The 72,089-nt window shown below is 41.0% G+C and overlaps 1 protein-coding gene across 1 annotated transcript; it reads right to left on the bottom strand.

The window, feature by feature from the left end:
- Positions 1 to 38,249: 38,249 nt before the first annotated feature.
- LOC140199756 (NXPE family member 3-like) lies at positions 38,250 to 54,590 on the bottom strand. The gene is made up of 4 exons (XM_072262238.1): positions 53,971 to 54,590; positions 49,782 to 49,855; positions 43,417 to 43,626; positions 38,250 to 38,794 (listed from the first exon to the last, which is right to left on the bottom strand). Exons 1-4 carry the CDS (start codon positions 54,573 to 54,575, stop codon positions 38,250 to 38,252), a joined length of 1,434 nt encoding a protein of 477 aa, XP_072118339.1. The 5' UTR covers positions 54,576 to 54,590.
- Positions 54,591 to 72,089: the final 17,499 nt, after the last annotated feature.

Below are 72,089 nucleotides of genomic sequence, written 5' to 3'. Positions count from 1 at the left end.
ATCAATAAAGTATGACTATGACTATAATTATGGAAAAGTATAGGACTGGACCTAGGATTGAGATTTTTGATTGGAGAAAGGCTAACTTTGAGGAGATGTGAAAGGATTTAGAAGGAGTGGATTGGGACAATTTGTTTTATGGGAAAGATGTAATAGAGAAATGGAGGTCATTTAAAGATGAAATTTTGAGGATACAGGATCTTTATGTTCCTATTAGGTTGAAAGGAAAGGTTAAAAGTTTGAGAGAGCCATGGTTTTCAAGGGATATTGGAAACTTGGTTCGGAAAAAGAGGGGGATCTTCAATAAATATAGGCAGCTTGGAGTTAATGAGGTGCTCGAGGAATATAAAGAATGTAAAAAGAATCTTAAAAAAGAAATTAGAAAAGCTCAAAGAAGATACGAGGCTGCTTTGGCAAGTAAGGTGAAAATAAATCCAAAGGGTCTCTACAGTTATATTAATAGCAAAAGGATAGTGAGGGATAAAATTGGTCCCTTAGAGAATCAGAGTGGATGGCTATGTATGGAGCCAAAAGAGATGGGGGAGATTTTGAACTATTTCTTTTCTTCGGTATTCATTAAGGAGAAGGATATTGAACTGCGTAAAGTAAAAGAAACAAGAAGGGTAGTTATGGAAAGTATGACAATTAAAGAAGAGGAGTACTGGTGCTTTTAAGGAATACAAAAGTGGATAACTCTCTGGGTCCGGACAAGATATTCCCTAGGACCTTGAGAGAAGTTAGTGTGGAAATAGCAGGGGCTCTGACAGAAATATTTCAAATGTCATTAGAAACAGGGATGGTGCCGGAGGATTGACATATTGCTCATGTGGTTCCATTGTTTATAAAGGGTTCTAAGAGTAAACCTAGCAATTATCAGCCTGTGAGTTTGACGTCAGTGGTGGGTAAATTGATTGAAAGTATTCTTAGAGATGGTATATATAATTATCTGGATAGACAGGGTCTGATTAGGAACAGTCAACATGGATTTGTGCGTGGAACGTCACGTTTGACAAATCTTATTGAATTTTTTGATGAGGTTACTAAGAAAGTTGACGAGGGTAAAGCAGTGGATGTTGTCTATATGGACTTCAGTAAAGCCTTTGACAAGGTTCCACACGGAAGGTTCATTAGGCATTAATATCAAAGTAGTAAAATGGATTCAGCAGTGGCTAGATGGGAGATGCCAGAGAATAGTGGTGGATAACTGTGTGTCAGATTGGAGAACGGTGTGTAGCGGTGTGCCTCAGGGATCTGTACTGGGTCCAATGTTGTTTGTCATATATATAAATGATCTGGATTATGGGGTGGTAAATTGGATTAGTAAGTATGCAGATGATACTAAGATAGGTGGCGTTGTGGATAGTGAAGTAGGTTTTCAAAGCTTGCAGAGAGATTTAGGCCAGTTAGAAGAGTGGACTGAAAGACGTCAAATGGAGTTTAATGTTGAAAAATGTGAGGTGCTACATTTTGGTAGGTCTAATCAAAATAGGACATACATGGTAAATGGTAGGACATTGAAGAACGCTGTAAAACAGAGGGATCTAGGAATAATGGTGCATAGTTCCCTGAAGGTGGAATCTCATGTGGATGGGCTGGTGAAGAAAGCGTTTGGTATGCTGGCCTTTATTAATCAGAGCATTGAGTATTGGAGTTGGGATGTAATGTTGAAATTGTATAAGGTATTGGTAAGGCCAAATTTGGAGTATTGTGTACAGTTCTGTTCACCGAATTATAGGAAAGATGTCAATAAAATTGAGAGAGTACAGAGGAGGTTTACTAAAATGTTGCCTGGGTTTCATCTCCTAAGTTACAGAGAAAAGTTGAACAAGTTAGGTCTTTATTCTTTGGAGCGTAGAAGGTTTGAGGGGGGACTTGATAGAGATGTTTAAAATTATGAGGGGGATTGATAGAGTTGACATGGATAGGCTTTTTCCATTGAGAGTGGGGGAGATTCAACAAGAGGACATGAGTTGAGAGTTAAAGGGCAAAAGTTTAGGGGTAACATGAGGGGGAACTTCTTTACTCAGAGAGTGGTAGCTGTGTGGAACGAGCTTCCAGCAGAAGTGGTTGAGGCAGGTTTGATGTTGTCGTTTAAAGTTAAATTGGATAGATATATGGACAGGAAAGGAATAGAGGGTTATGGGCTGAGTGCGGGAAGGAGGGACTAGGTGAGAGTAAGAGTTTGGCACGGACTAGAAGGGCCGAGATGGCCTGTTTCCGTGCTGTAATTGTTATATTGTTACATGGTTATAAGTCAGAAACTCAGAGCTGGAGGCAGGCAAATTGCTGGGAAATGCTGGCTTGTGCCTAAGGATTTCGGAGATGTTGGTCCCTTCCTGGAATTTAGTGAGTTTTGAAAAATTTCAAACCCATTGTTTGAAAACCCGTTGTTCAGTGAATTTTGAAAAATTTCAGACCCATTGTTTGAAATTTTCAAGACTTGGTAAATTCCAGGGAGGGACCAAAAAATTTGAAACCAGCCAACATGACCCTCTTACTCAAAATGAGGAAGACAGAATGTGGAGAGCTACAGTTCAGTTAGTTTAACGTTTATTGTTTGAGTCAATAATTGAAAGGGAAATAATTAATCATTTATGGAAATTGAATGCAGTCACCATGGGGTTATCGGGTTTTTCCCAGATCCATTACCTATGATTCTATGATTAAATTATTTCACCTCCAATCACACCTTCCCTTCACTTACCCTCTGAGTATTTCATAGGACTTTGTGACTTTGTGACTTCCTGGTACACTGTTCTACACCTACCCACCACTCCCCATGCCACAGCACCTTCTCATGGAAGTGGAGGAGATGCACCACTTCCCCTCCCATCATCCAGGAACCCAAACAATTATTCCAATTGAAGCAACAATTCACTTGCTCTTTCTCTTATCAGCCATGTTATTTATTTTTCATTTTAGTGTTTGTCAAATTTGCTTGAATTATTCGGTTCTGTGATTGGGAGAGTTTATAGACAGGGAGCTCAATTCGGAAATTAGAGGTGCACGGAGACTTGGGATTCCTGGAGCAGGATTCCCGAAAGGTTAACTTGCAGGTTGAGTCCATGGTAAGGAAGGCAAATGCAATGTTAGCATTCATTTCAAGAGGATTAGAATATAAAAGCAAGGATATAATGCTAAGGATTTATAAGACATTGGTCAACTGCACTTGGAGTATTTTGAGTGGATTTGGCTTCATATCTAAAAAAGGATTTGCTAGCATCGGAGAGGATCCAGAGAAAGTTTACAAGAATAATCCACAAAATGAAAGGGTTAATATATGAGGAGAATTTAATGGCTCTGGACCTGTATCACTGGTATTTAGAAGAATGGGGGGGGGGTGGAATCTCATTAAAGCCAACTAAATATTGAAAGCCTTAGATAAAGTGAAATGGAGAGAACTTTCTCTATAATGGGAGTAAAGGCCGATTTATACTTGTGCGTCAAATGGACGCCGTAACCTACGCAAGTGACCAACACGTGTTGTGAGCATTTATACTTGTGTGTTGGTGTGTCTGCGTCACTCTGAAATTTGGGCACGTTGCGCATGTGCACATACCTGCCCGTGCAAGACTTCTTGGTCATGGTAGTCTTTCTCGGGGTAAACAAGTTTAAAGTGAGCGTTTTTTTTCGTAAAAGCAAAATGTGTCCTCCATAATTTCAGAGGTCTGTAAAGCTTTATGGAAAGCATTGCAGCCAGAGTTCCTTCCCTGCTCCTCAGTCGGCCAATGGGAAGCTATTGCAGTGTAGGAGGAAATACGATAATACCAAGCGGACCAATCACAGTTGTTGCGGTCTGCGACACCGCGATGCGTGGTTACATTTTGGGAGAGGTGCGCGTCAGGCTACGACGTAGGGATCCACGTAGGTTCTGCGTAGGGTTTGTGGCTATGCTGTACCTATGATGTCGATTTGACGCAGAAGTATAAATCAGCCTTAACTAAGAGGACACAGTCTCAGAATAGAAGGGTGTCCCTATAGACAAGAAGTGAGGAGGAATTTCTTTATCCAGAGGACGGTGAAACTGTGGAATTTATTGTCATAGACAGCTGTGGAGGCTAAGTCATTGGGTATATTTAAAGCAGAGATTGAAAGATTCTTGATTAGGTTCTTGAGGAAAGTCACAGCGGTCGGGTCTCTGGCACTGAGTCTGTCTCTGACTCAGAAGGGGATGGGGAGAAGAGACACTCAGTGGTGATAGGGAATTTGTTATTTAGGGGAACGGACGGGAGGATCTGTGGGCAAGAACGAGATTCCTGGATGGTCTGTTGCTTTCCAGGCTAGGGCCCAGAATATCTTGGATCAAGTCCTCAGCATAATTAAGTGGGAGGGTGAACTGCTAAGATCGTGGTCCATGTAGGTACCAATGTCATGGGTAGGATGAGTGACAAAGTTCTGCATAGGGACTTCAGGGAGTTAGGTGCACAGTTAAAGGACAACACCTCCAGTGTTGCGATCTCAGGATTGCTACTTGTGCCACATGGTATTGAGTCCAGAACTAGGAAGATTACATAGTTTAATACATGGCTAAGTAGTTGGTGTAGGAGGGAGGGTTTATGATTTTTGATCATTGGTCTCTCTTCCAGGGAAATTGGGATCTGTACAGAAGGGACAGTTTGCGTCTGAACTGGAGGAGGACTAATATCCTAGCAGGAAAGTTTGTTACTGCTGCACGGTGGGGTTTAAACTAGAGTTGCGGGGAATGGGAACCAGTGGAGAGGTTGTGGAGGCAGAGGTTGTTAAGACCTCAGACAAAGTCATGAATCGAAAGGTTGAGCATGGGGCGACTAGTGTCCTGAAACTGTGTATATTTCAATGCAAGTAGTATCGTAGGAAAGGTGGATGAGCTCAGGGCACGGACCAACACCTGGAATTGTGAAGTTGTAGCCATTAGTGAGACTTGGTTGTAGGAGGGGCAGGACTGGCAGCTTAATGTTCTGGGGATCTGTTGTTTTAATTGTGACAGTGGAGGGATTAAAAGAGGATAAGGGTAATATTACTAGTCAGGAAGAATGTCATTGCAGCGCTCTGTCAGGACATACTGGAGAACTTGACTAGTGAGGTATTATGGGTGGAACTGAAAAATAAAATGGGTTTGATCATGTTAATGGGGCTATATTACAGGCCACCCAACAGACCGAGGGATTTTGAGAACAAATTAATAAATAGATCGCAGAATGTTGCAAGAAACAAAAGGTTGTTGGAGTGGGTGATTCTTTTCAATATTTTTATTGATATTATATACATTGCTTGAATACAAATACAAAATTCATACGGATACAAGTAAATAATATGAATTACATTACATTTAAATCACAGTAATATGATCACAGTATCCCATATTCCAAATCAATTCTATAGAAAAAAGATGGAATTATGAAATGAAATAAAATAAAATAATTGTACTTTATTAAAAAAATCTACCCCCACTACCAGAATGAGCTGGTTGGTTAAAAAAAAGAAGAAAAAAGAAAAATACCTTACCATATGATATAATAATAATAATGGCTCAGATCCATACTTTAATAACAGTTCAAAGATTGTGAAAATAATTCAGAAAGGGTCCCCATAACATTAGAAAATCATGTTTAGAATCAGAAATCGAATAGCGAATCTTCTCTAGATCAAGCCACAACATGACATCAGATAGCCATTGAGCATGAGTGGGTGGGGCGGCCTCCTTCCACTTGAGCAAGATCGGCCTCCTGGCCATAAGAGACATAAAGGCCAATACCCGCAAATTAGATGGCTTCAGTTTTGTAGCACTATCTTCAACAATACTAAACAAGGCAGTCAAAGGATTGGGCTTAAAGCTGACATAGAAAAGTACAGGAAAAGTTTGAAACACATCTTTCCAGAATTTTTCAAGGCTCAGACATGTCCAGAACATATGAATTAGTGTGGCCACTCCATTAGTACATCTATCACAGTAAGGGGAAATATCTGCGTAGAAACAAGAGAGCTTGTCTTTAGACATATGAACTTTATGTACCACTTTGAACTGTAATAAAGAATGACAAGCACATAATGATGAAGAATTAATCAATTTTAAAATAATCTTCCAGCTCTCTTCAGATATGAAAATCTGTAAATCCTTTTCCCAATCTCCTTTAATTTTACCTAAAGAGACCTTTTTCTGTCCCAACAGTAGACCATAAATGGGCCGAATGGCCGACTTCTGCTCCTTTGTCTTATGGTCTAATGGTCTTATAAATGTAAAATATTGAACCGTTATCAAAGGGTTTCAGATTAAAAATTGTATCTATTATATTCTTATCCGGACTTGTAGGAAATGTAACTAAGGGAGGCGAAGATGGTGGTGAGACGCAGCGCACGCAGCCGTTCTGAATGATATTGTATGTGTTAACTAAGGGGCCATGCACAATCCGGATTTGATGGAGACAGCCGTGAGAAGCACGGAGGAACACCTGGAGAAACTTCTGAAGTGCCTTCTTCGCTGCCGCTGCTACTGTGCGATCGAGAATCTCCTGAGAGGAAGGCCCCAAATCCTCGACTTTGCCTATTGCCTGTTGCTGGGGCCGGGGTTGAAGCGCTCGGCAGAGATGGTGCTCGGTGCTCAGTGTCGGAGAGCTGGTCGGAGGCTCGGAGTTTTCGGACGGACTCAGAGTCGGACTGTGGTCGGGTGCTTCCAGGATGCTGCATCGGAAAGTTTGTGGCGCTGGAGGTTCACCGTCTGCGTGAGATGATGGGACTTTCGAGAGACTTTGGGACCTTTTACCGTGTCTATGCTCTGTTCTTCATCAAATTACGGTATTGCTTTGCACTGTTGTAACTATATGTTATAATTATGTGGTTTTTGTCAGTTTTTCAGTCGGTTTGTCATGTGTTTCTGTGATATCATTCTGGAGAAACATTGTATGATTTCTTAATGTATGCATTATTAAATGCCAATAAAAGAGGACTGTGTGTCCTCATAATCTAATCTAATCTAATCTAATTGAGATCTTAAAACATCTCTAATCTGTATCAAAAAAAGTGAGTATTGGGAAGGTTAAATTTCGTTGAAAGTTGCACACAAGAAGAGAGCTTCCCTCCATCAAACAAACCCTGAAATTGTTTAATACCCAATCTATTCCATTCTTTAAAAGGTAAGTCAATTAAAGATGGTTTAAAAAGCAATTAGAAAATATGGGACTTGAGAGGGAGAATCTCAAAAAACCAAAATGTTTTCTTACCTGTAACCAAATCTTCAATGTATGTTTAACCACCACATTGTCAATTAGTTTATTTAAAGATAAAGAAAACGAGGATCCAAGTCAAGAAATAATGGAAAATTTTATAACAGAGCTGACTTCCAAAGAAATCCATGTGGGGCAATTCTCATAGTTAATGTAATATATCCAGAACGTAATATTTCATAGATTAACTGCTCAATAATATAACCTAAAATTGGGTAAGGCAACTCCTCTGTTCTGTTTGGGTTTTTGAAGGTGAGCTTTATTTTGTACGAGGTTTTTTATTCTTCGATATATAGGAAGAAAGAATTGAATCCAAAGAGTCAAAAAAAAGATTTAGGAATAAAAACAGGCACAGCTTGAAAAAGGTACATAAATTTAGGTAAGATATTCACTTTAATAGAATTAATTTGACCAATCAGTGATAAAGAGGCGACCAATTAGAAAGTGTTTTTTTAAATAATTCAATAAACTTAAAAAAATTTCCTTAAGTAAATCTTAATAATTCTTAGTAATTGTTACTCCTAAATACATAAATTGTTTTCTTAAAATTTTAAAAGGAAGGTTAATATCAGTTGGATTGTTTAAAGGAAACAGTTCACTCTTCTGTAAATTTAATTTATATCTATATCCTGAGAACTGACTAAAATTAGTCAGTAAACGGAACACAAATGGTGAGGAGGTTGTAACATTAGATATAAAAAGCAATAAGTCATCAGCATAGAGCAACACTTTATGAATAGTACCTCTCCTTAAAATACCAGTAATCTCTTTAGACTCTCGAAAAGCAATTGCTAAGGGTTCTAATACCAAATCAAAAAGCAGAGGGTTCAAAGGACAACCTCGTCTAGTTCCACATTGGAGTTTAAAGGGTCTAGAATTCTGAAAATTACTAAGAACCCAAGCGGAGGGAGATAAATAGTTTAATCCAATGAATAAAATTAGGTCCACAATTAAATTTTTCTAAGGATGTAAATAGAAACATAGAAACATAGAAAATAGGTGCAGGAGTAGGCCATTCAGCCCTTCGAGCCTGCACCGCCATTTATTATGATCATGGCTGATCATCCAACTCAGAACCCCGCCCCAGCCTTCCCTCCATACCCCCTGACCCCCGTAGCCACAAGGGCCATATCTAACTCCCTCTTAAATATAGCCAATGAACTGGCCTCAACTGTTTCCTGTGGCAGAGAATTCCACAGATTCACCACTCTCTGTGTGAAGAAGTTTTTCCTAATCTCGGTCCTAAAAGGCTTCCCCTCTATCCTCAAACTGTGGCCCCTCGTTCTGGACTTCCCCAACATCAGGAACAATCTTCCTGCATCTAGCCTGTCCAATCCCTTTAGGATTTTATACGTTTCAATCAGATCCCCCCTCAATCTTCTAAATTCCAACGAGTACAAGCCCAGTTCATCCAGTCTTTCTTCATATGAAAGTCCTGCCATCCCAGGAATCAATCTGGTGAACCTTCTTTGTACTCCCTCTATGTCAAGGATGTCTTTCCTCAGATTAGGGGACCAAAACTGCACACAATACTCCAGGTGTGGCCTCACCAAGGCCTTGTACAACTGCAGTAGTACCTCCCTGCTCCTGTACTCGAATCCTCTCGCTATAAATGCCAGCATACCATTTGCCTTTTTCACCGCCTGCTGTACCTGCATGCCCACTTTCAATGACTGGTGTATAATGACACCCAGGTCTCGTTGCACCTCCCCTTTTCCTAATTGGCCACCATTCAGATAATAATCTGTTTTCCTATTTTTGCCACCAAAGTGGATAACTTCACATTTATCCACATTAAATTGCATCTGCCATGAATTTGCCCACTCACCCAACCTATCCAAGTCACCCTGCATCCTCTTAGCATCCTCCTCACAGCTAACACTGCCGCCCAGCTTCGTGTCATCCGCAAACTTGGAGATGCTGCATTTAATTCCCTCATCCAAGTCATTAATATATATTGTAAACAACTGAGGTCCCAGCACTGAGCCTTGCGGTACCCCACTAGTCACCGCCTGCCATTCTGAAAAGGTCCCGTTTATTCCCACTCTTTGCTTCCTGTCTGCTAACCAATTCTCCAGCCACACCAATATCTTACCCCCAATACCGTGTGCTTTAAGTTTGCACACTAATCTCCTGTGTGGGACCTTGTCAAACGCCTTTTGAAAATCCAAATATACCACATCCACTGGTTCTCCCCTATTCACTCTACTAGTTACATCCTCAAAAAATTCTATGAGATTCATCCTTTCACAAATCCATGCTGACTTTGTCCGATGATTTCACCGCTTTCCAAATGTGCTGTTATCACATCTTTGATAACTGACTCCAGCAGTTTCCCCACCACTGACGTTAGGCTAACCGGTCTATAATTCCCCGGTTTCTCTCTCCCTCCTTTTTTAAAAAGTGGAGTTACATTAGCCACCCTCCAATCCTCAGGAACTAGTCCAGAATCTAACGAGTTTTGAAAAATTGTCACTAATGCATCCACTATTTCTTGGGCTACTTCCTTAAGCACTCTAGGATGCAGACCATCTGGCCCTGGGGATTTATCTGCCTTCAATCCCTTCAATTTACCTAACACCACTTCCCTACTAACATGTATTTCGCTCAGTTCCTCCATCTCACTGGACCCTCTGTCCCCTACTATTTCTGGAAGATTATTTATGTCCTCCTTAGTGAAGACAGAACCAAAGTAATTATTCAATTGGTCTGCCATGTCCTTGCTCCCCATAATCAATTCACCTGTTTCTGTCTGCAGGGGACCTACATTTGTCTTTACCAGTCTTTTGCTTTTTACATATCTATAAAAGCTTTTACAGTCCGTTTTTATGTTCCCTGCCAGTTTTCTCTCATAATCTTTTTTCCCCTTCCTAATTAAGCCCTTTGTCCTCCTCTGCTGAACTCTGAATTTCTCCCAGTCCTCAGGTGAGCCACTTTCTCTGGCTAATTTGTATGCTTCTTCTTTGGAATTGATACTATCCCTAATTTCTCTTGTCAGCCACGGGTGCACTACCTTCCTTGATTTATTCTTTTGCCAAACTGGGATGAACAATTGTTGTAGTTCATCCATGCAACCTTTAAATGCTTGCCATTGCATATCCACCGTCAATCCTTTAAGTGTCATTTGCCAGTCTATCTTAGCTAATTCACGTCTCATACCTTCAAAGTTACCTGTCTTTAAGTTCAGAACCTTTGTTTCTGAATTAACTATGTCACTCTCCATCTTAATGAAGAATTCCACCATATTATGGTCACTCTTACCCAAGGGGCCTCTCACCACAAGATTGCTAATTAACCTGTCCTCATTGCTCAAAGCCCAGTCCAGAATAGCCTGCTCTCTAGTTGGTTCCTCGACATGTTGGTTCAAAAAACCATCCCGCATACATTCCAAGAAATCCTCTTCCTCAGCACCTTTACCAATTTGGTTCACCCAATCTACATGTAGATTGAAGTCACCCATTATAACTGCTGTTCCTTTATTGCACACATTTCTAATTTCCTGTTTAATACCATCTCCGACCTCACTACTACTGTTAGGTGGCCTGTACACAACTCCCACCAGCGTCTTCTGCCCCTTAGTGTTACGCAGCTCTACCCATATCGATTCCACATCTTCCCGGCTTATAGTTAGTTCCATTCGACTGTCAAAAACCTTCTCTGCATCCAAAGATATCACACATTCCAATATTTCCTTAGATGGAAAGTACATAACATTTAACGAACACCGTATATTAAAATGGGAATATCGATTTAGAATATGGGAATATCGAATATCGAAAGAGAGAAATGAACTAGCCAATCAGTTAAAACAACTGGACCATAAATATGCTTCCGTACCCAATCTTGAAACATACTAGCGACGTATTGGAACTAAAACTAAATAACATCTTCTTTTAACGTATCCAATTGAAAGGCAACTTTTAAAAGATAGAAGTCAATTTTATATTCACGGAGATAAAACTGGTAAGCTACTGGCTAATCAATTGAAGCCATTTATAGCCAAGCGGCAAATTAAAGAAATATGTAAAATTAATGGGGACATGACAACTGACCACCTTGAAATTAATGACACTTTTAGGAAATTCTAAATTTTATAGTTCTGATTCTGTTAATGATAATATTGCAATGAATAATTTTTTAGATCAATTAAATATTCCTAATCTTTCGATAGATGATCGTAGGCAATTGGATGAACACGTTTCCAAGGAAGAAATTGTTCAGGCTATTTGAGAATTGCATTCTGGGAAATCCCCAGGACCCAATGGATTATCTGGAGAGTTTTATAAGGCTTTTTCCTCTTTGCTTATACCACACTTATGTTCTACCCTTACAGATTCCTTTAAGGTAGGAAGATTACCGCAGTCTTTTTACAAAGCTTCCATTTCGCTCATTCTCAAAAAGAATAAGAATCTTACTGAATGTTCTTCGTATAGACCTATCTCTCTACTCAATTATGGTACTAAAATTTTATCTAAGGTGTTGGCTCGCAGACCTGAAACTATTATATCTATAGTTTCGGATGATCAGACAGGAGTGGGTGATTCTAACTTTCCGTATATTGACAGGGAATCTCATACAGTAAAAAGACTAGATAGGATAGAGTTTGTCAAATGTGTTCATGAAAGTTTCCTTCATCAGTATTTAGAAGTCTCAATGAGAGAGCATGCAATACTGGATCTGTTATTAGGGAATGAAACAGGGCAGGTGACAGAAGTTTGTGTAGGGGAACACTTTGCATCCTATGACCACAATGCTATTAGTTTCAAAGCAAATATGCAAAAAGATAGGTCTGGTCTATAGGTTCAGATTCAAAATTGGAGAAAGGCCAATTTTGATGGTCTCAGAAATGGTCCAGCAAGTGTGGATTGGGACAGTCTGTTTTCTGGCAAAGGAGTGCTTGGAAAATGGGAGGTCTTCAAAAATGAAGTTTTGAGAGTACAAAGTGTGTATGTGCCTGTCAGAATAAAAGGTAAAGATAACATGTATGGGAACCTTGTTTTCAAGATATATTGAGGCCCTGGCTCAGAGAAAAAATGGGGATGCATAGCAGGTATAAGCAAATACAAACACATGAGCTGCTATGGAGTACAAGAAAACACTTAATAGAGAAATCAGGAAGGCTAAATGAAGGCATGAAGTTGTTCTAGCCGTCAAGGTGAAGGAGAATCTGAAGGGATTCTACACGTATGTTAAGAGCAAAAGGATTGCAAGGGACAAAATTGGTCCTCTGGAAGACCATAATGGTAATCCATGTGTGGAGCCAAAACAGATGAGGGAGATCTAAATGCATTCTTTTCATCTATATTTACTCAGGAGATGGGTACATAATCTATAGAAGTGAGGCAAAGCAATGTCAACTTCACGGATCTTGTACAGATTAGAGGAGGAGATGTTTGCTACCCTGACGTAAATCATAGTGGATAAATTCCCAGGACCTGACAAAGTGTTGCCTTGGACACTATGGGAGGCGAGTGCAGAAATTGCTGGGGGCCTAGCAGAGATGTTTAAAACATCCCTAGCGATAGGAGAGGTCCAGAGAATTGGAGGATAGCCAATGTTGTTCCACTGTTTTTCAAAAAAAAGGCTTTAAACAGAAACCAGGAAATTATAGGCCAGTGAGCCTGACATCAGTTATGGAAAAGTTATTGGACGGTATTCTAAGGGACCCGATTTGTAAGTATTTGGATAGAAATGGATTGATTAAGTATAGTCAGCATGACTTTGTGCTGTCATGTCTAACCAGTCTTGGGTCATGTCTAACCAATCTTAGGGAATTTTTTAAAGAAGTTTCCAGGAAAATCGAAAAGACAAGGCAGTCGATGTTGTCTACTTGGAGTTTAGCAAGGCATTTGACAATTTCCTGCATGGGAGATTGGTCCAGAAGGTTCAGTCACTCAGCATTCAGGATGAGAAGTAAATTGAATTAGACATTGCTTTTGTGGGAGAAGCCAGAGAGCGGTAGTAGAGGGTTGTCTCTCTGACTGGAGGCCTGTGACTAGTGGTGTGCCGCAGGGATCGGTGCTGGGTCTATTGTTGTTTGTCATCTATGTCAATGATCTTGACAATGATGTGGTTAAATGGATCAGCAAATTTGCGGATGACTCCAAGATTGGGGGTATAGCGAATAGTGTGGAAGGCTATCATGGCTTGCAGAGGGATCTGCTTCAGTTGTAAAAATGCGCCGAACAATAGGAAATGGAATTTAATGCAGACAAGTGTGAGGTTTTGTTCTTTGGTAAGACCAAACAGGGTAGGTCACTGAGGAGGTGATAGAAAAAAGGGATCTGGAAATATAGGTCCATAATTCATTGAAAGTGGCATCACATGAAGTAAAGAAAGCTTTTGGCACATTGGCCTTCATAAGTCAATTGTTGGCCAGAAGAAACTACAGTCTAACCAAGGTCAGGGGAAGCAGACAAACCAGTCGTCTTTGTTTTCCCCCTATTTTGTGAACCCTAAACTGATGCTTGCTCTTGGATAATCTAATCAGAGCAAGTGAATGTGGACACAAGGAACTTCAGGTAATGACCTGCTAAATCTGAGAGGAGTAGCTACTTGTTATGTAAAGTGCCAGACCTACCAAAGAAGCAATCTGTGATCTTGTTGGACTCTGTCTGGGTTGCCTCACTTAACTGGTTTGGACTAGTGTATTTGTGCCTTTCAACTCTGACAAGGCTGGGGTGGGCAGAGCCATGAAACATTGTTGGTTGTAGCCCTGTACAATGACCAGTAAGAAGATGACCCATGTAGGTCAGGTGACCATGAGCCAATGGGATGGAGAGCCAGCAGTTCAATTGATGAAGAACAGTATAAGAGTCAGGAACTCCAAATATGCAGGGATGATAACTCTCCAGCAACCAGAGACCAACCATTGCAGATTAAGAGGACCGCACGGACAATGGAGATTGGGACCACAAGGAAAACCTGGCCAGCGTAGACTCCTTTCCCGGGTAATACCTTTTCTCTTTATTGACTGTTCATGGAGGGTCAGGGATTCTTGTAGGGTGCACACAGATAGATAGCTTTTGAACCCACATGCTTTTCAGTTGAAACAATGCAAGTTACTTGTTGGTAAATACAGATTCTCTGTGCCTTACTGATCATTATTACAAGGGGCGATTCTTGTACCACAATGTATTGCATACAGGAGGTGGAATGTTATGTTGAGATAGTATAAGATGTTGGTGAGGCCTAATTTGGACTATTGTGTGCAGCTTTGGTCACCTACCTGCAGGAAAGATGTAAACAAGGTTGAAAGAGTACAGAGAAAATTTACAAGGATGTTGCCTGGTCTGGAGGACGTGAGTTATAAGGAAAGATTGAATAGATTAAGACTGTATTCTTCAGAAAGTAGAAGACTGAAAGGAGATTTGATAGGAGACAGTTTACAAGAATGATTCTGGGAATGAAGGGGTTTACACAGGAGGAGTGTTTAGCAGCTTTGGGCCTGTACTCACTGGAATGTAGAAGAGTGCAGGGGGATCTCATTGTTTTCTGATTGGTCAGGGTATCAAAGGATATGGTGAGAAGCAGGTGTATTAGGTTGAGTGGGATCTGGGATCAACCATGATAGAATGGTGGAGCAGACTCGATGGGCTGAATGGCCTAATTCTTCTCCAATGTTTTAAGGTCTTTTGGTCCTCTGCCCTAGGAAAAAAAATCTGCATATCTATACCCCCTTTAAACTTATAAATCTCTTTAAGATTAGCTGCAGCTTCCTATATTCCAGTAAGAATAAGCTCAGCCTATCCAATGTCTATTTATAACTACAGCCCTCTTTTCCAGGCAACATGCTAGTGAATCTCTTCTATATGCTCTCTATCACTACCTCATTTATCCTCTCATGCAATGACGAGAACTGTATACAATACTCTAAATGCACTACAATCATTGTATTGTACAACTGTCAAATGACATCCCAATTGTCCTGCTATGAAGGAAATTCAACCAAATTGCCATTTTCTCTACATTATCCACCTATTTAGTGTGAAGTTAGGGGATTGGGAAGCTTTTAAAAACCAACAGGAGGCAACTAAAAAAGTCATAAAGAAAGAAAAGATGGAATACAAAGGCAAGCTAGTCAATAATACTACAGTGGATACCAAAACTTTCTTCAGATGTATAAATTGTAAAAAAGAGGCAAGTGTAGATACCATACCATTGGAAAATAATGCTCAAAGTAGTAATGGGGGCCAAGGAAATGGCAGAAAAACTGAAGAACTATTTTGCATCAGTCTTCACCGTGGAAGGTACAAACAGTATGCCGGATGTTCGAGAGTGTCAGAGGGCCGAAGTGAGTGAAATTGTCATTACTTGGGAGAAGGTGCTTGGCAAACTGAAAGCTCTGAGGGTAGATAAGTCACAAGACCATATGGTCTACACCCAGGATTCTGAAAGAGGTAGCTGAATAGATTGTGGAAGCATTAGTAATGATCTTTCAAGAATCCAGCAACACATTCCATGTATTTACCACTCTCTGTAAAAAGATCTATTTCCTCCAATTATCGTAAACTTGTGCCCCCTCTTATTAGCCATTTCTGCCCTGAGAAAAAGGCGCTGATTGCCCAAAGTATCTATGCCTCTTGCACATCTCTATCAGATCATCTCTCCTCCTCCTCTGAACCAAAATGAAAGCCTTAGGCTGCTTAACCTCTCCTCATAATTCTTGCACTCTAGTCCAGGCAGCATCCTGGTAAATCCCCTCTCTAAAGCTTCCACATCTTTTCTATAATAAGGTGAGCAGAAAGGAAAATACCAATACTCAAAGTGTGATGTAACCAGTTTTATAGATCTGCAACATTACCTCATGGTTCTTGAACTCAATCTTCCAACTAATGAAGACTAGCACACCATATGCCTTCTTAAACATCCATCAACTTGTGCAGCAATTTTGAGAGACCTATGGAAGTAGACCCCCAGATTCTTCTGATCCATTACACTGCCAAGAATCCCACCATTAACCCTGTATTCTGCCTTCATTTTGACCTTCCAAAATGTGTCACTTCACACTTTTCCAGATTGAACTCCACCTGCCATTCTTGGTCTAGCTCTGCATCCTATCAAATGTCCCATTGTTACCTATGGCAACCTCCCATACTATCTATAATGCTGACCTTTATGTCATCTGCAAACTTGCTACCCTTTCACTTGCCCATTCAAGTAATTTATAATAATCACAAACAGCAGGAGTCCCAGGACAGATCTCTGTGGAACACCATTGGTCACTGAACCCCAGGTAGAATATGCTCCTTGTACCAGCACCCTCTACCTTCTATGGTTAGCCAATTCCAAATTCATGCACCCTGGATTCCATGACTCCTGACTTTCTGAATGAGCCTACCATGTCAGACAGATACTTATTTTCTGTCTGTATTGTATTTTGTGACACGTGTATTATGGTAATTTGTTATGTGGGTTGGAGTACGGTAGAATCAAATGAGTATAGTTACATAGTTGTTTAGCTTAGTCTAGTGGAGGGGGATTGAGCAACAGAAAATGATTTATTTGTTGACTGTTATTCGATCGCTAATTGGGTTGTTGCTGGAATGCTTAAATAGATATAGAACGCTAATTCTGATATCGCTAATTAGTATGCTTAGTAATACTGATCTGAACATTAAGATAGCTATATCACTAATTTAGCTTTGTTAGTTTACCACTTGTCAGATCATTTATCGTTGCTGGTTTTTTAATGAAGGATCGAAGTGCCTTTTTAGACTTTGGAACTTTATTATTTTGGAAGTGTCATGCAACGACCATTTCCTGGCTTAGTCTCTCAGCAGTTTTGGCTTGCTTTAAATTAACCGTTACATTTTGTCAACCAAAAAAAAAATAGTCATACCTAACAAGACCAGTCTACAGCAAAGGATTGCCTCGGATAGGTTGGTGAAACTGGAGCAGCTTGCAACAAGTAATGACCTTTTGTTGATTCATGCTGCGTATTTGTGGTTTGAAAACAGTTTTGAAGGGTCGGTGCTGCCTGCCCAATGTTGCTCAGTCATGTGGTGTTGCTGGAGAGCTTGTCGCTTTGTTTTATTGGAGTGCTGAAATATTCCGGTTGCTGACGTTTGAATTGAAAGTGGCTTGTTTGGTCTGGTTAAAGCACATTGGATGCTTGGACAGTTTGCTGAATGTCGAATGATTGGGTGAACGATTAGTTTTTGTTGTGCTACAGATCATGGTCTTTCTTGGGGATATTGCTATTGCTTGCTTGGTGGGTGAGGGTGCTGATGTTTTTTCACTGAAGTGAGTGGGGGACGGGAAGAGTCACTGTTTTGCTGCTGCTTGTGGGGGGTAGGGGTTTCTAACCTTTTTACTGCCAAACGTTCTTTGGGACACTCTTCTATTTTTGTGGATGTCTGTGAAGAAGAATTTCAGGATGTATATGGTATACATTCTGACATATTAAATGGAACTATTGAAGTGCAATCTTGACTTGAAAACTTGACTAATCTCTGTGGAGCTGTTGCTAAGCAACATCATATGTTAATCTCATTACTTTCCAAACTCAATAAAGGAAAGATAAAATGGATGTTTTTCAAGCATTGACGGCTATCATAGTGCAATCATAGAGGATGTGAAACCATGGTTGAATCAAACATGTTATATTGAAGGTCATGTTGCTGCAACAAGTGAATATGCCTCACTTTCTATCAGACAATGTTTCTTAAATTCCAAGGCATGTTTTGACTACCCATATAGCAGAGAACCAACAAGATGACATAGACCTGAATGACAGTGTGTCAAATGTCAATGCTCGAAATTTTGCTGCAAACGGAGCATTTTTTGGATCTAATATCTCCTCTGCACACATTAAAACAGAGGATGATTTATCTGCATTAATTGAAGGACAAGCATGCAACAAGAGGAAAAGCTATGGAAAAAGGAGCAGCTTAAGTTGCAAGAAGAAATTGCCTCACAGGTGGTCAAAGTTGATGTGCTATGAGCTTCAAGTGAGGTGAGTACTAAAAATACTCCAGCAGGAAACTCATAGGGTATGAGTCCCTATATTGGAAAGACACAAAGTACAGCAAAAGCACTCAAAATAATGATCCATTTGTTCCTCAAATGTATGTGAATAAGACCCCCAAGAGGTAGGTCATGATGTTTACTCTCAGCTTGCACTAATGAAGCACTCGGAACCTATGTCAAATCCAACAGCTCAAGTGGCTTATGCAGACAAGTTAAATGGTCCTGTCAGTCAAAAGGGTTTGTCTGGTCGGCGAAGGTGAACATTTATTGGATTCGTGCTGTCAGCTGGAGAAAAGGACTCATAGTGAGAATATTGCCTTCCTAAAAGAAAGTAGTGCCTGCTTTGGCTGTATGTGTACAGAACACATCAGCAAAGATTGCAAGTAGTGTCCTTCATGCAAGTTATGCAGTGGCAAGCGTCTCGGCATACTTCATATTCTCTCTAACGAAAAGGCTGTAGAATCGAAACAAGCCGTGAAAGAACTAGAAACGGCAGTAAGTACTGCCCTGGTATCTAATGGTCTTACGGAGACAGGTGATCATGATTGTAAACTTCTCATGGTTCCAGTACAAGTGAAGTCCAAGACAGTAGTTACTTGTGCTTTCCTAGATCAAGGAGGCACAGCTGTATTCTGCACAGTGGGCCTAATGAACAAGCTCAACCTCACGGGAAAGAGGACACACATTCTCTTACACACCATGTGTCAAGAGAAGATTGTGAGCAGCCACATTGTTTCCAGATTGAATGTCGCTAGCTCAAATGGTAAAAGCTATTGTGAACTACCTGATATTTATATGCAGGATAAATGCCTGTCCGAAAGAGAAAATTTCACATAGAGGGATCTCCAGCAATGGTTTCAGCTGAAGCATATCCGTTTGCCAGAGGTTGATTAGAAATTGAGCTGCTAATGGGAACAAGTATGCCGAAAGCATTGGAAGCCGTTTCAAGTGAGTCAGTGTTGATAATGGATTTTACGCAATCGGAACAATGCTGGGTTTGACTGTGAATGGACCACTGAAAGGAGACAATGGTGTTGGGAGAAACTGCACAGCCACAGCTAGCAGCTAGCGGAATCTCAGTGATGAACTTGGATGAATTTTGGTAACAGCAGTTTAAGACTGACTTCCCTGCATGCAAGTGGAATGAACAGCCTGGTTTGTCAAGAGAAGATCACAAGTTCATGGAGCAGGTTACAAATCCTGCCGCTACCATTGGACCTTTGAGAAAGAAGGAGGTTAACATGCTAAGTAATAGGAAGATTGCTGAACACCGTGCCCCAAAACTAAAGAAAAGGTTTAAGAAGGATTTGTAATTTCATGCTGACTACACAGCTTTCACGAAGATTGTCACCTCCAAAGGTTATGCTGTCAGCAGGGGATCTGGAATGCAGTAATGGGGAAGTCTGATTGGACTGTGACTGGACTACTGAAAAGTATTTACTGTACACCCCAGAAAAGGAAAGCTTCATGTCGTGTTTGACTGTGGAGCAACTTTTCAGGGAATATCTCTTAATGGTCGGCTTTTACAAGGACGAGATCCTTGCTGGTCTCTTGGAGTACTGCATGTAGTTCTGGTCTCTTATTTGAGGAAGGATATACTGGATCTGGAGATGGTACAGAGAAGGTTCACCAGGTTGATTCCAGAGATGAGGAGGTTAGACTATGAGGAGAGATTGAGCTGCCTGGGACTGCACTTGCTGGAGTTCAGAAGAATGAGAGGAGATCTTATAGAAACATATAAAATTATGAAAGGGGTAGATAAGATAGAGGAAAGAAAGTTGTTTCCACCGCTAGGTGAAACTAGAACTAGGGGACATAGTCTCAAGATTCAAGGAAGTAGATTTAGGACAGAGTTGAGGACGAACTGCTTTTCTCAGAGTGGTGAACCTGTAGAATTCTCTGCCCAATGAAGTGGTGGAGGCTGCCTCAGTAAATCCATTTAAGACCAGGTTGGATAGATTTTTGCTTAGTCGGCGAATTAAGAGTTATGGGTAAAAGGCAGGTAGGTGGAGATGAGTTCATGGCCAGGTCAGCCATTATCTTATTGAATGGTGGAGCAGGCGCGACAGGCCAGATAGCCTACTCCTGCTCCTATTTCTTATGTTTTTATTGATTAGAACCACAACCAGATTCAGAAAAGAACCAGTAGTAACTATGGCTGATATTGAATCAATGTTTCATCGGGTTAAAGTACCAGTGGAAGATGCAGATCTGCTATGTCTTCTCTGCTGGCCTGACGGTGACTTTGGCTGCGAGATGGTGGACTTACAGATAGTGGTACATCTTTGGTGCAACTTCATCACCGAGCTGTGCCAACTTCGCTCTTAGGAATTGTGGAGAAGACAAGCTGTGAGACAGTCTATAAAGTTTTGCATTACTTCTATGTTGATGACTGCCTTGTGTCAGTGTCCTCAGAGGAAGGAACGATGTCATGACCTTGCATCTATTTGTGCGAGAGACAGCTTTTGACTCTCAAAGTGGGTAAGCAACCAGAAATGCAAAGAGTAAAGGACATGAAGGATTTGGATCAAGAGGTTCCTTCAGTGGAGAGAATATTGGGTGTGTAGTGGTGCATTCAGTCTGATACTTTCAAGTTTAAGATCATGATCAAAGATTATCACTCAAGAAGGGGGATCCTCTCCACAGTTAACTCCATCTTTAATCCTTTAAGAATATTGAGTCCGGTGGTGCTATCTGCTAAGAAGGTCCTACAAGATCTATATAAGAAAGGGCTTGGCTGGGATAACACAATACCAACATCAGTTGCTCAGGAGTGAGCAAACTGGCTGGAAAAACTCTGCCAACTGGAAGACTTCAAGGTTAATAGATATTTGAAACAGTTGGATCTTGGAGAAGTTGCTGCTGTACAGTTACACCACTTTACAGGCACAAGCAAAGATGGCTATGGAGCAGTGACCTACCTATTGTTGCATAATACGTGTTCTCAGGTGCACAGTGCTTTTATCATGGGGAAATTAAGGACAGCTCTATTAAAGTCAGCTTATATAAACATGTAACATGCTGTAGGGTTTCACTGATGTACTGATTTGTAACAGGGGACACTTCACGTAGCATCCACCCAAACAAGATTTCTTAAGTTTGGCCGGGCTGGGGGCTCTCACAACCCCCCCCCCCATTTTTAGCCGCTAGCTGAAGCGAGAGTTACAAACACATTAAGCAACCTTGCAGATGTGGTCTCTAGAGGGTTGAAGATGAAAGCATTCCTGAAAAATGAGATATGGGTGTCAGGGGCTCATTACCTTCAGTCTGAAAGTGAATAGCCTGTGAATACCAATTGTTCTGGATGACTTCTGCTAAATGATCCAGAAGTCAAGAGGATTGTTACAATGAATGCCGTGTACTGAAGTAGTGGAAGGAGTATAACATATAAATCCAGCACTTCTCGACTTGGACCTGCTTGAGGAAGACAGTGATCTGGATTCTTAGATCCTGCACTTGTTTCTTAGTTGGAGAGGAGGCAAGTGAATATCGCTCTTGCTCAGTCTGACTTGGATGAAGAACAACAAGGGTATTATTTGGAGTGAGAGACTGAGAAGGCCAAAGGTCAGATCTGCTAAGATTGTCCCTCAGTGGAGGAGCTCAGAAACGCTGAAATGGAAATCACTGGGTTTTGCCAAAGAAAGAGATTTAAAAGTTTTCAAAGGGAAGCAAATGTGCCATATTTTCAAGTTCAATCCAATACTTGAAGATGATGTCTTGAGGGTTGAGGATGGCTTAGAAGAGCAGCCATGCCTGAAGAGTCTAAACATCCTGTTGTACTGGTAAAAGATCCTAATATCTCAGACATCACTCTAAGACATGTATCTCAAGAAGGGGATACAGTGGGTGTAACTGTGTGTTATCCGGGTTATGCAAAAATACTGGATACCCAGTGTTTGGACAGCTACAAGAAGAATCCCATCTAAGTGTGTTGTTTGTCGATGGTTGCACGAAACTCCAGGATGCCAGCATATGGCAGATCTACCTCTGGACAGGGTCCCTCCAGATGAACCTCTGTTTACATGTGTAGGATTAGACTACTTTGGCCTTTTTGAAATGAAAAGCAGAAGGAGTACAGTGAAGAGGAATGGATATTATTTACCTGTCTAGCTATACAAACTGTTCACATGGAAGTGGCATCTTTGTTAGATACAGATTCTTTTATTAATGCACTTTGATGCTCGATAGAAAGATGAGGACAGGTTTGTGAACTGTGCTCTGGTAATGCGACAAATTTTGTTGGAGCTGAGTGCGAGTTGCGAGAAGCAATTGAGAAGTGGAATCATTCATGGATCGGTGATGACCCTCCTCAGAAGGGAATTAAGTGGATTTCGAATTCCTCAGTTGGTTCACATCTTGGAGGAACATGGGAGAGATTGATCAGATCTGTGCGAAAAGTCAATTCCATCATGAAGGTACAGAATCTTGACCATAAGACATAGGAGCAGGAGTAGGCCATTCAGCCCATCGAGTCTATTCTGCCATTCAATCATGGGCTGATCCAATTCTTCCAGTCATCCCCACTCCCCTGCTTTCACCCCATACCCTTTGATACCCTGGCTAATCAAGAACCTATCTATCTCTGCCTTAAATACAGCCAATGACTTGGCCTCCACAGCCGCTCGTGGCAACAAAATTCACAGATTTACCACCCTCTGACTAAGGTAATTTCTCTGCATCTCATTTCTAAAAAGATGTCCTTCAATCCTGAAGTCACGCCCTCTTGTCCTAGAATCCCCTACCATGGGAAATAACTTTGCCATATCTAATCTGTACAGGCCTTTTAACATTCAGAATGTTTCTTGACAAAGAGTGTTTCCACACGGTCCTTTGTGACATAGGGGCTATTATCAATGGTTGTCCAATTATTAAAACATCTTCTCATCCCCATGATTTGAAAGCACTAACACCCAAACATCTGGCTTCTGAAGACTTCACCATCCTTACCAGCAGGAGACTTCCAAAAGGAAGACATTTCCATTTACGACTAGCATAAGTAGATCCAATAGATGTCAAACTTGCTTTGGAAATGGTGCGTCAAAGGGTATTTACCACAGTCATGCGGATATCAGAAATGGTCAGGTATGAGATGCATTTTCCTCCCTATAGATATTGTACTTATACAGTGAAACCCGAATTTTACGCATCCGGATTTAACTCGAATTCGGACATAATGCGATGAGTCACTGGACTCCATGTCCATGTCAATCCATACTCCCCCTTCTCCAGCCTTGTATCCCTTTTACCAATTAACTTCCCAGCTCTTGGCTTCATCCCTCCCCCTCCTGTCTTCTCCTATCATTTCGGGTCTCTCCCTCCCCCTCCCACTTTCAAATCTCTTACTATCTCTTTTTTCCGTTAGTCCTGACGGAGGGACTCGACCAGATGCTGCCTGGCCTGCTGTGTTCCACCAGCATTTTGTGTGAGCCATTGGACCTTTTTTTTGCTCAAAATGGAACAAACTGCTGGAAAAAGAAAATCTTTTTCTGTGAAAGATAAGCTTCATGCACTTGATGCAATCAAGACTAAAAGTCAGACTCAAGTTGCACGAGACCTTGGGATACCGGAATCAACACTTTGTGGCTGGAAATCTCATGAAGAAAAGTTCAGCGCATCGCTTTGCAAAGTTGAAGAAGAAGCAGGACTAAAAGCCAAACGTCTGAAGACAGCCAAAGATGTCAGCCTTGATGACTCCCTGTACGAGTGGTTCATTCAAGCTTGCTCAGAAGGCCTTCCAATTTCCGGTCCTATTCTCAAAGCTCAAGCCGAGAAGTTTGACAAGCAGATCAACGGAGAAACCTCACAGTTCAAAGCTCGCAATGGATGGCTAGACCGGTTTAAACGCTGTCACGGGATTTCTCAAGTGTTAGTGTCAGGAGAAATTGGCATTCTAGATTTTGCTCACAGCCAGCGACATGCTACGTTCAAGCAAGGAAGACTCGATCACTTTTTTAAGAAATAAACTATAAATGATGATTGCTAATATTCTTGAGTGTTTTTATATGTTGTTTTGTATATTAAAAAGCTTTACTAAAAATTAATTTGTGTTTTAATTTCTACAGTAACAACCCTGATTCAGTGCGACCCCGCTTTTTTCGCGATGACATTTTATGGACCCAGACGACCACATTATAATGGGGTTTCCCTGTAGTTGACACAGTGCCTCAAACCTCTTGGATCGTGGGAAGAGTCATTCAAGCACGCACGCATCAAGACCAAGACCAGCTCTCTAGACAAGCCTATAACCAAAATCTGTCTTCTACAAGAAGCAGAGGTTCAAAGAGCTACGGCTCTAGAAGCTTCATGACTTTGACTTGACAGAGTGGTGGTAAAGATCACTCTGTACTAGACTAAGTGCTGGTAACCTGTGGCTTATATGACTGTTACATGACTTGACTGGAAGGAAAAAGAAGGGGGACATTTGTATAAATGTTAAAATATTTGTTCTTGAAGATTTCATGTCTCCCATTTTAGTAGCTTGTAGTTATTATAGTATAAAAACTAAGGGGCTGGGATGTAGGAGCTATGTCTATTTTCTGTCTGTATTGTATTTTGTGGCGTGCTTATTATGGTGATCAGTCACGTAGGTTGGGGCATGGTAGAAGCAAATGTTATAAGAATAAAAGAAAGAGGAGCAGGAGAAGGCCATCTGGCCAGTCGAACCTGCTCTGCCATTCAATAAGATCATGGCTGATCTGGCCATGCACTCAGAAGAGGAGAAGATGGCAGCGTGACGCAACACGCAGTGGCCACTCTGGTAATGAGTATCTGTTATCTGTCAAGCAGGGTGCTATGCACAATCCTGATTTGATGGAGTCAGACATGAGAGCAAGGAGGAACATCTGTTGAAACTTCTGAAATGCCTGTTTTGTTGTCGCTGCTACTGTGTGATCCAGAATCTCTGGAGGGGAAGGCCCCGAGTCCTCGGTTTTGCTTGTTGCTCGGCAGCTGGGGCAGGGTCGAAGCGCTCGGCAGAGATGGTGCTCGGTGCTCAGAGGCTCGAAGTTTTCAGATGAACTCAGAGTTGTCTGTGGTCGAGTGCTTTCAGGGTGCTGCATTGGCAAGTTTGCGGTGCTAGAGGTTCATGGCAGGGAGAGTTTCTCCCTTCTACCATCTGCGTGAGATGATGGGCTATCGGGATTTTGAGACCTTTTTTTTAATGTGCCCATGGTCTGCTCTTTATCAAATTACGGTATTGCTTTGCACTGTTGTAACTACATGTTGTATTATGTGGTTTTTGTCAGTTTTAGTCTTGGTCTGTCCTGTGTTTCTGTGATATCATACTTGAGAAACATTGTATCATTTCTTAATGCATGCATTTCTAAATGACAATAAACGGACTGAATGTCCTCATAATCTAGTCTCCACCTAACTGCTTTTCCCCCTTAGCCCTTAATTCCCCTACTATGCAAAAATCTATCCAACCTTGTCTTAAATATATTTACTGAGGTAGCCTCCACTGCTTCATTGGGCAGAGAATTCCACAAATTTGCCACTCTCTGGGAAAAGCAGTTCCTCCTCATCTCCCTCCTAAATCTACTCCTCCGAATCTTGAGGCTATGTCCCCTAGTTCTAGTATCACCTACCAGTGGAAACAACTTTCCTGCCTCTGTCTTATCTATCCCTTTCATAATTTTATGTTTCTCTAAGATCTCCTCTCACTCTTCTGAATTCCAGTGAGTACAATCCCAAGTGACTCAATCTCTCCTCATAGTCTAACCCCCTCATCTCTGGAATCAACCTGGTGAACCTCCTCTGCACTGCCTCCAAAGCCAGTATATCCTTCCTCAGGTAAGGAGACCAGAAATGCACACAGTACTCTAGGTGCAGCCTCACCAGTGCCTTGTACAGTTGTAGCATAACCTCCCTGCTCTTAAATTCAATCTCTCTAGCAATGAAGGGAGACATTCCATTAGCCTTGATAGCCTGCTGCACCTGTAAACCATCCTTTTGCGATTCATGCACAAACACTCCCAAGTCCCTCTGCACAGCATCATGCTGCAATTTTTTACCATTTAAATAATAATCTGCTCTTTCATTTTTCCTTCCAAAGTGGATGATCTCACATTTACCAGCATTGTACTCCATGTGCCAGATACTTGCCCACTCACTTAGCCTATCTATATCTCTCTAAAGACTCTCTGTATCTTCTGTACAATTTGTTTTTCCACTCAATTTAGTATCATTAGCAAACTTAGATACACTAATGATCTGGAAGAGGGGACCGAGTGTAATGTATATTGCAGGCCCAGCACCGACCCCTGTGGCACACTGCTCACATAGATTGCCAACCAGAGTAACACCCATGTATCCCAACTTTCTGCTTTCTATTAGTTAACCAATCCTATGTCCTTGCTAATATATCACGCCCACTCCATGCATTTTTATCTTATGGATAAGTCTTTTATGCGGCACCTTATCGAACGTCTTCTGGAAATCTAAGTAAATAATGTCCATTGTCCCCCTCTATCCACTGCACTCATTATATCCTCAAAGAACTTCAGTAAGCTTGTCAAACAGGATCTGCCTTTGCTGAATCCATGCTGCGTCTATCTTTGGACATTTAATTCCCAATCCTTTCCACCTTGCAACCACGTCCCTATAATGGATCCATTTCTTTCCAGATGCCTCGCTATTTCTTCTTTAATGATGCTCCAAGCATTTTCCCAACTACAGATGTTAAACTAACGGGCTTTTTGTCTACATCCTTTAGTGAAGAGTGGCGTGACATTTGCTGTCTTCCAATCTGGCAGGACCTGCCCAGCGTCCAGAGAATTTGGTAAATTATCACCAAAGCTCCTGCTATAACTTCCACCATTTCTTTCTGTATCCTGGGATGCTGTCCATCAGGACCATGGGACTTATCTATCTTCAGGCCCACACGTTTCCTCAGCATTACCTCTTTAGTGATAGCTAATGTATCGAGGTCCTCACCTCCCAACGCATCCATAACATCTATCTTTGGCATGTTAGATGTGTCCTCCACCATGAAGATGGACATGAAATAGTCATTCAAAGCCTCTGCAATTTCCTCATTACCCAATATCAATTCCTCCTTCTCGTCCTCCAAGGGACCCATGTACACTTTAGCCACCCTTTTCCACTTCATAGAATTATTAAAAACTTTTACTGTCCGTTTTTGTATTTTGTGCTAGTTCATTTTCATAATCTATCTTCCTTTTCTTTATTGCTCGCTTAGTGGTTCTTTCTTGCTTTATAAAGTTTTCTCAGTCTTCTAGTTTCCCACTACTCTTGGCGACTTTGTACGCATGAGCTTTTAGTTTGATGCTGCCTTTTATTTCCTTGGTTATCCAAGGCTGGCTCTCCCCACCCTTGCTGTCCTTGCTTTTAAATGGAATATACTTCTGTTGATCACCGTGAAAAATCTCTTTGAAAGTCTTCCACTGTTCCTCAACCATCCCACCATATAGCCTGTGTTCCCAGTCTACACCACCCAAATCCTCCCTCATCCCATTGTAGTCTCCATTGTTTAGGCATAATGTACTGGTTTTAGATCAAACTATTGCACCCTCTATTTGTATGAGAAACTCAATCATACCGTGATCACTTTTTCCAAGAGGATCCCTAACTACAAAATCATTAATTTTACCAATCTCATGGTGCGGTATCAGATCTAAGATACCACGTTCCCTTGTAGGTTCAGTAACATGATGTTCAAGAAAGCCATCATGGATGCACTCTATGAAATCCTCCTCAAGACTGCCTTGACCAACTTGATTCACCCAATCTACGTGTAAGTTCAAGACCATCATGATAACTGCTGTTCCATTGTTACATGCCTCAGATATTTCTCTGTTTATTGCCTGTGTCACTGTAATGTTATTATTCAGTGGCCAATATACAACTCCCACCAGTGATATTTTTTTCCCTTTACTATTCCTAAACTCAACCCAGATGGATTAAACATTCTGCTCCTTAGACCTTCTATTGTCTCTCACTATCACCCTGATCTCACTTCTAAATAAGAACGCTGCCCCATCTCCCTTACCTTCCTGCCTATCCTTCCGTATTACCTGATATCCTTGGATATTTAATTCCCGATCCTCTCCACCCTGCAATCATGTCTCTGCAATGGCCACTAAATCATACCACTTTGTACTGATTTGTGCCACAAGTTCACTGACCTTTTTTTTTAAATACTACGGGCATTCATATAAAGTGCTCTTACACTCATTGTGCTTTTAAAATCTTATAATTTTTTACTCTTTTTGCACTTGACTTATCTTCACTCCACTCTTACTTTTCTCTTTTTTTTAATCTTATATTTTTTCTTTACCTTTATCCACTCTTTTTTTAAATATCATCCATTATTCTCCAATCTGTTTGGACTCCCCCCCCCCCCACTATTTAGTTTAAAGCCCTATCCACAGCCCTAGTTATGCGATTCACTAGGATCCAGGTCCTATCGCAGTTCAGGTGGGTCCGTCTCATTGGTACAGCTCCCTCCTCCCCCAATACTGGTGCCAATTTCCCATGAATGTCAAACCCACTTCTCCTACATCAATCCTTGAGCTACGCATTTAACTCTCTAATCTACTTGACCCTATGCCAATATGCATGTGGCTCAGGTAGTAATGCAGAGATTACCACCTTTTTGGTTCTGCTTTTTAATTTAGTCCCTAGCTGCTCAAATTCCCTCAGCAGAACCTCTTTCCTTGATGTTAGTACCCACATGGACCATGACAACTGGATCTTTTCCCTCCCACTGCAAATTCCTCTGCAGGTCAGGTAAGATGTCCCAAACCCGGACACCAGTCAGGCAGCTCAGCCTTTGGGATGCTCTACCCTCACGACAGAGAATTCTGTCTATTCCCCTAACTATACTATCCCCAATTACCACTATTCTTTCCCCCTCTTGAACGGCTCTTCTTTCCCCCTCTTGAATGGCTCTCTGACCTATGGTGCCACAGTTTGGTTGCTCATCCTTCCTACAGCCCCCACTCTCATCCACACAGGGAGCAAGAATCTCAGACCTGTTGGACAAGTTCAAGGCCTGAGGCTCCTCCAGCACTGTCTCTTGGACCCTTCTACCCGTCTCACTCGCAGTCACACCCTCTTGTCCCTGACCACTGACTGAATTTGAGGTGCTAATCTAATGGGTGTGACTACCTCCTGAGATAGAGAATCCAGGTAACTCTCCCCCTCCCTGATGTGTCGCAGTGTTTGAAGCTCAGATCCCAGGTCATCAACTTTGAGCATAAGTTCTTCGAGCAACCAACACTTGCTGCAGATGTGGTCACCAGGAACCACCATGGGGTTCAGCAGCTGCCACATCATGCAGCTACAGCACATCATCTGATCCTGCATCATCCCTACTTTACTTATGACTTTTTACTCAGCCACTACAAAAGCCTTACATGCTACTTACCTGTGCCTCCTCGCTGAAGCCTCAAGTTCCCACTCCTACACTGGTCCACTCACACAATGGCCGCTCTGCTTTGACCCTGCTTTACCTTTATTTCCTCCTGCTAATGAATTGCGCATCAAATGGTCCGCTGCTAATGCGCTGAGCCCCACGAAATGCTCCTTTTTTAAACACTTCTCTCCGACCTGTGTGAAGATCTCTCTCTGCAAATTGAGTGGTCCGTCGCTAATGAGCTGAGCCCTGTGAAATGCTCCTTTTTTAAAAAACTCTTCTCCCTGACCTTTGCGAAGTTCTCTCTTTGCGAATCGATTGGTCTGCTAATGCGTACTCATACTCGTATTCATACGTTACATTTGTATTCATACTTGTGCTTAGTTGTTTAGTCTAGTGAAGAGGGGTTAAGCCACAGAGAATGTTATTTTCTGATGATCACTAATTGGGATGTTGTTGGAACACTAATTGGAATGCTTAAATATGTATAGATGCTAATTCTGATGTTACTGATTGGAACACTAAGATTGCTAGATCATTAATTTAGTTTCATTAGTTTTTTTTAATCACTATAAGATTGTTCGTCTTTGCTGATTTCGTAATAAATGATAGAAAGTACCTTTTTCAACTTCAGAACTTCATTATTTTGGAAGCGCATCATACAGTGTCTGTCCCCAGCCTTAGTCTCTCAGTTGTTTTGGTTTGTTTAAAGTAACTGCTGCACCTATTACTTTTTTTTTTGAAGAAAGGAATAACGTTCACCATCTTCCAACTTCAACCACTCCTGTGGCCAGTGGGGACGCAAAGATCAGCACCAACAAAGTAGCAATCTCTTGCTTCCTGTTGTAATCTGGGGAATATTCCAAATGGCCCTGGGGACTTATCAATACCAATGTTTTTCAAAAGTTCTGATCTGCTTTCTTAAAATTGACATGTTCCAGCATATCTATCTGTTCTACACTGACCTTACATTTGTCAAAGTCCCTCTCATTTTATACTAACCATGCTCAAACTAATGTTTGCCTTTGCTTGCTCCTGAATGCTTATCAGCCTTGCAGCTAGCTGACTCTACTTCAGAAAATTCTATCAAGTTCTTATGGTATTTGTTATATCAAGTACTATCCCAGCACTAAATGATTAGATGAAAAAGGATGCTAAAGCTAAAAATATTCAAGAAAGTGTTTTGAGTGTTTTATTTCCCAGTATTTAGAAAATGATCTTTCTTGAAGAGCAACGCCATCTAATCCTAAATAGTAAATCTTTTATATTTTAGAATATCTTTCCATCCTCAGTGTTTCTTCTGTGACGTTGGTTTTTGTGACCACCAGAAATCTGTAGGTATTCTACAAAATCTCCTGTGTCTATTATGTAGATCATGACAACCACATGGACAATGGCATGGCACCTTCGCTTCGCAATCAGCTGCCCTTCCAAATGCATTAGTGTAATCTCAGCTTCATGGCGATTCACTGTTTGCTTTTGAGAAAACATTCAACTGTCTGCATCTGGAATTTAGATGTTTCAATGCTCCTTAAAATCTGATATAAAACTTTTTGTTCCATTTAGTTTTCATGATCAGAGCACTTCCATAAAACCTGCCAAACATAAGCATAAGAGGATTCAGAAATAAATTTCATAAAATTCTATTTTCCCTGATCGCTGGTTTCCAAATCAGTAACACTTATAAACAAAGAGATAAGGATGAGAAGCCCATTTGGAGCTTTCATAATTGACGAAAGGGAATTATAGTTGGTATTTTGCTTTATCTCTGACTCACTTTAAATTCTGCCTTTCCCCTCTGAGAGTAGACTGGTGTGTAATTGGATACTATCCTGTCTAAACTGATAAGTTCAATGCTTGCAGGCAAGATGCAGTGCAGACAGTAGGGAGAACTAATTCAGTTAGGATCCATTGACTTCACTGCATGGTCATAACTGAAAGGGTAACACATTATATTTGTGTAAGACTCGTTGCATCTAGTGGCATGATCTCGGGGGTGGCACCCACTACCTGACCAAACTTTATCACTCTTGTCTGGGTGGATGCTGAGTGTTGTGTCCCCTGTGTAACATCCGTACCCCGAAATAACATTCAGTCCATAATGTGTAGTTAAACGATTAAGATTTTATATTTAAGTATGGGGTTAGTAGAGAAACAAAAGCAAAGGAAAGCAAATAAAAGGCACCAATAACCTCATAAACATGTCCAGTGCGCAAACGTTGGAGCTGAAGGATTCCCTTTCACTGATCCTCCTCCGCTCGTTGTCGACCCCTGGGCTCCCGCCCCGAGCCCAGGCCCAGCGGGTCCGGCAACCGTCTCCTCAAGCCACATATTCTCTCTTCATCCTCCTCGCGCCTTCTCTCACAAATCCCACGCAAACAACAGCTTTCAGATACACAAGAAAGAATAGCATTTATCCCAATTGGTTAGCAAATGAATACAAGACCCATTATCACTAATTATAACCCATACATGTCGCTACAGAGAACATTACCTCATTAGTTAACATTACAGAGAAGCCATTTTATTACCCTTAACATGAAAGGAAAAAACCCCTTATACTCTCCCCCCAACCAAATTTAGTCATGCCCTCATGACTTTTAAATAACTCACCATCCCTTCCTGCAGACACAAAAACCCAATCCAAGTACAAACAGTGACATTGCTCCCCAAACAGTAGACCTTTCGCCCTGTTCCCCAGGCGCTACATAGGCCAACCTACCTGGGAGTTTCCTAATCCTCCGAGACCTCCGTACCCCCTCACCTAAATCCTTCAGGCTCAATCACTACTGGGGATACCTTGGGTCTGCTTGCCAAATCCTCTCTCAATCTCTTACTCATGCCCCCACTGCAACCCAGAGCCTCCTGTTGTGGGTTCAGGCACCCCTGTCTCTCCTTCAGGGTCGTGCAGTAACCCAGGCTGCCCACAACTAGCCCCACCCCCCCACCTCACCTGACTCAGTGGGAGAAGGGCCAGGAGTCTCTTCATCCAACAGACGGAAGTTAGCAAAAGGCAGCATGTACCATACCTCCATCTCATCATCCGCTGAATCCGTATTCTTCCCCTTTTCCTCGATTTGTTGCTGCTGGTTGGTCCTCTGCACGCTGGAGCACTTGGCCTGGACTGCTTCTGCAGCCTCTTCAGGTTCCTGTAATCGAGATGACAGCTTCTTCTTGGACTCCTCCAACTCTCGCCAGAGTCTCAGCAGTTCTGACTCACGCTTCTTGACCATCTCAATCTGGGATGCAGTTACTCCACCAGCTTCTTCCACCCCGACCTGAAAAGCCGCGGTTAAAGATTGTTCAGCCTCCAGTTTAGTGTTCACTGAAATTACCTCCAGCTTTTTCTTCCTAATGACTTCTTCCAGGTCAACTTTCAGTTTTTCGACTTCATTTAAACTGTTGATGATCATCTTCAGGTTCCCTTCAAGCATCTGCTTCCCTCTTCCGAGATCTGTCCGCAATTGCTTCACCTCCTCGGAAGTGTAGTCAAACTCCCCTCTCTGGGCTCTTGGTTTTCTGTTGGCCTTAGTCAGACAGCTTTCTTTGCCTTCCCCAACTTGCAAGTCTTCCAATTGGTTCTGGATCACTTTCTCCAGTTTCTGCTGGGAATTCTGTCTCTCCATCTTCACTTCAAACTTGATCCCGTAGAGACAGTCACTCATGAGCTGTGATCTTCGCCAGACCTGGCACATGTCCAGAGAAAGCTTTAACTCTTTAGTTCTCAGCCGCTTCTGCAACAGCCTCGCTTCATATTCTTCCGAGGCAAATCCAAATACTAGGAGATCAACCAAATACACCAAAACGCCAAAAAATTCTGCATCCCCCACTGTCTTCCTCATGCATCGCTGGAAAGTTGCAAGGGCTCCGGATATGCCCTGGGGCATCTTTCTAGACTGGAAGAATCCCAGGGGACTTATAACAGCCGTCTTCTCCCTGTCGGCCTCATTCATCGGGATCTGGCAACATCCACTCCTCAGATCAGCACAGTAAACCACTTCGCACCACTCAGACAGACCAGTGTAACTTCGACCCTTGGGACCGCATACTAGTTAGGTACAGTGCGCCTGTTCAGGGTCCTATAACCCACACATACGCTGCCTGCATCCTCCACATCCACAGGGGCCAGTCGCCGCGACCTCTCTCTCACCGAGGTGTCTTCAGCAGTCAACTCCAGTTTCACTGACCAATAATCGTCTTCTGGATAATTCCCAGCACTGATATTCTGACTTTCCAGTGCCCGGAATGGTGTCAGGGGTAAATGCCTCAAATACTGGTTGTAAAATGAACTGTACAACAATTTGACCTGAGCCCTGGTGTCGAGGATGGCCTTAGCATAGTTTCCGTCCGTCCGTAACAACAAACTGAAGTGTGGTCCCACTAAGCCCTCAGAAATAGGATCTTTTTCTTCCTGGAGTTCCTTGGTACATTGCTGGGAACGTGCTCCCCCAGAGACCCCAAGCCGTTCCCCCACTAGGCCTCCATTAAGTTTCCCGACACCTCTCTGATCAGCTGAACAACTGAGGAAGGGGCTGATCCCTTTAAATGATCCCCCTGGCACTGCAAGCAATTTATCTGCTCCCCTAGCCAGAGAAGATACCCTGAAAACTTTCCCCCAATCTCCTGACACAGGTATGGAAAGCCCCCCAAGGTGCTGCATTTTACTTCCAGTCGAACCAAATGCATTTCCCCTGCTTTCAGATAACTGGCCGCTGTCAGTACGGGGTAATTAACCTTGACAGTTCTAACACCGTCACCAGCCCGCCTACTCAAACTTTCAACCAATCCCTGCCGCTCTCCCTCAACCGAGCACCGCCACTCATCTAACAACTGAGAGATCCGTTTCGCCCACGTCTCGCATGCCTCTGCCCCCTCCTTCCTGACAGTATGGACAGCCCTGGCCCCGCCTCACCCGGGGCACCACTAGACACTGGCAGTCCCACCTTCGTGACGTCAGCACTAGCCCGCACTAAAGCAAGGTCTGAGCCCCCCATTTTATCAACTTTTTGCTCTACAATTTCAAACTCGCCATCAGCTTTAACCATACTCAAAATTCGAATTGACAATTCATCCAAGGTACGAATATCCACCCTGCTCAGCCCGTTACTAACCCCAAACCCACAGAAGCACATATGTCTAACCGCAATCCCACAGAGACACACCAGCACTGATTTAAACAGGGCAAACACGCAGCACCCTATAAAAATCCATATCCCGGACGAGTAACCCCACATTGTAAGACTCGTTGCATCTAGTGGCATGACCTCAGGGGTGGCGCCCACTACCCGGCCAAACTTTAGCACTCTTGTTTGGGTGGATGCTGAGTGTTGCGTCCCCTGTGTAACATCCGTACCCCGAAATAACATTCAGTCCACAATGTTCGGTTAAACAATTTTGATTTTATATTTAAGCATGGGTTTCGTAGAGAAACAAAAGAAAAGGAAGGCAAATAAAAGGCACCAATAATCTCATAAACATGTCCAGTGCACAAACATTGGAGCTCATGGATTCCCTTTCACTGATCCTCCTCCGCTTGTCGTCGACTCCTGGGCTCCCGCCCCGAGCCCAGGCCCAGCGGGTCCGGCAACCGTCTCCTCAAGACACATATTCTCCCTTCATCCTCCTCGCGCCTTCTCTCTCAAATCCCGGGCAAGCAACAGCTTTCAGATACAGAAGAAAGAATAACATCTATCCCAATTGGTTAGCAAATGAATACAAGTCCCATTATCACTAATTATAACCCATACATGTTGCTACAGAGAACATTACCTCATCAGTTACCATTACAGAGAAGCCATTTTATTATAACACCACAGAGAAGCCATTTTATTAGCCTTAGCAAGTAACATGAAAGAAGAAACCCCTCACATTTGATAATCCTAGAAGACAGAATGTTGAAACTATATATCAGAGATTTATGCAAATTCAACATTCAATAATTGTAAGCAAGTTATGCAGAATACATTTAGGAAACATTTATTTGACAGATTTTGAAAGCGTCTAAAAGGGTGAATGGAGGAAGAAAGTAGGAGGCTCCAGTCATCATTTTTACTCATCCTTGTCCACAAGCCTTGTGCTGAGAACTAGAAAACTGCTAATGTCCTTTATTATTAAAAAAGGTGGGGGGGGAGCTATGGATCAAGTAGTTTATTGGAGGCCAAACAGCCCAATATAAGGATGTAAATTTGTTAGAGAAAGTACTGGGGGACAGGGATAAATCATAACTCAGAACAATGCTAGCTAGTCACAATGGATTCGTAAGGGGAATTTTGAGTGTGATGAATTATTTGGGAAGGAGAGTAATGCAGTTGATGGAGTCATTATGTGTTATGCAGAGCTAAAGAATGCAAGATAAAGGGGAATGGTTCAGTGAATATAAGCTGTAAATGGTAAAGTTCCACAGGCTTCATTGTTGGCTTCCTGCTTTTCACAATTCAAATGAATGATTTGTAAAGGAATCCCGATTCAGAAATTTGTCAATGACACCAAAATGATTATTGTGCAAAATGTTTCTGGATGAGCACTTGAGTGCTACAAGGTTACAAGTCAAGAATAGGAAAATAATCTAAGTAAGTTTTCCATTACTGAGCATGGACTTGGGGCTGAATGTCCTGTCTCTTTTGTAAATATTTATGATTCTTCTTTTTTTTTAAACTCCAGACTACTTGCAAAAATCTCTGGGTGGCATGGTAGTGCCACAATTAGTGTAACGTTATTATAGCTCCATCAACCCAGGTTGAATTCTGCCATTGTCTGTAAGGAATTTTTTTATGCCTTCCTCGTGACCGCGTGGGTTTTCTCCGGCAACTGCAGTTTACTCCCACGTTCCAAAGACTTGTGGGTTAGTGGGCTAATTGGTGACATGGTGTAATTGGGCTGTGTGGGTTTGTGGAGACGGAGGGGCCTGTTGCCATGTTATATCTCCAAATTAAAAACATATCCGATGCTCCTTTCATCATATCACCAGCCATGTTCTTTAGCTCCCCCGGACGTATTGCCTTTACTTTATCCAGATAGTGCCACCATTTGTTTAATTCTAAATGCCAAGAAAATATGCTAACTTCCTGTTGCATACCTTAATGTATATTTGGTAAGAAAGGCATTGAAAGAATTAGCAGTTTAGTTGTTCATCACATTCATTGGAATTTTTCAGTTTTTAAAAGAATAAGAATGAATAATTGAACTCCATGACAAATTGCGATTAAGCTATAAAGCACAGATAATGACAAAGTCATAAAAGCATTTACCACATTGATCAAAGGAGAAATCATAATTATATTAGTGTTACAAATTATAAATTAGTCAAATATTTAATTGGCAACTCTGTCAGCTGAAGAACTAGATGTAGCAAAGGGCTGATAGCCAGGTTAGGAGTAAACCATGAACTGAACAGTTCATTTAATTTAGTTAGAAAACTCTGGGGGGAGACTGTAGTGGAGAAAGCTGAATTAGGTAAAGAAGTTGTTTCAATTTTATTTTGAATGGAGGATAGTTACATGCGCATTTTGTACTTCATTTCAGTCTCAGCTACACACACCATTGTGCCTATCTGCCTTGATGACAATGGAAATAACACATCTAGCTCACTCTGCCTTGGAAAAAATGGTCCTTCATGTGTAGTTTTTCTGTAATGTCTCCAGATATCATTTCAAAAGAGGTTAATATTGACAGTGCGTCTGTCTGAAGAAAAACAGGCCAAAGTTTAAAAAAAAGCTATGTTTCTCTTCAGACAGGGAATTCAAGTGAAATTGCTCTGTTTCATGATAAAACTGTCCTGATCTAATGCACAATGGCAGAAAGTTGTCATCATCACTGTTGGAGGGACTAGAAAATAGCTTCTGCTCCCAATAACCTAGCAATCTAACAAACCAGAGGCAGTGTTATAAGACTATTACTAATCTTATTACAGCACAGTCAGTTATTTTAAGGCTATTAATGGTTCTCTATTATGATAAGATGGACTCTTGACCTCACAATCTACCTCATTATGATCTTGCACCTTATTGTCTACTGGAAGCTACACCACACTTTCTCTGTAGCTGTTACACTTTATTCTTCATTCTGTTATTGTTTTACCTTGTATTACCCCAGTTTACTCTCTATTGAATTCATTTGTGTGAAAGATGAGCTTTTTACTGCACCTTAGTACATTAGCAATAATCCAATAATTCCAATTCCAATGAGACCTTGTGTGGTTTGGTGGTGAGGAGCAGTCGTAAATATGTGGGGTCTTCAGTCATGTTTGGAATATGTTTACTAAAGGACAGAATGTAAATGAAAAATACAAGGGGGCTACCCAATGATTGTGGGGTTGGGGGAGGGAGACTGGGAGATTACCTCTCATCATTTACCTTTAACCTCTTGCAACATTACTTCTGTAAACCCTGAACCCTGCTTCCCAGCTCCCCCATTATATAAGTGTGAGAGCTCTGATCCAGTCTTGATAACGGAAGTCATTGGTTGAAAGTTAGTGATTGCAGCATTGAATTTATATAGAATTTATATAGATGTTATATCCCAGGGATTTATGATTTTGCAGCAGATCTTCAGGAGAAGCCCTATGGAAATAACTGAACAATATGTTAATTTGAGGAAGCTAAGTTATGCTGGTATTACATTTTTTGGTAGTTTAAATGTTGATCATATTATTACTAGAACTTAATTGCAACATACAAACGTACTTAAAGCAGCACTTATTGCTCTTATAGAGGACACACATATGAAAGGAACACAGATATTTCATTCTTGATGATGATTTCCTTGGGGTGTATATCATGCGGAAGATAATGGGCTATAGTCATCTCCCATGCATCCACAAATGCCACATTGATGCCCTCAAACATCCTTCTCATCACTAAATCAAGCTGATAGGAGAACCAGTCACTGTTATAGAGACTAACGTCTCGTGGAAGGCCCTGGACATTGGCTGTCTTTATTACAATTACTGTATCAGGACTTCTACCCAGCAAGCGTAGAACTGACCTCCGGATGTTCTGTAGTCGTCGGATGTAATGCTCCACCGGAAAAGTATTGAAATGGCACCAGATAGTGAAGGCTATAACTGTGTTCTTTCCTCCAGGAATGTCATCCAACTTGCTGGCAATGAATGGAAGGTTCAGAGTTGAAATGAATGGTATTCGAATTGGTATGGCATGGATATAATAATGCATGGTAATGTCATTTTCTATATCCACAATGTTGTACGGGCCATATTTTTCCGTTGCCATGGTAGTTACATTTTTGAGACCTAAAAACAGGAAATAAGCATTAGTATTATTGTTATTACCAAGTTGATACTGTAAATTGGACCTTGAATTAGTAGATAAATTCTGACAAAAACTGAGGCAAAGATAGGTACATTAGGGGCATTTCAGAAGCTCTTAGGTAGCCACGTGAATGGTAGAAAAATGGAGGGCTACGTAGAAGAGAAGCATTAGATTGATTTTAGACTAGATTAAAATATTGTTACAATATTGTGGACTGAAGGACTTAGGATCAGATTTCTTCCCCATACTGATGTTTGGATTGGACAACAGCTGAACTACTTGAGCATGCCTGCATGCTTTTATGCATTGAGTGGTTGCCACATGATTGATTAGACACTTGCATTAACAAGCAAGTATAGGGGTGTACCTAATAAAGTGGCCACTGAGTGTATTATTATCTTGGAATAACCATTGAGTCTGTAGTGCATCAACTCCAATACAACTATATTTCTTCAACTGTATAGAGATCAAAACTGAACTCTAAAGTCCTGCTGAACCTCTCATCACAGCGCTAAGCAGTATTGCATCCGTATTGTACTGTCTCAATACTTTTATATTTGTGTGCTGCAGCACTTTCTTATTCGCAGTTATTTTGTAAATAACGCTATTCTTTGCATTTCTGCTCAGATGCTAAATGCATTTCATTGGCTTTGTTTCTGTACTTGGCACAATGACAATGAAGTTGAATCTAATCTCAGCACTGATTTCTGCAGAACACCACTGATCACAGTCCTCCCTCAGAGTAACAAATCTCAACCTTCTGTCTTCTGTGGCTAAGCAAATTCTGAATCTAATCAACCAAGGTCAACATGAAAACAATACAACTTAATCCTTTGGATTAGTTGCTGATAAAAAAGGGAGAAAATTATCTGGGAGGTTGGGAGTGACAGGTTGTGTTCAGTTTTCATACAGTCCCATTGCACACAACCCTCTCTAACTGTGATAATGAGAAGTGTTAAAAATTACATTATTGTCTTGGAGCAAACAAACTCACTTGAACATTTATGGTATCAATTAACTGCACTGTCTTGTAACAGGAATGCTAATTTTTGCTCTCACTGTACTTTTCTGCGAGTTAGGAGGTCAGTGATTGTTATTGTCATTTTTTCTGCGAGTGAGGGGGTCGGAGATTGTTATTGTCACTGTATTTTTTTCTGAGTTGGGGATTGTGAATGCCATTTTTTCCTGCAGGGTTGGGATGGGGAATTTGATGCTATTGTTGCTATTTTTTCTCTGCAAGAGAGAGGTTGGGGATTTTGGGGTCTGTGAGTTTTGTTTCTTTTTTTGTGTGTGTAATACCTACAGAAGATTAGAACACAGGGAGGGAACAGGCTAGCAATAGAAAGATGAGATTAATTTGCAGGCAGATAGGATTAGTTTAGACTAGCATAATGCTCAACACAGGCACCAATGGCTAAATGGCCTATTTCTGGGCTGCACTGTTCAGAGGACATAGAACCGCAATATTGGTCTACAATATTGTGCCGATCTTTTAACATACTCCAAGATCATTCTCAGCCTTCCCTGCCACATTGCACTCCAGTTTTATTTCATCCATGTACCTATTTAAGTGTCTTTTAAATGTCCCTAAGGTATCACTTCCAGCAGTGTGTGCCATGCCTCCAGTACCAACATCACATGACCATAATTCTCCAATCATTTGGTACTTCTCGTTAATGACTATCACCCGGTAGCACTCACATCTACAGTGATGAAATGCTTTGAGAGGTTGGTCATGACTAGACTGAACTCCTGCCTCAGCAAGGACCTGGACCCATTGCAATTTGCCTATCACCATAATAGATCAATGGCAGATGCAATCTCAATGGGTCTTCACACAGCTTTAGATCACCTGGACAACACAAACACCTATGACAAGATGCTGTTCCTCGATTATAGCTCATCATTTAATACCATCATTCCCACAATCCTGATCGATAAGTTACAGAACCTGGGCCTCTGTACATCCCTCTGCAACTGGATCTTCGACTTCCAAACCAGAAGACCACAATCTGTGCGGATTGGTGATAACATCTACTCCTCACTGATGATCAACACTGGTGCACCTCAGGGGTGTGTGCTTAGTCCACTGCTCTACTCTCTATACCCATGACTATGTGGCTAGGCATAGCTCAAATACCATCTGTAAATTTGCTGTTGATACAATCATTGTTTGTAGAATCTCAAGTGGTGACAAGAGGGAGTACAGGAGTGAGATATGCCAACTAGTGGAGTGGTGTTGCAGCAACAACCTGGCACTCAACATCAGTAAGATGAAAGAGTTGATTGTGGACTTCAGGAAGGGTAAGACAAAGGAACACATACCAATCCTCATAAAGGGATCAGAAGTGGAGACAGTGAGCAGCTTCAAGTTCCTGGGTGTCAAGATCTCTGAGGATCTAACCTTGTCCCAACATATCGATGCAGTTATAAAGAAGGCAAGACAGCAACTATACTTCATTAGGAGTTTGAAGAGATTTGGCATGTCAACAAATACACTCAAAAACTTCTATATTTGTACCGTGGAGAGCATTCTGACAGGCTGCATCACCGTCTGAAATGGAGGGGCCACTGCACAGGACCGAAAGAAGCTGCAGATGGTTGTAAATTTAGTCGGCTCCTTCTTGGGTACTAGCCTACAAAGTACCCAGGACATCTTCAGGGAGCGGTGTCTCAGAAAGGCAGCGTCCATTATTAAGGACCTCCAGCACCCAGGGCATGTCCTTCTCTCACTGTTACCATCAGGAAGGAGGTACTGAAGCCTGAAGGCACACACTCAGTGATTCAGGAACAGCTTCTTCCCCTCTGCCATCCGATTACTAAATGGATATTGAACCCTTGAACACTACCTCACTTTTTGATATATATTATTTCTGTTTTTTTTGCACAATTTTTAATCTATTCAGTACACGTATACTTTAATTAATTTATTTATTTATTTATTTTTTTCTTGTATATTATTTATTGCATTGAACTGCTGCTGCCAAGTTAACAAATTTCACATATGTCGGTGATAATAAACCTGATTCTGGTTCTGTGGCCAATGAGGATGCAAAGATCACTGCCAACAGCGCAGCAATCTCTTCCTTCACTTCTGATGGTAACCTGGGATATATCCTATCTGGCCCTATAGATTTAGCTGTCCTAATGTCTTTCAAAAGTTCCAGCACATCCTCTTTCTTAATATTGACATGTTGCAGCATATCGGCCTGTGCTCATAAAGGTTAAGGCCCCTCTCCCTGGTGAATGCTGAAGCAAAGTATTCATTAAGGACCTTCCCTTCCTCATCCAACTCCAGGTACATGTTTCTTTTTATATCTCTGATTTGACACCACTGTCACTCTGGTCATCCCTCTGTTCTTAGAAGAATTATTTGGGGTTTTCCTTAATCCTACTCACAAAGGCCTTCACAGGTCCCCTTCTACCTCTCCTAAGTCCCTTCTTAAGTTCCACTCTGGCTACCTTGCAATGCTCAAGAGAGTTGTCTGATCTTTGCTTCTTAAAGTAGTCTTCCTTCTTGCTCTTGAGCAGTTGTTCCACTTCTTCTCTTATCAACCATGATTTTCTATCCTACCATTGTTTTCCTGCCTCAATGGGGCAAAATTATCTTGAACTCCATGCAGGTACTCCTCAAACAAACAACCTCCACGTTTCTGTTGTACATTTCGCTGAGAACGTCTGTTCCCAATTTACGACCCCTTTTCCCACCAACGTTGTTGGTAACAATATGTATCATGACTTCTGGCTGCTCAGCTTCCCCCTTCGGAATGCCGTGGGCTTGATCTGAGATGTCCCTGACCTTGGAACCTAGAAGGCAACATACCATCTAGGAGTCTCTTTCACATCCTGTCTGTTCTCCTAACTATTGAATCCCCATACAACTGCTCTCCTATTTTCCCTCTTCCCTTCTAAGCTGCAGAGCCAGACTCAGTGCTAGAGACCTGGTTACTGCAGATATCTCCAAATAAGTCCTTCACGTAGCAGTATCCAAAGCTTGCTATTAAGGGAATGGCCACAAGGGTACTTTGCACTGTCTGCCTATTCCCGTTTCTTCTCAGGACAGCTACCCAGCTACCTGCCTCCTGCAACTTGGATGTAACTGTCTCCCTGCAGCTCCTATCTATCAGTTTCTCATTCTCTTGAATGAGCCAAACGTCATCGAGCTTCAGTTCCGGTTCCTTAATATAGTCTGCAAGGAGCAACATCCAGATGTACTTCCCGCCGATTTGGTCATCAGGGATACTAGAGGTCTCCCTGGATTCCCACGTAATGCAAAAGGAGCACAGCACTGCCCTGGCACCCATTCTTGCTGCTCTTCCCATGCAATAATAAAGAGACAAAAGAAAAACTTGTCTGAAACATCACCCCCTCTCTGCTTGCCTCTTGAGCAAAAGCCTAAGTTCCCTACTCTAACACTGTCTACTCTTACAATGGCCGCTCCTCTTAAACCTAATTTATTTTTATTGCTCCTTGCCAAGTTCCCAATTGCCCAATCAATTTAAAACTGAACATGAAGTCCTTACTGGCACCACATTTCAAATCTCCCACATCTCGTGACAAGCTACAGCTCCTGCCATCCAAAATATAAATTATTTAAACTAACCTGGCACATATTCTATAATAAACTGAAACCACTGGCGCATAGTAGAATCTCCAAACATGTGGACCCTTCTCCCACGAAGGCAGTTGATGACGCTTGCTGGAGTTTTGAAATGCTGAATGTTACAGCTGGTCGATGACCACAGGTCCTGGAAATAAAATCCTGACGGTGAAAGCAGAGGCTTCCCAGGAACACAATTTCCAAGATCTTTGCCTTAAGATCAAAGGAAAATGAGTCAGGCACGCATTTCAAAAAATTGTCTATATGTAAATGAGTACAGTACATTTCCAATTAAATAATCTTTGCTTTCTTGATAATGATGTATCGTATCTGGGCACAGAACTCATACATACAAAAAGTTGTATTCACAAAATTGTTCAGTAATGACATTCTTCCGAAAACCAAGAAAATGATGACCAAAAAGTTCATTATTTTGACAAAATTTGTGCATCAAATGAATTAATTCCTGTGAAGAAAATGATGGCTAGGGAAAATTGGAAACCCTAATACATATATTTTCTTCTCCTAGATTGGCTGTGTATATTATAGACCAGTGTTTCCCAAAGTGGGTGATATCACACTCTCTCAGGAGGGCAAGTTGGAAGTTTCTAAGGGGGCCAGAGTGGCATCTGGTAGCAAGGGGACAGCTGGGGAATTGCAAGCTTAATTTAAGAAATTAGTTACAAGCATTTGATCCTCAGTCCCTCATTATTGATTACAATAATCATGTAATCACCTCGTCTCTTGCTAACCCACTGTTCCTTAGATTTTGCTCGAAGTACATTGAACATAGAAATTTACAGCGCATTACAGGCCCTTCGGCCCACAATGTTGTGCCGACCATGTAACGTACTCTAGAAACTGCCTAGAATTTCTCTAGCACATAGCCCTCTCTTTTTCTAAGCACCATGTACCCATCTAAGAGGTTCTTAAAAGGCCCTATTGTATCCACCTCCACCACGGCCGCCGGCACTGAATTCCACGTACTCATCACTCTCTGTGTGAGAAACTTACCCATGACATCCCCTCGGTACCCACTTCCAAGCATCTTAAAACTATACCCCCTTATGTTAGCCATTTCAGCCCTGGGAAACAGCCTCTCGCTCTCCACATGATCAATGTCCCTCATCATTTTATACACCTCTATCAGGTCACCACTCATCCTCCGTCTCTCCAAGGAGAAAAGGCCAAGTACACTCAACCTATTTTCATAAGGTACTCCCTTCAATCCAGGCAACATCCTCGTAAATCTCCTCTGCACTCTCTCTGCAGTATCCACATCCTTCCTGTAGTGGGTGACCAGAACTGACCACAGTTCTCTAAGTGGGTTCTGGCCAAGTGTGTTATAATTAATGGAAAATAATGTGACACTTCTGTATTTGGATAGCATGAGAAATATGGACTGAAGAAATTGCATACTTCCAGTCCAGCCTGAGCACCATTGCCATTCAGCTAGTACAATTTCTGTACTCAAATCATACGGTGACACAATCCTTGTGAAATAGGATATGGCATTCAAAGGGGTAAAGGTCAGAATCTGCCCTTTTGAATGGTCTTGACCACATTTCTCTAGCCCATGGCACAAATTGGTTATTGCTGTCCCACTTTATGTACCTTCAAGCAGAGAGACATGTTTTGCCTGAGCCATTATGACATCATAACTCTCCCCATTATTGATTGCAGTGCTTGAGGTTGGACTTAAACAATAGGTGATGGACTGTGGTCGTTAGTGCATAATGAAAATGGTAGAAGCAGATCAAATGAAAAAGTGTAGACAGTACAGTGTGGAGTATCTGAAATATGGTTTATGTAGCATCAAGCAACCTAAAACAGCCGATGCGCCTGTTGTGTGAAAAAGATTTCTCAAATGAAGCAATGAAACCATCCAGGCTCCTTGAATACTTGAAGAGAATACATTCTGCTAAAGCAAACACGAACTTGGTGTATTTTTATTCACTTCATGAAAGCTATCAGAAAAGGAAAACACTTCAAAACACGTTTGCCAGCAATTCACCACAAAACAGTTATGGTTTGCGTGCTTCATACAACATTTCATTGCTAAATCTGGAAAGTGCAATACAATTGGAGAAGAACTGATTCTATCAGCAGTAAAGGAGGTTTTGAGTATGGCTTTGCATAAGTCATCAGACCAATTAATTAAGACCATTCTGCTCAGTCATAATAGATGAAACGTCTGCAAATGTGGAAGACATATTTGGCAACATATTGAGGACAATAGAATTTGCTCTGCACTTGGTTGAGCCAGGCAATGGGAACCTTTGCTTCATGAAAGATGAAGACATTGTTCAAGAGTTGCTATTTGCAGGAGGACTAGAAACCGATATGGGGGGCAGGGAGTCAATATTTTGGGTTGTTGAGCAGTTTTTCTAAGAGAAGGACATTTCACTCACCAACACTCTTGCTTGTGCAACAGTCAGGACACCATCAATGACAGGACGCCACCATGGGGTTATTACTTTCCTGAAAAGAGCTATACCTACCATACTTTCCATTCACTGTGTAATTCACAGGCAACATTTGTCATTAAAAAAAACCCAAGTGATCAGCTGCTGAAATCATTAAATAGTGTTATCACAGCAATAAATAACATCAAGTCCCATGCTCTCAATTTTGACTATTTCGGGAGCTTTGTATTGAGAATGATGATCAGTTTGAATGTTTGATGTTGCAGATGGAAGTCAGATAGCACTCAAAAGGAAATTGCCCAAGACACTTCTATATGCTTTTTGAAACTGCAATAAAATTCTTTTCAGACTTGTCATAATTATCAAGTAAAGTCTAGTTTATTGGCATTTAACTATATTCACATCTATAAATATATAACCATATAATGTATATAGAACAGGGACGGTGTTTCTTCAAACCAGGGTGCAGAGCACAATAGTACTCATAACACATGATAACTTATGAAGGTGAGGGTTAAATCTACAGATGAATCACACAAAAATAACAACTAAAGTGTATTAATATTAAATATTGTAAGTTACAGAACAGATTAAGCAGTAACACTTCGAATATGTTGCCGCAGGGAGATCAGAAGCCTAATGATCTGGGGGAAGAAACTGTTTCTCACCCTAACCGTTCTTGTTTTTATGCATCGTAGTCTCCTGCCTGGTGGTAGAAAGTCAAAGAGGATGCTGGGTGGAAGGGTGGGATACTAATAATATCAGTATGCTGCAGCTCCTGATAAATGTCCCCAGTGGATGGTAGGGAGACCCCTATGATCCTCTCAGACGTTCTCACAGTCCTTTGTGGGACTTCTGGTTTGATGCTTGACTGCTCCCGAATGAGATGGAGATGCAACTTGTCAGGATGCTCTCAAAGGTGCTCCTGTAAAACACAGTAAATATGGGAGGGGGAGCCTTGCTTGACTCAATCGTCTTAGGAAGTGGTGGCGCTGCTCTACCTTCTTGTTCAGGGAGGTGGTACTAAGGGACCAGGTGTGGTCTTCCGTGATGTGAACTCCCAGGAACGGTGCACTTAACTCTCTTTGTGGAAGGCCATATATTCGCAGAGGGGGATTGTTTGTCCTGAAGTCCATAATGATTTCTTCTGTCCTCTCCACATTCAGGCTTGGGTTGTTCTTCTCACACCAATCCACCAGCCGCTCCTCTTCCTCTCTATGCTCTGTCTCATCATCATTTTTGATAAGGCCAATCACTGTTGTATCATCTGCAAACTTGATGACACGGTTTGAGCTGGACCCTGCGACACAGTCATGTGTCAGCAGTGTGAACAGCAGCAGGCTGAGCACACGGACTTCGGGAGCGACAGTGCTCAGCGTAATGGGACGAGAGATGTTGCTGCCCACACAGACTGACTGTGGCCTTACTATTAAGAAGTCCAGTATTGAATTGTAGAGGAAGGTGTTGAGACCCAGTGACGACAGTTTTCCCACTAGTTTCTGGGGTATGATGGTGTTGAATGCTGAACTGAAGACTATAGCCAGCAGTCTGGCATATAAGGCCCTATTTCCCAGGTGGGACAGGACAGAGTGGAGGGCAGAGGCTATTGTGTCATCAGTGATTTCAACTTTTAGATTAGATTAGATTAGATTATGAGGACACGCGGTCCTCTTTTATAGTCATTTAGTAATGCTTGCAATAAGAACTTATACAACGTTCCTTCAAAATGATATCACAGAAACACAAGACAAATCAAGACTGAAAATCTGACAAAAACCACATAATTATAACATATAGTTACAACAGTGCAAAGCAATACCATAATTTGATAAAGAACGGACCATGGGCACGGTAATAAAAGGTCTCAAAGTCTCTCAAAAGTCCCATCATCTCACGCAGACAGTAGAAGGAAGAAAAAAACTCTCCCTGCCATGAGCTTCCAGTGCCGCAAACTTGCCGATGCAGCACCCTGGAAGCACCTGACCACAGCCGACACTTAAGTCCGTCCGAAAATTTCGAGCCTCCAACCAGCCCACCGACACCGAGCACCGAGCACCATCTCTGCCGAGCGCTTTGACCCCGGCCCCGGCAACAGGCAATAGGGAAAGCCGAGGATCTGGGGCCTTCCCCTCCGGAGATTCTCAATCGCACAGTAGCAACGGCAGCGAAGCAGGCATTTCAGAAGTTTCTCCAGATGTTCCTCTGCGCTTCTCACATCTATCTCCATCAAATCAGGATTGTGCACGGCCCCTACTTAACAAATACGATATCACTTCAGAGCGGCCACGCGCACTGTGTTGCGCCGCCATCTCCTCTTCCCCTCTTGAGCAATAAGCAAACCGGAGAGGGTCCAGTGTAGCCAGGAGAAAGGCTTTAATGTTCTCCATGACCAGCTGGTCAAAGCATTTCATAATGGTCGTTGTTAATGTCACTGGACGACAGTCATTTAGCCAGGTTACTGTCTCCCTCTTTGACACTGGAATGATGGTTTCTGCCTTGAAAACCAAGGGGACAATGGATTGTTCCAGAGAGATGCTGACTATATCCGTCAGCTGAACTGCACAGTCTTTCAGAACCTGACTTGCTATATTATCGGACCCCACAGCTTTGCAAAGTTTAATGAAATCAGCCTTCAATTGCAAGGAAATGATTAGTCATCAACGTTGGCCATCATGACCTTTTCCAGTTTCTGATCTTCTCAGAGTTGGAAGAGAAAGAAAGAATACCAGATGATGACCTTCAGGGTACTGTGCCCACCTGAGTGAGCTGTAGAAAGGCATGTCAGAGAGATTTCAGGATCTTCTCTCAACCCAAATTCCAGATTGCATAATAAATCCACTGCTGAACACTTTTAATGAGGAATTAACAAGAAGGATGAGGAATAACTGGTCTCACTGCAAAATGTTGTTGAGGCCCTGGTGAGTTGAAAGGGTAGGCAGCAAACAATACTTGGTGAGGTAAGTGCTGAAACATCTGGTTAATTGGATAGCAGATTATAGGAGTCTCATGTTTACTTCTGTAAGTTGTTGCTTGCATGCTCACTCTCAGCACACCACGAGGGATTATTTTTGACCTTCCTTTTCAAATAAGCATATTATTCCGATATGATTACCACCATCATTCCTGACTCCACAGACACTGCTGTCGTGTTGCTTACTTGACATTTTGCATCGGGCCAAAACCATCATCAGTTAAAAATTGTTTAACTGTTGCCCTTCTGTTGTTTCTTCTTTTTCCCCAAAATCAGCAGTTTTTTTTGTTATGTAGTATCTGTGAAATCAAACTTAATAGTCACAGTTTGTCAGGAATGAAGATGAATCTGGTATGCATCAAGTATATCTATCGTCCCATCAAATGAAACTTGGTGTACTTTCACTCAGTTGATGAATGAGAGAGATGGCTTTTGTATTGTACATCTAGCATTTATATGGCATATGTTACCCCCAACAATTGACAGTTATCCCATTTTATTCACAGGCTTTGTGGGTAGCTGAAACTGTAGAAATGTGATTCGCTGAGGAGTTCTAGCATCTACTACTTTTATTTTAAATGTTCAACATCTTTACTACTTTGCTTTTGTTATTTGATGAAATGTTGGACCTGGCTTTGCTAGTCAAGATCTTTGCAACTACTGACATCTTAAAACTTGAGGAAAAGAGTATTTTAAGAGAATCAAAGCCTTGAACACCATCTTCAAAATGATAAAATAGACCAAACTGCAGAAATTCCAAATTTTGTCATAAATCTCACATAGTACAGACACAGCAGGTGGTTTAGATGAGTGGTATAGTATTAATCACACAGATATAAAACGTATTTATGGAGTAAATTTTATTTGTTCATCATATCTAAACACTATTCAGACTAATATCTATATATCTGACTCCTTTCTAATATATGAGGCTATATTATTAGCTATAGAAAAACTTGGATTTTTCTTACCTCTTTGAGCTGTAGCCTGTACTGTTACGTATCCCAGACCTTTGGGTAATATGGGCACTTTGATGTTGATCTTACTGAAAATGTAATATATTCTTGAATAATTAAGCCGTGGTTCCTTCATAGAACATAGAACATAGAAAAGTACAGCACAATACAGGCTGTTCGGCCCACATTGTTGTGCCGACCCTCAAACCCTGCCTCCCATATAACCCCCCACCTTAAATTCCTCCATATACCTGTCTAGTAGTCTCTTAGACTTCACGAGTGTATCTGCCTCCACCACTGACTCAGGCAGTGTATTCCATGCACCAACCACTCTCTGAGTAAAAAACCTTCCTCTAATATCCCCCTTGAACTTCCCACCCCTTACCTTAAAGCCATGTCCTCTTGTATTGAGCAGTGGTGCCCTGGGGAAGAGGTGCTGGTTATCCACTCTATCTACTCCTCTTAATATCTTCTCCCTTAATATCAACATGCTCCAGAACATCAACCTCACTCATATTGTCCTCAACATCATCAAGTTCCCTCTCATTAGTGAATACCGAAGAGAAGTATTCATTGAGGACCTCACTCACTTCCACGTCCTCCAGGCACATCTTCTCACCTTTATCTCTAATCGGTCCTACCTTCACTCCTGTCATCCTTTTGTTCTTCACATAATTGAAGAATGCCTTGGGGTTTTCATTTACCCTACTCGCCAAGGCCTTCTCATGCCCCCTTCTTGCTCTTCTCAGCCCCTTCTTAAGCTCCTTTCTTGCTACTCTATATTCCTCAATAGACCCATCTGATTCCTGTTTCCTAAACCTCATGTATGCTGCCTTCTTCCACCTGACTAGATTTTCCACCTCACTTGTCACCCATGGTTCCTTCACCCCACCATTCTTTATCTTCCTCACCGGGACAAATTTATCCCTAACATCCTGCAAGAGATCTCTAAACATCGTCCACATGTCCATAGTACATTTCCCTGCAAAAACATCATCCCCATTCACACCCACAAGTTCTAGCCTTATAGCCTCATAATTTGCCCTTCCCCAATTAAAAAAATAAAATCAGTATGTTGTGTGATCTGGAGTTGGTGCTGTTCCTATGTAAGTATTTCTCTTTTCTTTCTTGGCACTGGAAGCAGGTTTGACATATATTGCTGAAACAGCCTTGGGTATTTTGTTGATAATAGACACTGTAGACAGTGTACCCTGTAGCCTGTTGATGAAGGCTCATGCTATTTACAGCAGTTGACATTCAAGTGGATCATTTTGTTCTGAATGGTGTTAAGTTTCTTATTTCATCATGTTCTTGAACTATGCTCTGTATATGTTTGAAAGGTTTTGGGGTTTCAACAGATGATTCAGTTGCCAAAGATACACTTAGATCCATGCTAACTATCTATATGGTCCAAGTCAGTTTCTCTTGAAGAACAAGGTCTGGCATATAGTTAGGGGTTGGTGACGACAATGCCTTTAATTGCCATGCGTAGGCAAAATCATTTTTGATGAAGATGGCTCTCAGTCTGGCATGCTTGCAGCTTAAACATTGTCATTTATCAGCCCTGTGGAAGAATATCTGTAAACCTGAATTCTTTATGAACTTGTAACTTTTGTAAAATGTAATGTGAAGAAGATGGAATCTAAGAAATCCCAGATACCTTGCTGGTTTGCATGGGGAAACTTACAAGTGTGCTTGTGTTATATGGGAGGAAACTATTTTCTTTGATAACAGGCAATTTGTTTTATGGCAGAGAGAATGTTTTGATAACAGGAGAAATCAGCTTCTGAAGGTCATATCTGAGAATGAAATAAGGATGAACATAAGAGGAATGTAATGTTATGGAATGGAGCGACCTAATCATTTTCTTTGTAAAAAAAACTATAAAAGTGCTTTGGTTGAAACAGAAAGATTGGGGTAATTGGGGCAGCTGCTTAATTGGGCCAAAATATACTGGTCCTGATATGCCCCAATTAACTGGAATCTATTGGATTTCCATGTCAGTATGTTGTGTGATCAGGTAGTGGTGCAGTACCCATGTAGGAGCAGAATTAGGCCATTTGGCCTGTTGAGTCTGCTCTGCCATTGCATCATAGCTGTTTTATTATTCCTATGAACCCCATACCCTTCAGCCTTCTCCCTGTAACCTGTGATCAACTAATCTACCTCCATTTTAAATATACCCAATGACTCAGCCTCCACAGTCGTCTGTGTAATGAATTCCACAGATTAACAGATGTGTGGACCAAGGATATGATGAAGCCTGGAACTGTGTGGTCCTGGACACACCCAAAGTGGATATTGATTAACAGGTTAAAGATAAATTTCTGCTAATTTTCAACACTTGTTGCTGACAATTGTATGTAAGCTGATAGACTGATGATTAGTTAAATTAGATTTGCTCTTTTACTGAACATACTAGCACAGCTTTCTGCTGTGTCAGCTATATCCTGGGTATTGTACTGCATTGGAAAGTCTTGGCTAGAAATGTACCTAGTTCTGGAGTGCAGGTCTTTGGTACCACAGCTTTCAGTTTGTCAGGTGTCATGGTCCTGTAACCAGTTATCTCAATCGTTTCCTGATCTCAAATGAATTGAAGTGGCTTGATTGGTCTCTGCATTAGCATGGATCTCTAAAAGAAATGACTTAGCTATTTCGGCTGAATATGGTTGAGTGCTTCAGCCTTGCCTTTAGCAAGCACATGCTGTGCTCCATCATTATTTAGGAGCAAAAGGTTTGACGAACATTTATGGGTCCCTGCAAGATTTGGTGTTTGGACCTAGCTGATAATAGTCTATATCTATGATTTAGCTGAGGGAGCCAAACGTCTTTTTTTTTCCAAGTTTGCTCAGGATATAAAACCAGGTGAAAGTGTGAATGGGGAGGAGTAAATGAAACGTACAGAATTCTTATAGGATTCTATACGTTCTTATAAGAAAGTAGGTGCTGATTGGTTGTGTTCTCTGAGGGATGAGTCTAAAACCATTGGTCACAATCTGGCAACTACAACCCCTGCTCCTAAATCACATCGTCATGTTCACACTCTAGTTTCTAATCCAGACTAACCTCTGTGCCTTTACAGCTTTTGGTTCAACACAGAAGAGCATTTGTACCATCATCTGAAAGAAAGTTGTAGGTGGTAGTCTAAAGGTTTTTCCCTGCCCATGCATTGACTTAATGGATTTGGTATAACGCTGAAAATTCCCAGGTCAGCTCCCACCTATATGCTCAGCCCCTTCTTGTTGGTCTTTCCTGCTAAGAGGACAGAATATATGGTGGAATCTGGCACAGAATCTCCAAGCTTAATTATGCTTGACTATTTTGTGGAACAGTCCTCCCAACTTAAATGCTTACCCCCAGATATTAATGAGAAGTACTCTGCACATTCAACTTGGTTGTTGAGTCCTTGGTAGACACTAGTTGGTGAATTTGGTTTAATTATTTTGCAGTTATGGTACAACTTTGTTGAGTCATTTAGTGTCCATTAGATTGCTGAGTCTGAAGATCAGGATGGAGGAGGATGAATTGCATTCTGCCTAAAAAGTTTATTGGTCAACTAGTTCAGCTTTTGCAAAATAGGTTTTATTGATAACTATGTTTAAAAGTCCAGGTTAATATTAGCTTCTAGAGTAAGGTTTAAGCTTACAGCTCTCTCTCAGTTATTAGTACAGGATTTCTGGATCACCAGTTGTGTAATTTAACTGCTGATCCATTGTAATTTACTCCACCCTAGAGTTCCCATACTGTTCTTTATGTGCATTTTATGGGCTTTAAGTGCTCTGACATGCCCCTATTATTAGATTTACTCACTTGATAGATGACAAGAAAATCACTTAACTGGCAGCTCACTTTCTTGTGCTGACCTCAACCAAATGAACACTGCCAACCCTTTTCTCCCTTAAGTCCTGTCCTGCTCCTTTATCCATCCTTCCCCAACAGCTTCCTTTCACCTGTGGGGTGCTGCTTATTTTGTCAATGTACTATAACTCTTTCTCTTGCTGAATCTAATTCCTCCACTCACCAGCATCCTGCATTTTGCTCTCCTGTAAAGGAGCTCCGTGGAACTTAACTATACACTTCTCTTTCAATCTAGGGAAGTATAACTCACAGAAGGACCTCACTTGTCAGTATCAATCAAATCTAATCAGAGGCTGCAATGTAAGAGAAATACAAATCATAAGAAAGAAAATCTTAAATGTCATGCCTTTGGAATAAGCGGCTTTCATTTTCTGTTATGAGGTGCTTCTTATAACCTCCCATTCCGTGGTTGATGCGAGAAGAGCAAGGAAGTTTCGTTGGTTTGTAGCAGAACCAGGGCTCCCCAGTCCTGAGATCAGTGAAGTTGCAGAGTATTTTGTTCTGCGGCAAGCACAGGTTGCACACAGTGGTCTCTGAAATATTCATTAATTTAAAGGTACTTTGGAAATGTACTCGATCTGGTTGTTCCTCACGTAGCCGTTTTAGTACTTTGATCCCTTCACTGGGATGAACCAAGGAAACAGACACTTGGACTTTTCCTGGCCAGAATAAAGTAAAATTGATGTGATAAGTTCCATTTTGGTGATCTATAACCGTTCCTGCTGAACCGGCTTTCAACTCTGGAGTGTGGATCCGGGCTTGGAGATAGTCACCCCCGTAGTGCTTTGGATTTCCTTCAAAATCGTACATACGCAGCATCACCTGCAACTGATCTCCAACATAGAAAGTCTTTCCAGAATTTAAAATAACAAAATATGCACGTGATGGGTCACTGCTTTTCTGAAAACGTACAGCAGGGTTGGGAGGCTTTGGCCACTCAATCACTTCCATCAGAGCTGTACCTTCTGATCTTTCCTCAGGGGTGAAATTCTGATTCAGGTAGCCACAGTGAAATAGTCTATTTGTCCAGGACCTCCACTTCATCTCTATTTTTTCCTTGTCTATAGGATAAGTCTGCAGATTTGCGGGATGTTCATTACACTGTGAAGAGGAACAAATCTTTTATAAGAAAATGTACAACCCACTGTTTTCCAATTCATACTCTCTTCCTGTGAAGAGGAATGCAACAAATAATTTCTCATGGCATAGGTATACTCTCTGGAATTTTTGACATTGGAAGTCCATATGTTGTTGTAATTTGAATATGAGAATTTGGTGACTTTGATAGTTCATGGTAGTTTACTGCCAGTTAGCTCTCCAAAGAGATTATTGCAATATTGAATTCTAAAATGAGCACTTAATTTAACCAGTGGAGTGGTAACCCATACAAAATAATCTGTGTAGCTGGTGTTTACCTTGCACTCTCAATGTCACTACTGTCTCTTTTGTTTCTGGATTCTTCTAGGACTCTTGGAGATGCCAGTGAAAACCAACCCAAGGACCAGCAGTGATCAAGTGAATGCAATATACCTTACCAAGAATATGGTAGCATAGTAGTTAAGACTGATGATGCTTTTGACATTTTATAATGAGCCTACCGCTGGTATCCAATGTGTGTCATATTAAATTTTGTAAAACTTTGGATGAATTACTGGACAATTTAGCTCTTTCTCATCTTGTAGCATGTCAGATCTGTTACTGGGTAACGTTTGTGAAGTGTCTGTACATAGTAAACACTGTAGATCCATTGATGTCTGTTCATAACTAAATGTCTGTTGGTTACATTGAGAGCTAGGTTGATGGATTCTTTCTTGGTGTCAACATTGAAACTAATTGTTTATACATGTAGACATTAATGTGCTTCTGTAAGCCTGTGGAATGTTGTGTCCAAAACATTTGTAGACTAATGGATGAACAGTGACCATTACAGTGTCTAATTGATTTACAAGGGTGTACTGAACATTGTGTGGATGGATGCATGTGTTGTTTCAATGAAACAAACCTGGCTGAGTTAATGGCATGAGGACAAAAGATTAAAGAGTATGTCTGCCTTGTGAAGCTTATGAATATATTGGCTGCCTTTCCTGGCTTTATTGGACCGCAGCTAAGGGCCGGAAATTGCAATTGTCGACTAGGACCCAGGGATGGTTTCATGAGTGAGTTAGAATTCAGAATTCTCCTGACTGCAACGACAATCAAGTGGCGACTAAGAAACATGAGCCCTAAGATCTCTGTAGAAATCTTTGTGACTTACTATGTAGCATTTTTCATGGTTTATTTGGGCTTTCTAGTATTTAAGCTTAAGTTACTTTGCTGTGCTTGTATGTTTATGACCACCTCTCCTGGACATGTGAATAGCTTGGGGCTGGTCAATCTAGCCCATTGCACAAAGGGAGTGTTTACAGTGCCTCAAAAAAGTACTGGAAGATGAATGCTGCTGAACACAGGAAGATCCTGGATAAAAAACTTTTAGCCTCTGCCAGAAAACTTAAACTTGAGAGGAAGTTTGTCTTTCAGCAGGACAACAACCTAAAGCACACTGCCAGGTCAACAATTAAGAAAATTTAAATCCTAAAGTGGTCCAGTCAGAGTTTTGTCCTTAACTCAATCGAACATCTCCAACAAGACTTCAAGTTTGCTGTCCACTGCCACTCCCCAACTAACCTGGTATTCTTTGAGTAATTTTGCAAGGAGGAATGGGCAAATCTTGCTCCATGTTGTGCAAGGCTAATAGAGACTTACCCGAAACGCCCACTCTCTGTAATAGCTATGAAAGATGGTTGAACTAATTACTGAGCAAAGGGGGAAGGATACTTTTGAACTGCTGACATTTCAGTTTTTGAATTTTTATTGTTTCATGTTTTATAGTTTTCCCTGTTTTTTGGGCTATACTGTGAAAAAAGGAGCATGTGATTTCCAAATAAAAATTCTCAGATAAATTGATCAAAATCCTTGGTTATAATACTGCACTCATTTATGTGAATAAAGGGTTGGGGTTGAATACTTTTACAAAGTAAGGTATTTCAGGTGTAAGAGGCAGTTAACGTGTAAATATCAGTGATTGGTAGGAGTCTAGTTGCCATTATAGAAAAGAACTAGGGGAAAGGCTGCATGCCTTCTCTGGTGAGAAATCTTGCCACGAGATTGTGTACGTCAATATTATAGGCATCTACTGTGGGGCAGTTCTATGCATTGAGGTTAGGTAGCCCAGATCAAGCTCCCTTCCCCCCAGCCCCACCCATGAAAACTATAATGGAAAATAACACATGGCCAGAAGTACTCATTGCTGATCACTAATAACTGGGATGAGATTTACTCCTTAATTTCAATCCCCATTCCCGTTCCAACATGCTGGTCTATGACCTCCTCTACTGTCACAATGACACTACTCTCAGGTTGGAGGAGCAACACCTCATATTCTGTCTGTGTAGTCTGCAACCTGACAACATAAATGTACATTTCTCTAACTTCCTGTAATTTTGTCCCTGTTCTTCTCTCTTCTTCCATTCCCCATTCTGGCTTCCCTCTTGCCTCTCCTCTTCTCACCTGCCTATTACCTCCCTGTGGTGCCCCTCCACCCCTTTCTCCTATCCGATACCTTCTTCTTCAGCCCTCTATATTTTCCATCTATCACCTCCCTGCTTCTCACTTCATACCCCCTTTCCTACCTACGTACCTTCCCCCTCACCTAGCTTCACCTATCTCTTTCTTGCCCCCTTCCCTTCCCTTCCCCCCACCTTCCTATACTGGCTTCTTCCCCCTTCCTTTCCAGTCCTGATGAAGGGTCTCAGCTCAAAATGTCGTCTCTTTACTCCACTCCATAGATGCAACCTGGCCAGCTGAGTTCCTTCAGCGTCATGTATGTGTTGCTCCTGATTCACCCATCAATATATTTCACGATTATTTTCAAGGGTGGAACATGTTGCACAGCAGCTCTTTTAATTTTTTTTCACCAAAATGCCATACTCACTGACTAAAACAGAAAGTTGCAAATTTGTCCCCTTTTCCTGTTTCAACTTAAGCATTTTAAGTACTGATGTGGTTAGAATATGAGCTTCACATTGTACTTATGGTATTTGTATGCAACAAAATTTATCAGTGAGATAAAACAGGAAAATAACAAAATAATAGGAAAATAAATCATTTTATCCAATTCCAGAAATAGGAAGTTATATAGAAATTAATTTGACCACACAATAAATCAGATGTTACGATCTAGAATGATTGTGCAAGAATCGCCAGTTAGTTGAGCCTCCTTGTTGCATCAGAGTTTCATCAGAACCATAAATTTTAATCACTCTTAAGTCCCCCAAGTCTTTGATTCAGAATCCGTTTCATTCCTTACTGAAGCAAAGAAGGATTGAGCCGATGATTTTCTGTAGTCCAGAATGATCATCATTTCACTTGATCAAGAAATGCACACTTGATAACCTCCCAGTCTAGACTCTTTTGATCACGCTCCAGAGGCCAGCAAGGCATTCACTCATATCCAGAAGCATGCAAGAGCAATGTGGAACAATGTTTCACGTTTCTGAGTGGGTTAGTGTCAACCTCATTTTCCAGTAGGAATTACATGTTTGCTTCCAACAATACCTTATTTTTGTTTAACACACCTCCTGTTGATGGTTACTATTGTGCAATGCTGAAAATTCATCAGAGAGATTTTGAACCAAACCGCTAGCTGCACACTTACAAATACTGATTCCTCAGAAGCAGCACCATTTAAAAGGCCAATAACACTTAACTCTATAAGTATAGGCAGATAACTGCACATCATTCTCCAGGCTGACAATGAGCTTCCTTCAATGCTAACACTGCAGACAGAACCTTCTTTATAAGTTCAAGTACTATTCTGCAATCAAAGACGACTTACAATGCAGATTTATTTAGAATCTCTACATACCTTCGTAGTTGACATGGAAGTATATAACAGATGCCTCCTAGACACTTCAGGCACCTTGGACTATCAATTCACATCAGGCGCAGAAGGGTCTATTACATATGATTACCTACCAAAGATTTATGAAAATCCACACTCTTATCTAGACTTTTCAGAAAAACCATGCCTTTGCAAGCTAAACTTCTATAATGTAATGATCTCACAGTGGAGGTCAAAGCCAATTTTCTCAAATTTCTAGTCTCAGGGTTATTTCAGATCACATCTACTGAAGGCATGCCACTCCTCTCAGCTTGCTGCTTAATGCTGCATTGGGGAAGTCAATGATGATGAGAATTCCTGGATATAGTAAGATCAGACATTAATCTAATGGGTGTGAGTGACTGCCTTCTGAAGCACAAGGTCAGGTAGCTCTCCCCCTCCCTGATGTACTGTGGTGTTTGGAACAAAAGTTATTGGTCAGTGCTAGTTAACTGCTTCAAATTCAGTCTGAGTTAAGAGGCAAGAGGATGTGACTGCAAGTGAGGCAGGTAGAGGAATCCAAGAGGTAGTGTTGGAGGATCTTCAGAACTTGAGGTTGTCCAGCTGGTCTGTGATTCTTGCTCCCTGTGTGGATGAGAGTGAGGGCTCTAGGATGACCAACCTAACCATGGCATGGTGATTCAAGAGTGGCAGAGAACAGAAACGTATTTGTAATTACATTGTCCTTGTAAAACTTGGTTTGCAGACAAGAAGAATGTTAGTAAAGGATTTGGAACATGCTGACCACCTGATGGCAAGATCTTCTAACTGAGAAAGTACTGGGGAGAAAATGTGTTCTCATTTAAAAGGAGCAAAGCACGCCCTTAGTCCAGGAATGCATCTGCATGCACATCATCAGAGAGCAGGGTTATATTTAACTCTGATGTGCTGATCAGATTGCCCACTATCACAATGTGAAGCCTTAATTAACAGCCACTCAAACATGATGGAGGAAGCCAACTGCTGACAGTTGAAGATCGACTCCGAGTACATCATAAGATTGTTGGAAAAGTGGAGAAGAAAGCAATTTGTGTCCAAAGGAGCATAATCATCTGAGGCTTGCTTTTTGAAGTGCTTATCTGTTATTTACATAAACTACCATGTTTTAGTTGACTCAGTAGTTAATCAACCCTTGAGAAGCTGCACATTGCCAGTACCTTCATGTGTCCAATATTTAGAGTCAACGTTGAAAACGTCATCAGAACCAGCAGTAAGGATCGCTGCTCTTCCATCTCTGGCCAACTTATATTTTCAAAATGTTTTATCATAAAATCTCAACATTAACTGTGGAGAGAAAATATGAACAGGTAAAACAGATACTAAGTAAATCTGAACAGCATTTGAGTACTTATCATGGAAACAGGCCCTTCATTCATGCTGACCAAGATGCATATCTGAGCTAGTCCCTTTTAGCAATATCCCTCTAATACCTTCCTATTCCTGTTCATATGTCTTTTTAATGCTATGGTTCTTGCTTAACTACTTCCTCTGGCAGCTCATTCCATGTATGAAGAAGTTACCTCAGTGTCATATTCCTGTTCTCAGCAAGCTTGCTTATCAAAATTCTGCTTGAAAGGAATACTTTTCAACTTATTCATCCTGTTAGATCCCTCATAAAATGCATGTTTCACTTGTTGAACACCCTTCATAGTTCTTCGTGTTTAATATTTTAATTTCAAATTAACTTGCAGGGAAATAATATTTTGCTATTTCTGGTACTCATATTTGTGCATTTTTAAGGGTCTGGGTAGTTTTTAAATATAATTTTTATTAAATTTTCAAAAAAAATACATGAAAAGATAAAATCTACCCACCCCCCCCTCCCCTTAACCCTCCCCCCCCCCATATATATAGTCCTACCTAAAAAGAAAGAAAGAGAAAAAAAAGAAAAGAACCGCCTGGTTATTGGAAGGTTTCCACATGCTCCATGGGATTCAAAATAAATTTGGTATAATTATTCGTTACTTTCCCCAAGTAACCAAAATCTTTATCGGAGCAGTTAAATATGCCATCCTATCTTTTGTAAATAAGGGCGCCAAATATTCAAAAATGTTACATATTTATCTCTTAAATTATAAGTAATTTTTTCAAGTGGAATAGAACTAGCCATTTCATTATTCCAACGATCCATACTTAAATACGAATCAGATTTCCAAGTAACTGCTATAGTCTTCTTAGCTACTGCCAATGCAATTTTTATAAATTCTTTCTGATATTTATTCAATTTAAGTTTCGGTTTTATCCCTTCAATATCACCTAATAGAAATAATACAGGTTTATGTGGAAATTGAATTCCAGTAATTTGTTCCAATAAGACTCTTAAATTTATCCAAAAGGGTTGAATTTTAAAACAAGACCAAGTAGAATGTAAAAAGGTACCAATTTCTTGATTACACTGAAAACATTTATCAGATAGATTTGAATTTAATCTATTTATTTTTTGTGGTGTAATATATAATTGGTGTAAAAAATTATATTGTACTAATCTAAGTCGAACATTTATTGTATTTGTCATACTGTCAAGACAAAGTCTTGACCAATTTGTTTCATCAATATTAATATTCTGATCTGTTTCCCATTTTTGATTTATGGATTCTTTGTTTAATTGTCTGTTCTTGAATCAAATTATACATACAAGAAATAAATTTTTTAATTTTCCCTTTTTGAATTAAAATTTCAATTTCATTAGGCTTTGGCAAAAACATTGTTTGACCCAGCTTACCTATTAAGTAAGCCCTTAATTGAAAGTAACAAAAGAAAGTATTATTAGATATTTTATATTTATCCTTTAATTGTTCAAATGACATCAATATACCTCGCTCAAAACAGTCTCCTATAAATTTAATCCCTTTTTGGTACCAATTATATAAAAGTTGATTATCCATTGTAAAAGGAATAAGTCTGTTTTGGAACAAAGGTCTCCTTGCTAATAGAGATTTCTGTGTTTCCTTATCAACATTTATCTTATTCCATAGATCAATCAAATGTATTAATATAGGAGATTCTTTCTTTTCCCATATCCATTTAGATTCCCATTTATATATAAAATCTTCAGGTTTATTTTCTCCTATCTTGTCTAGTTCTATTTTAATCCATGCTGGTTTTTGATCATCGAAAAAAGATGCAATAAATCTAAGTTGATTTGCTTTATAGTAGTTTTTAAAGTTTGGAAGTTGTAATCCTCCTAACCCAAATTTACATGTCAGCTTTTCCAATGATATTCTTGACATTTTACCTTTCCAAAGGAATTTTCTCACACATTTATTTAACTCTTGAAAAAATTTCTGTGGCAATTGTATTGGTAATATTTGAAACAAATACTGTAATCTAGAAAATATATTCATTTTTACAACATTGACTCTACCTACTAATGTTATTGGTAGTATCATCCAGGGTCCGGGTATTTTTGAACAGAACCCTTGAGCTCAGAAATGCAACCAGTTCACATTGGGAAACAATTGTTTACAACTTAACAATTTTTGCTGAACAACCTTTTCCCAAATGTAACCCCTTCATAAATTGAGGGAATGGAAAGCCATGTCTTTTAGATACAGAAAGTGCAGTAAGGCAATTCAAATTTAATTCAAAGCTAAGAGGTTAGCACACTGTGATGCAAGAAATGTAAGGTTACTTATCAACTATTTAATTGGAATAAACAGCATGTACAGTACCTCAAGTAGTCAAAGAAACCCAATTAACAGATTAATTGTGAATAAAATAAAGCTAGGAATATAGTTGTAGTAAATTGACAGGAAATTTTAGTGAATTCTTGGCTCCGTAGTGTAGTAGCTATCAGGAGAATGTTCAGGCAGCAGAGAGATAAAGGGGAACTTTCCAGGGCTGACTGATACTAGGCAGTAAAAGTCTATAACTTTAATTGTTAGTGTAAGCAGCATATGTTGGTGAGGAAGATATCTTGCAACCTTCCCTCCACTCCCGAGGAGCAGGCGCTCTATCTGGCCGCAAATGATGAGAGAAATACTCATCAACCCATGTAAAGCCGCGAAGCCTGGTAATGTACTTGTCTGGGAACTATGCAGCCCAGTTAAAAGAGCTTCTAACAATCATTTTTAATATCTCTCAAAGTGACCACCATTATCCCAGTGCCCAACGACTACTGTCCGGTGACACTGACCTCAACAATAGTGAAGTGCTTTGGAGCGGCTGGTTATTGATCACATTAAATCCCATCTTTCTGCTACATTGGACCTTTTCAGTTCACTTCTTGCTCAAGTTGGTCCACTCATGATGCCATAAGCCATAGCCTCTCCATCCCACTCCATGCTGTCCCACCTGGAAAATGTGCGACACAGGAAACTCACTACTGGGTCTCAACACCTCTCCCTGTAACTGGATCTTGGACTTCTTGACAGAAAGGCTACAGTTAGTCTGTGTTGGGTCCAACTTGAGTCTCAATGTGGACAAGACTAAAGGGATGATTGTGGACTTTAGGAAGGTGCAGGCTGACCACTTCTCACTGCACATAAATGGCTCCTCCGCAGAGAGAGTTAGGAGTGTCAGGTTTCTGGGTGTGCACATAACATACGATTTCACCTAGTCCCTCAACACCATCTCTTTGGTCAAGAAAGCACTGCAGTGTCTCCATTTCCTGAGGAGAATGTTCCCCTCCCCTCCCCCCATTCAAACCAATTTTTTACAGGAGCACCATTGAGAGGGTCCTGACCAGCAGCATCACCATTGGCACAGGAATTGTAAGGTATCTGACCACAAAACCCTACAAAGGACTGTGAGGATTACTGAGAGTATCACTGGATCACTGGGGTCTCTCTCCCACCCATCAGAGATATTTATCAGGAGCGCTGTGAATACAGGACCCTTAGCATTGTCAATGATCCCTCCCGCCCATCCAACAATCTTTGACCTCCTCTGTCATCAGGCAGGAGGTACAGTAGCATTAAGACAAGAAATGTCAGGGTAGCAAATAGCTTCTTCCCCCTCCCACCATCTAGATATCATCATGTATGAAGCACCGGTAGTGTTGTACTGTTTATTTGTGTCTACAGTTATAGATGCACCTTATTATTTCTTAATTTATTTGTGGTACTATCAGTTTTGTGTATTGTATATGTGAGTTATAAGTACTGAGTTATGCCCCTTGGTCTGGAGGAACGTTGTTTTATTTGATGGTATACATGTGTACGGTTGAATGACAAGCAACTAAACTTGAAGTTGAACTTGAACTAATAGGCTCAAACTGACCTAAGTCACAAGCTATAGACTAAAGATAACTATAGAAAATTATGTCCGGTTACCAACAACTCCATAAACCTGAAAGATTGCTACCAGTGCCACATGCAGGCGGGTTTAGAAATAGTAAGACAGCGCGGATCAACACATGGCTGAAGACATGGTGCAGGATGAAGGGCATCAGATTTATAGATAATTGGGCAGTTTTCCAGAGAAGATGGGACCTGTTCCGGTGGGACAATTTACGTCTGAACTGGAGGGGAACAAATATTCTTGCAGGTAGGTTTGCTAGAGAGGCTCCAGTGGATTTAAACTAGATACAGGGGTCGGGTGGGGGGGAGAACTAAAGTGTAGGAACAGATGTAGGGGAGAAGGAAGAAAAAGGAGATAGTAAAGTTGTTTCCACCGTTAGTGATAAACAGAGAGTAAGAGGTGGAAAATTTCTTAAATGCATTTATTTTAATGCATAGAGCATTGTAAGAAAGGTGGATGAGCTTAGAGCATAGATTGATACCTGGAAGTATGATGTTGTAGCTATTAGAGCAGGAGGGGTGTGATTAGCAACTAAATATTCCTGGATATAATTGCTTCAGGTGTGATAGAATCGGAGGGACAAGAGGGGGAGGTGTTGCATTGCTTGTCACAGAAAATATTACAGCGGTGCTCTGGCAGGATAGATTAGAGGGCTCGTCTAGGGAGGCTATTTGGGTGGAATTGAGGAATGGGAAAGGTGTAGTAACACTTATAGAGGTGTATTATAGACCACCAAATGGGGAGCGAGAATTGGAAGAGCAAATTTGTAAGGAGATAGCAGATATTTGTAGTAAGCACAAGGTTGTGATTGTGGGAGATTTTAATTTTCCACACATAGACTGGGAAGCCCATACTGTAAAGGGGCTGGATGGTTTGGAGTTTGTGAAATGTGTACAAGATAGTTTTTTAGCAGAAATACATGGCGGTACCAACTAGAGAAGGGGCAGTGTTGGATCTCCTGTTAGGGAATGAGATAGGTCAGGTGATGGAGGTTTGTGCTGGGGAGCACTTCGGGTCCAGTGATCACGATGCCATTAATTTCAATATAATTATGGAGAAGGATAGGTCTGGACCCAGGGTTGAGATTTTTGATTGGAGAAAGGCTAACTTTAAGGAGATGCAAAAGGATTTAGAAGGAGTGGATTGGGACAATTTGTTTTATGGGAAGAATGTAATAGAGAAATGGAGGTCATTTAAAGGTGAAATTTTGAGGGTACAGTATGTTCCTGTTAGGTTGAAAGGAAAGGTTAAAAGTTTGAGAGAGCCATGGTTTTCAAGGGATATTGGAAACGTTGTTCGGAAAAAGGGAGATATCTACTATAAATATAGACAGCATTGAGTAAATGAGGTGCTCGAGGAATATAAAGAATGTAAAAAGAATCTAAAGAAAGAAATTAGAAAAGCTAAAAGGCGTTACGAGGTTGCTTTGGCAAGTAAGGTGAAAATAAATCCGAAGGGTTTCTACAGTTATATTAATAGCAAAAGGATAGTGAGGGATAACATTGGTCCCTTAGAGAATCAGAGTGGACAGCTATGTGTGGAGACAAAAGAGATGTGGGAGTCTTAAACAATTTCTTTTCTTCAGTATTCGCTAAGGAGAAGGATACTGAATTGTGTAAGGTAAGGGAAACAGATAGGGAAGTTATGGAAACTATGATGATTAAAGAAGAGCAAGTACTGGTGCTTTTAAGGAATATAAAAGTGGATAAGTCTCCGGGTCCTGACAGGATATTCCCTAGGACCTTGAGGGAAGTTAGTGTGGAAATAGCAGGGGCTCTGACAGAAATATTTCAAATGTCATTAGAAATGGGGATGGTGCCGGAGGATTGGCGTATTGCACATGTGGTTCCATTGTTTAAAAAGGGTTCTAAGAGTAAACCTAGCAATTATCGGCCTGTGAGTTTGACGTCAGTGGTGGCTAAATTGATGGAAAGTATTCTTAGAGATGGTATATATAATTATCTGGATAGACAGGGTCTGATTAGGAACAGTCAACATGAATTTGTGCGTGGAAAGTCATGTTTGACAAATCTTATTGAATTTTTTGAAGAGGTTATTAGGAAAGTTAACGAGGGTAAGGCGGTGGATGTTGTCTATATGGACTTCAGTAAGGCCTTTGACAAGTTTCCACACGGAAGGTTGGTTAGGAAGGTTCAATCGTTAGGTATTAATATTGAATTAGTAAAATGGATTCAGCAGTGGCTGGATGGGAGATGCTGGAGAGTAGTGGTGGATAACTGTTTGTCAGATTGGAGGCTGGTGACTAATGGTGTGCCTCAGGGATCTGTACTGGGCTCAATGTTGTTTGTCATATACATTAATGATCTGGATGATGGGGTGGTAAATTGGATTAGTAAGTATGCAGATGATACTAAGATAGGTGGAGTTGTGGATAATGAAGTAGGTTTTCAAAACTTGCAGATAGATTTATGCCAGTTAGAAGAGTAGGCTGAAAGATGGCAGATGGAGCTTAATGCTGATAAATGTGAGGTGATGCATTTTGGTAGGACTAATCAAAATAGGACATACCTGCTAAATGGTAGGGCATTGAAGAATGTAGTAGAACAGAGGGATCTAGGAATAATGGTGCATAGTTCCCTGAAGGTGGAATCTCATGTGGATAGGGTAGTAAAGAAACCTTTTGGTATGCTGGCCTTTATAAATCAGAGCATTATGTATAGGAGTTCGGATGTAATGTTAAAATTGTACAAGGCATTGGTAAGGCCAAATTTGGAGTATTGTGTACAGTTCTGGTCACCAAATTATAGGAAAGATGTCAACAAAATAGAGAGTGTACAAAGAAGCTTTACTAGAATGTTACCTGGGTTTCATCACCTAAGTTACAGAGAAAGGTTGAACAAGTTGGGTCTTTACTCTTTGGAGCGTAGAAGGTTGAGGGGGGACTTGATAGAGGTATTTAAAATTATGAGGGGGATAGATAGAGTTGACGTGGATAGGCTTTTTCCACTGAGAGTAGGGGAGATTCAAACAAGAGGACATGAGTTGAGAGTTAAAGGGCAAAAGTTTAGGGGTAACATGAGGGGGAGCTTCTTTACTCAGAGAGTGGTAGCTGTGTGGAACGAGCTTCCAGCAGAAGTCGTTGAGGCAGGTTCGATATTGTCATTTAAAGTTAAATTGGATAGCTATATGAACAGGAAAGTAATGGAGGGTTATGGGCTGAGTGCAGGTCGGTGGGACTAGGTGAGAGTAAGCGTTCGGCACGGACTAGAAGGGCCGAGATGGCCTGTTTCTGTACTGCAATTGTTATATTTGGTTATATAGTTTATATGGTTATAAACTTCAACCCTCTTGGCTTCACCTGTCACCTTCTAGGCTGTCCCCCTTCCTCTTCTTCCATCATTTTATTCTGGCATCTTCCCCCTTCCTTTGCAGTCCTGAGGAAGGGTTTCAGCCTGAAACGGCGACTGTTTATTCATGTTCATAAATACAGCCAGACCTGCTGAATTCCTCCAGCAGTTTGTGTGTGTTGCTCTAGAAAGAAAGATTGCTGTTGTTCACACAAAAAATAGTGTAGGAGGGACTGCATACAGCAGAGGAAGCAGATAGACACTGAAGCCTGCCACTGCAAAAGCCTTCTCTCATTCTATGTTTACGTACCACATGCAGGGTAGAAATAGTGTAGCATGGGGAAGCAGATAAGAAATAATATAAGAATAATGTAAAGTTTGGAATGGGGAGCATTTGTTCACCAGTGCAAGGCACTTTCCCACATATGCTATTTAGACAGAACTGGAAACCATGATGCTGGCATGGATAGAGAAGGTAATCTTCCCCTTTCAGTTCAAAATTGAATATCTAATATATGAATAGTGAATCAGCATCATCTGTTGTTGCTGTCATTAAAAGATTGACTTGTTAACCTCAGCTCCATAATAAATAGCTAATTTCCTCATAATAATTATAAAGGGAGAAAATGACTGCCTGTTGCACTCAGAAAATATGTGCCTAACATATGTTCAGCTCTGTAAATTTGAAATTAATGTTATCTTGAAGTGGAGTGCAATAGCAGTCATTTCTGAGTTTTAGTGTGCCAATCCCAAGCTTTCTTTTCCCCTGATTTTCTTGATAGCGCTTGGGTTTGCAATGGTGTTACATTTCAATGGCAAAATGGACACCCAATCAAATCAATAATAATACATCACTTCATTCTTGGGTTAACTACAAAAGGGCTTACATCCTTACCTCAGAAGTTATCTCAATCTCTCTGTAGAGTAGTACTGGCAGAGGCAATACTGCAAACACAAGAGATTCTGCAAATGCTGGAAATCACACAAAATGCTGGAGGAACTCAGAAAATCAGACAGTCTATGAACGGGAAAATCACTGGGCGTTTTGGGCTGAGACCCCTCACCAGGACTGGAAAGGAAGTGGGCAGAAGCTAGAATAAGAAGGTGGGAGGGTGGCAGTTCCTCCAGTACCTTGTGTGTGTCACACCAATGCAATACTAGATACTGTTGGCCTCTTCGAAAGATTTGCCAGCATTATTCCAGTTGTACTCTCCAGTACTTACCAGACAGGAGGACCTCTTTCCTCATGCCATCCGTTGCTTGCTTCACAACTTGCAGGCAGTCGATCAGTGGTGCCTTTCACCAAGAAGATGAGGATTGGAATAAGAATGAGATGTGGATTCCGATGTGTCCAAGCATGAGGAGGTTATTATGAAGGAAGAGAGATGAGTGAAGGATGTCACGACTTCAACCAGGACAGTTGCAAAATGAACTTACCAATGCCAGGCAACAAAGAGCATTGGCACATTCTGTGAAATCACAAGGAGTAGGATACAAAGTTGCACCAGATGTAAAGTACCATTGGTTGCCAAAGAAATATACACTTCTGCTGCAATGATCATCCTTTGTACTGAGGATTCTTTGTACCCCTCCATATTCTTGCAGCTGGGCACTCTAAAACTACCCTGTTAAAACAAAACAGCACTTGCTGCATGTACACCAGAGGTTTGCCGGTTTCTTCCTCTGGCTATTTTCCTTCCAATTAAACGGGTTTATTAATGACACATGTATCAAGGTAGAGTGAAAAGCAATAGACCATGAACACTACCCTATATTTTCCTTTCTTTTTGCAATACTTATTTTTTTACTATATTATACATTTTTGATTGCCACTTATGGTAATTTTTAATGTTCTGCTGCTGCAAAACAGCAAATTTCATAACATGTCACTGATAATAACTCTAATTCTGATACAGTGCTCTAATCAAGACAAGTGGAAAGAAATTTACATGAATTAATATCTTTTGTTAGTTGTTCTGCCATGTTTGTGCCCATAAATTAATATTATTTCTTTTACTGTGTTTCTGCTCACTTGCAATCCTTAGTGTGCTGAATAATCTCTTTTTTTTTTGGAAAACAGTCAAAAAGGAAAGGAGCACTATCTAGCCACGATTCTTTAACTTATTCTCCGTCACTAAGCAATTTTCAATGTTGAGCAATAATCTTTGAAACCTCAAAACTAGTGGCAGCTAAGTTGGAATTAACTGAAAGAACTGTCATCAAGATACTGTATTTGACTCCATTTTGTTTTTGTTACTGATTTTTTGAGAAATGTGCTCATTTGTTCTTGCTCATTTTTATCATAAAGCCACCTATGAATGCTTTCACAATGCTGATTGATCGAAGAATTTCTGTGCACCACTGCTTTGCAATGTAAAATGCATAATGCTTCATCATTCATTTTAGTCATGACAAATCTTTCACTCCTGCACTCTGCTGCCTCTCCCATCACTTGAACATTTATTTTTGTTTCCTTGCTGGTGTGTCAGCCTAATTTGAAGTTTCTGACTAGAGGTGACAGCTGCAGACACAGACACCCCACCTCTCCCGGAAGTTCCGGGAGTCTCCAGCATATTAATAGTGGCTTCCTGAAATCAGTTTTTGCAGGGTGGGATGTCTGCAGACATAGTGAAGTAAATAGTTCAGAGGATTGTAAGCCTGATGTGCTATGCATTATGAGTATTACCCAAAGTACAAAAGAGCTGTTGATGCAACTATTTCATTGATCAGGGTTTTGTGATGAGACAGTCTCAGCATTCATATTCAGCTGCAAGAAAATCTTGTGACTCTGAGCCTCAGCATGTTTCAACTTTGGAGACCTTTAACAATCTGTGTAATGGGTAGTGGCAAGAGAGATGCAAAGAGTGTAGCCAGAGTTTCTAATACATTGATAAGGTATGACAAGATCTGGATACCTAGTAACTCGTAGAGAAATGATGTCATTTCACTTGCTACAGTAAATATGTTTTGAAATATGTGTGGTTCTTGTGAAGCACATGAAGAACCCTTACATTTCTGAAAGAGAAACATTAATGTTACTTTTGTCCATAAATACTGTTAATAAGCAGAATATTCCCAGGAATCTCTGAACTTGAACTTTCATTTACATTTTTCATTCATCCCTCAGTCAGTTCTCACTCCATTACCTCAGCTTGTCGCGTGACCGGCAACAATGAATATAGAATTGAGTCAGGTTTTATAAAAACAAACAAACATTTATTAAACTTTGCTCAAAAATAGCGAAATGTATTTAAATGACTAACTTAACTGGAAGTTAACTGCTATACGGCCACTCTGGAACAGTTCTTAAAAGGGTCAATGCGAAAACAGTTCCTAAAGTGGTAAATTTGAACACAGTTCTTAGAATGGTAAATTCGAAAGTCCAAGAGATTTATGCAGTCAGTTAGGAGAGACTTTCCTGAAGTAAAGATTTCCTCAAAGACATGTCATTACTGCTGATCCCAGCCGGTACCTGCCTTGTCCACAGGATTCACGACGACGGAAATAAACTGCTTAAAATGAACTGACCTTTCTTCCTGGCAAGCGAACCTTGCACAAACTTCCTTGCTGTTTTGGCAGGAGTTACCTCAGATGCAGGTCACTATCTCTTGACCGAAGAATCAATAAGTTCGATCCTTTACGAAACTGCTGAACGATATCAACTTTACTCGACTTGGCGAATTCCTGAATTTTGGTAAGGTCTTCACTCTCCAATACTACTTATAATAGAAAGTAGAACTCCACTTTAAAACAAAACTGCGTCATCAGCCAAACACACAGCAAAAACGGAGTATCTAACACAAAACTAAACTGAAAACCCAACTGCGTCACATCAGGGGTCTCTTTTAAAAACCTGTTGAGAACAGGTCATCATGTGACCTCACTGGCGGGAAAATTACATCATGTGACCTCCGCAAGACCATCACATCATCCTCATAAGACAGTCACAAGACATCCATGAAGTATGTAACAAGCTTCACTCACATCTAACATCCAAGCTCCACTCTGCCTCTAGTACCAATCAAGGCCTTTTATCACAACTCTGAATCTCATTCCTTTTACTCCTGTCCCTGTTCATGCCTTTTAATAAATGCTAATACTCCCAACTATTTAAACCAATTCCTGCTGTGATTCTCATCCCTTTATACAAGCTGATCAAGTCATCCCTGTTTAAGTGCTCATCTCTTTATACTGTTTCTTTCAATCATGCTGTTTAAGTACTGCTCCCTTCCCTCTATTTTCAATAATCACACAGCTCCATTTCCCTCCATTTTATCCTGGCTCCTACTTCCATTCCCATCTCCCCTCACATGCCTTTTCTTCCCACTTCCCCTGACCAACATTGATCTTGTATCAATTCATGTCATTCTCCTACTTCTGTTTCTCTCTCTAGACACTGTGGCCAAGAAAATTCACTAACAACTCTACTTCTTCAGGAGGCTAAAGAAATTTAACATGCTCCCATCAACCCTTACCAATTTTTGTCAATGTACCATTAAAAGCGTTCTGTCTGGATGAAGGACAGGTTAGTATGGCAGCTGCTCCACACGTGTCCTCAGAGTCGTGGACACAGCTCAGAAGATCACAAAAGAGCATCCTCCTCTCCTTGGACTCTGTCTACACATTCGGCTGCCTCAGTACAGCAGACAGCATAACTAAAGTCCCCACCCACACCCGACATTTTCTCTTCTCCTCCTTTCCCCTTGGTCAGAAGATACAAAAGCTTGATAGTGCATACCACCAGGTGTCAAGGACAGCTTCTACCCCACAGTTGTCAGACTCTTGAATGGAGCTCTTGTGCTATAAAATGGACTCTCGACCTTACAATCTACCTCATTATGACCATAAGACCATAAGGTATAGGAGCAGAAGTGGGCCATTTGGCCCATCGAGTCTGCTCCGTCATTCAATCATGGGCTGATCCAATTCTTCCAGTCACCCCCACTCCCCTGCTTTCACCCCATACACTTTGATACCCTGGCTAATCAAGAACCTATC

The sequence above is a fragment of the Mobula birostris genome, chromosome 6, assembly GCF_030028105.1.
Source record: "Mobula birostris isolate sMobBir1 chromosome 6, sMobBir1.hap1, whole genome shotgun sequence".
Classification (NCBI taxonomy): Eukaryota; Metazoa; Chordata; class Chondrichthyes; order Myliobatiformes; family Myliobatidae; genus Mobula; species Mobula birostris.
Note: the sequence above shows the minus strand (reverse complement) of the source record. Positions and strands in the feature narration are given on the sequence as shown.

Coding starts and splice junctions, on each gene's coding strand:
- LOC140199756 (XM_072262238.1), bottom strand. CDS start 54,575: ATGGAAGTGATTGAGTGGCCAAAGCCTCCCAACCCTGCTGTACGTTTT. Junction 49,856..53,970: donor GAAAGCCGCTTATTCCAAAG/GCATGACATTTA, acceptor TTACATTTTCAG/TAAGATCAACATCAAAGTGC. Junction 43,627..49,781: donor ACAGGCTACAGCTCAAAGAG/GTAAGAAAAATC, acceptor TTTGATCTTAAG/GCAAAGATCTTGGAAATTGT.